We start from the raw sequence: 72,089 nt of genomic DNA on the forward strand, positions 1-72,089 counted from the left end.
ATTCAGAAACCCCCCCCCCCCAAAAAAAAAAAATCATTTCAAATAATCTGGTAAGAATTAACTGATAAAACCAGAAACGAAGTTATCACGTAATTCTCTTCAAAAAATCTTTACAACCATTCTAGTCACCATTACAAGCTGGAGAAACCATTCTAAAACAACTGGAACACAGTCTGTACCACATCTTACTCACAAACACTCCTTTTCTTCACACATGTAATTATGGCCTGCGCAATAAATTAATCATTTTGTTTTAATTTCACATGGACATATGCACTATCTTACATATGACCAACCTCTTCATACCATTCTGACACCTACCACTGTAATCGTAAGAGATCCATTCATAGACAAATGTTCAAACATTGGTAAGGACACAGCACGAATATAAAACATAAAATTATGCACTGCTCAGTTGGAGTAATTGTGTGCTGTCTCGCCCATCATATGCACAGTAAGTATGTGCATCTAAGGTTTAAGACAGTAACGTCACTTCATGTCATATTCACATTCTTTCTCACAGCTTACTCACAGTCTTTCATTAATGAAAGAACAGGCACGGCAGCCTTCACGTCATATACTCATATCATACAAGAAACGACTACGTGAAAAATCTAAATTAACTTGTCGACATTCTAGGACAGAATTATCACTTAGACCAAATAACTGAACAGTCATATAATTAAAATAGAAAACCAGAAAAAATATGAACCTACACACAGGTCACATCCTGCCTACACACATCTGCATAGAAACTATCCACTCATGATAACCTGTTGCAGCTCAAGATTCACAATAAGCAACAACAAAATATCCCCATCCTGTATCAACTCACTATGTCAGATAGTCTCGAAATTAATCAAAAACCATTATATCCAATATTCATCAAAAGCGCGCGATGAGGCAATACAAAGATATAACTGCCAGAGTCATGTAGTAAAATTACTTGATCACTGAACAAAAACCAGTGTAATAATAAATTTGTCATGTTCTAGAGCACTCCACACCAGCTCATTAAACATTAAGGTTGAAAAATCACTGCATTCTCCCCAAGAGTACTAAATTCCTCAACACATATTGCCTCTTATATGGAAGAAACGATCTGATTCTTGCCCTGTTGATAGAAAAAATCTAATCACCTAAAAGATAATCATAGAAATACTATAAAAACTGGCTTGTACAAAGAACACACTAGAGCTGCCGGTTTTTACACCGAAATATAAGTAGCATATAAACAAAAGCAATAGAAATTTGATAATAACAACATGAACATTAGGAAGTACGGTACCCCCACACTTCCTGACACTGAGTCCTGCACTACGCTCAGTAAATCTTAAACCTGTACACCTCACTTTTCGTCACACGGTTTCCCCAGCTATTACGAATGAAACTATATGACTTGAAACATTATGCAGTCCCTGTTGAAAATTTGAATACCTCATACGGGACACTAACTGACTCCCAAAAACATAAAAATTCCAATTTTCGTAGTATCACCACAAAAATTTTATTCTGTTACTGCCTCATACTCATCGGCAAACAGAAAAGACACAGCTCATGATTGGAAGCTTTACTCCTCACTGGAACAGTATTTAGTAAGATTGCCGCCCATCAGTTCACTCTTCCCTCCAAACATTTTACAATCTACATCGCCATCTAAATCTACAAGGCTACTCAGTAAATCACTCGTAAGTGCCCGGCAGAGGGTTCATCGAACCATCTTCTCACTGATTCTCTGTTATTCCACTCTCAAACAGCGTGCAGGAAGAAGCAACATGTATGTGTTTTCGTGCGAGCTCTGATTTAGCAAATTTTATGACAATAATCGTTTTTTGTCTTAAGGTAGGTCGTCTTCAAAAAAATACACGACTGGGCTTTAAAATTGCTACACCACGAAGGTGGCGTGCTACAGACGCGAAATTTAAACGACAGGAAGAAGATTCTGTGATATGCAAATGATTAGCTTTTCAGAGCATTCACACAAGGTTGGCGACGGTGGCGACACCTACAACGTGCTGACATGAGTAAAGTTTCCAACCGATTTCTCATATACAAACAGCAGTTTACCGGCGTTGCCTAGTGAAACGTTGTTGTGATGCCTCGTGGAAGGAGGAGAGATGCGTACCATCACGTTTCTGACTTTGATAAAGGTCGGATTGTAGCCTATCGCGATTGCGGTTTATCGTATCGCAACATTGCTGCTCTCGTTGGTAAAGATCCAATAACTGTTAGCAGAATATGGAAGTGGTGGGTTCAGGAGGGTAATAAGGAACGCCGTGCTGGATCCCAACGGCCTCGTATCAGTAGCAGTCGAGATGACAGACATCTTATCCGCATGGCTGTAACGGATCATGTAGCCACATCCCGATCCGTAAGTCAACAAATGGGGACGTTTGGAAGACAACAATCATCTCCACGAACAGTTCGACGACGGTTGCAGCAGCATGGACTATCAGCTCGGAGACCATGGCTGCGGTTACCCTTGACGCTGTATCACAGACAGGAGCGCCTGCGATGGTGTACTCAGCGACGAACATGGGTGAACGAATGGCAAAACGTAATTTTTTCGGATGAAGCCAGGTTCTGTTTACAGCATCATGATGGTCGCATCCGTGTTTGCCGAAATCGCGGTGAACGCACATTGGAAGCGTGTATTCGTCATCGCCATACTGGCGTATCACCCGGCGTGATCGTATGGGGTGACATCGGTTACACGTCTCGGCCACCTCTTGTTCCCATTGACGACACTCTGAACAGTGGACGTTACATTTCAGATGTGTTACGACCCGTGGCTCTACCCTTCATTCGATTCGTGCGAAACCCTACATTTCAGCAGGATAATGCACGACCGCATGTTGCAGGTCCTGTACGGGCCTTTCTGGATACGGTAAATGTTCGACTGCTGCCCTGGCCAGCACATTCTCCAGATCTATCACCAATTGAAAACGTCTGGTCAGTGGTGGCCGAGCAACTGCCTCGTCACAATGCGCCAGTCACTACTCTTGATGAACTGTGGTATCCTGTTGAAGCTGCATGGGTAACTGTACCTGTACACGCCATCCGATCTCTTTTTGACTCAATGCCCAGGCGTGTCAATGCCGTTATTACGGCCGGAGGTGGTTGTTCTGGGTACTGATGTCTCAGGATCTATGCCCCCAAATTGCGTGAAAATGTAATCACATTTCAGTTCTAGTATGATATATTTGTCCAATGAATACCCGTTAACATCTGCATTTCTTCTTGGTGTAGCAATTTTACTGGCCAGTAGTGTATTTTCGCATTCGAAGGAGAGAGATGGTGATTGAAATTTCGTGAGAAGTTCCCGCCACAATGAAAAATGCCTTTGCTTTAATAATTTCCATCCAAAATCCTTTATCATGTCCGTGACACTCTCTCCCGTGTGTCTCAGTAATACAAAACGTGCTACCCTTCTTTCATCTTTCTTGATGTACTCCGAAAAGCCTATCTGGGAAGGATCCCACACCGCGCAGCAGTACTCCAAAAGAGAATGGGCAAACGTAGCATAGGCAGTCTCTTTAGGAGGTCGATAAGCTCACACATTTATTATTCAAGGTCAAATGCCAATTTTGGCGCCTTACAAATATCTCATCTAAATCATTTTTCAGATGTTTTTGATCCTCTGGTGACTTTATTAGACGACAAATGACAGCATCAACTGCAAACAACCTACGACGGCTGCTCAGGTTGTCTTCTAAATCATTTATGTAGGTAAGTAACAGCAGATGGCCTATAACACTTGAATGGGAAACACCAGAAATCACTTCTGTTTTACTCGATTACCTTCCGTCAGTTACTACGAACTGTGACCTCTCTGACAGGAAATCACGAATCCAGTAGCATAACTGAAACGATACTCCATAAGCACGCAATTTGATTGCAAGCCACTTGTGATGTACAGTGTCAAAAGCCTTCTGGAAATCTAGAAGTAACGAATCAATTTGAAATCCTTTGTCGGCAGCATTCAACATTTTGTGTGAGTAACGAGCTACTGGCGTTTCACAAGAACAGTGTTTTCAAATTCGTGTTGACTATGTGTCAATAAATCGTTCTCTTAGAGGTAATTAATAATGTTCGAACACAATACGGGTTCCACAATCCTGCTGCATATCGACGTTAACGATATGGGCCTGTAATTTAGTGGATTACTCCTACTACCTTTCTTCAATACTCTTGTGACCTGTGCAACTTTCCAATCTTTGGGTATGGATCTTTTTTGGGTGATCAGTTGTATATGATTGTTAATTATGGAGCTACTGCATCAGAATTCTCTGAAAAGGACCAAATTTGTACACAGTGAAGACAGGAAGACTTGCTTTCATTAAGTGATTAAAGTCGCTTTACTTCTCCGAGGGTACCAACTTAAAAGTTATTCAAATTGGCAGATGTTCTTTATCCGAATCCTGGAATGTTTACTTCGCTTATTTGGTGAAGGAATTTCGGAAGGCTGTGTTTAGTATCTCTGCTTTAGCAGCACTGTTATCGAATGCATTTCGATTGCTACCTCGCAGAGAAGGCATTGATTGTGTCTTGGCGCCACCATACTTTACCTATGACCAGAAGCTTTTCGGATTTTCTTCCAGGTTTCGAGACACAGTTTCGTTGTGAAAAATATTATAAGCGTCGCACATTGAAGACCACGCTAAATTTAGAGCTTCCTTAGAAGATTGCAGATATTAGAGATTTTGTGTTCGTTAGAATTTGGCATGCTTTTTTCTTTGTTTCTGCAACAGTGTTCTAATAAGTTTTGTGTACCATTGGTGATCAGCTACATTTTTGTTAAGTTATTCGGTATAAATCTCTCAATTGCTGCCGGTACTATTTCTTTGAATTCTAGCCACATCTGGTCTTCACTTACATTGTTAATTTCGAAGGAATTGAGATGGTCTCTCAGGACAGTGACAAGAGAATTTTTATCTGCTTTTTTTGTACATATATTTTTCGTTTGATTTTGGTGGATCTAGGAGTTACGGTACTTAGCCTCGCTACGATAACCCTGTGCTCACTAACCTCCTGCTACGGTCGTAGGTTCGATTCCTGCCTCGGGCATGGGTGTTTGTGATGTCCTTAGGTTAGTTAGGTTTAAGTAGTTCTAGGGGACTGATGACCTTAGAAGTTAAGTCCCATAGTGCTCAGAGCCATTTGAACCATTTGAACTAACCTCCTTTTCCGTTTTGATGCTCGTTATTAGTTCAGGATTATTTGTTGCTAAGAGGTGAAATGAGTTATCACAATTGTTTACTATTCGAGTGGGTTCATGAAGTAAGTGCTCGAAATAATTTTCGAAGAATGCTTTTAGCACAGTTTCGGATGATGTTTTAAGCGTACCTTCTGATTTAAATAGGTATTTTCCCCAACTCATTGAAGGTAAATTAAAGTCACTTCCAACTATAATTTTATGACTCTGTTACAATCTTCAAATTAGACTCAGTTCTTCTTTGAACCTTTCAAGAACTATATCATCAGAATTGGGTGGGCGGTAAATGGGTCCAGTTATTATTTTCTTTCGGTTGCCAAGAATGACCTCTACCCGTACTAACTCAAAGGGACTATCTACTTTAATTTCACTGCAAGATAAGTTACTTCTAACAGCTACAAAACGCCATTGCCAACTGTATTTAGCCCATCATTTCTGATTATCATAGGCCCTTCGCTAAAATTTCAGCTGAACGTATCTCCGGCTTTAGCCAGTTTTCAGTGCCTATAAAGATTTAATCATCAGTGCTTTCTATTAGCGCTTGGATCTCTGGTACTTTCCCAACAAAGCTTCGACAATTTACAGCTGTTATAATGCTTCAGATGGCTCTGAGCACTATGGGACTTAACTTCAGAGGTCATCAGTCCCCTAGAAATTAGAACTACTTAAACCTAGCTAACCCAAGGACATCACACACTTCCATGCCGGAGGCAGGATTCGAACCTGCGACCGTAGCGGTCGCGTGGTTCGAGAATGCAGCGCCTAGAACCGCTCGGCCACCCAGGCCGGCTTACAGCTGTTATACCTGTGGTTCCTATATCTACGTTCTTTCATTGTTCGACCTGCACCCTTTCAGACTGACGCCCTTTTCTGATTTCTCCGAGACCCTCTAACCTAAAAACCATCCTGTCCACCCCACACAGCCCCCGCTACCTGTATAGGCTCCTTCTACGTATAATGGAGTCCTGAACTACTTAGCGGAGCACGAATCCCCACCTTCCTATGGCGGAAGTCGAGGAATCTGCAACCTACACTGTCGCAGAACCGTCTCAGCCTCTGACTCAGACCCTCCGGTCGGCTGTCTACTAGAGGTCCACAATGGGTTGTGTCGACCACGCTGCAAATGATGAGTTCTGCTTTCATCTCACAAGAACGACAGGAACCCAAAAACCCACCACCCTCTGACGGAAGTAGAGGAATCTTCAGCTTACACGGCCGCAAAACTGTCTGAGCACCTGATTAAGATGCACCACTCGACCCTTACCAGAGATCCGCAATCGGTTCTGTCGACTATGCTGCAAATCATGAGCTCTGATTTCAACTTTCAAGCAGGAGTGGCAGCCTTTACCACTTCAGATACTCTTTCGAAACCGGAAAGGGTCTCGTCCGACCCAGAGTGAGACATATCGTTGGTACCGACATGAGCTACTACCTGCAGTTTGTTGCATGCTGTGCTCTTCATGGCATTCGGAAGGATCCGTTCCATATCTAAAATGACTCCACCTGGTATGCGCACAGAATGACGCTGGCTGTCTTCCCCCCCCCCCCCCCCCTTGGCAGCCATGGTCTTAACGTGCAATATAACGCACCTAACATGTAAAGTATGAGAGTATCTTTTACTAGTCCTTCACGATTATCCATCATTTCTTCACAGCTTCTCCTCACTTCTTTTAATAATTCCTACAAGAGATGTGCTAAAAATGAGTTGTGTTCTGGTTGTTGTTAGCTTGAGGGGTACATGACTTCACAATTTACAGTTGCATCATGTAGTGCTATGAATTTTAGAATGTTTGGGTATAGTTCCTATTTTCTCCAAGAACAGCATCTTCTCTACATTCACTTGTGCCCTTTGTATGTTTAGTCACTTCCTTAGATTATTTTGCCCCTTCAGTTTTTTAGTCTCAGCTTTAAATTTCCTCAAAGAACACTATTTAATTTCTTACGTCTTGTATGTAATTACTCTGACGTTTTCATTAACAGTTTTAGAGCAGTGTTCTCCCCATATCTTTATGGCTCAAATTATTCTGCCACCAAGCTCACCAGAAGTCACTGAATGCTCAGAGGCTGAAGCAACATCCTGTGTAAGCACTTTGAGATATTCCACTATTGCCATAAGTGTTCAAATAATCAAGACAATGATTAACGTACCTCAGTGTTAGACTAAATCTCTCAGATGCAATAATCACATGGTAAACATCTGAAAATTATAAAAAATTACCCTTCACATTTGCCACAAAAACTTCTGTATAGCATCATACAATTAACAAGACGATAACATTTGAAGTTTTTCCTCAAGAATCAGCAGGATATTCGAACACTACAATGGAGTCCTGATCAACTGGCAACAAAAGAAAGTTCAAAGCTCTCGTCAGACACGTATATTAACTAAATAACTGTGGCGTACATTAGTCTGTTTTACGGAAACCAGAGTAAACTGTTTTTGTTGCTGAAAACTAATATCATGATAAATATGTCTCCTAACTAAGCCTTACGTGTGAGCTGGGACTTCACGTATCACGTGCAATGAGGAGCCAAAAGGATACGACCACCTATTTAATAGCTTATTTGCCCATCTTTGGAGAAAAATACGTCACTGATTCTGCTTATCAGGTATCCGATAGTTTGTTTGTAGGTTTGTGGAGGTATGTGATATTAGATATCTACGTGCAGCTCATGTAATTCGCGTAAGTAACGGGCCGCTGATTTGCGCACACGCTGTTGGCGCCCGATAGCGATCCAGGTGGGTTCCATATGCTTTACATCAGGTGAATTTGATCGCCAAGATATCAACGTGAAATCACTACATTGCTCCTCGAACAAATTTAGCGCGGTTCTGGCTCCGAGACACGGACAATTATATTGCCGAAGTACGAAATCGCTGCCATTCATCTCGTTAACGGCGTTTATGGAGACGAACAGCGACCGAGTGTAGGTAGAATATGATTCACCGGAAGAGCTGACACGGACGGTCGCATTCCGATGGTTCCGTACCCACTGCACGATGTCGTTGCGTCAACATTTGAGACGTAGGGGTGCTTTGCTACGGAGCTCCATGTTCGGTAATGTACGATGACGATGTGTTGTGAAACACTTGTTCATGCACCAGCGTTGTGCTCTTTCAGTAGAGATGCCATAGGTCACCATCTGTCCTAGTTTACAGAGGAGGCAAGCCTCAGGACCTCACGTTCTGTGAAGAGTCGTGGACGATCAATCATTTAGCAACTAGTGGTAGTTTCTCTCTTCTGGTACCTCTTTCCGTAAATGCTGATGCCAGTAACACGTCAACATTCGACCAGCTTTACCGGCTTCGAGATACTCGCTCACAAGCTCTGCGTAATAATAAGTCGCCTGTCTCAATAACTTTCACCATTTGCAATGCAAATCTTCGGTAGGGTGATCCCATATCCGTTTCCGCTCCGCTACATCTTACAGCGTCACGTGCCCGCAACGCCACCAGGCGGTATGCAACGTTGCTGTGGGAACTGGTCGTAGTGTTCCGGCTTATCGGTGCATACTGCTACCATAATCAATAGGACAAATAAATTAATTGAACTTTTCTAGTTTAATCGCGCCATTTCTCTGCCTTCCGCATATGGGTGGTTTCTGGAGCATCTCCCATCTCTCTGTAGCGACCAGCAGAAATCAGCCAACACAGCAGTAGTCCGTCGTCCTGTATACTGCTGCTCCACGAGTGAAACATCCTGGAGAGACCGCTAGCCGCGCTCATCACTGAATGCACCACAGTTCTCTGGGAACACAGCGATATGGGAGTTAAGAAATTTCATCTTCAGTATCATGTTGCAACTAACGACCTTATAACCATGAATGGATTCATCCACAAGGTCCCAGTAATTTCCGACTTTCCTGTTTCCCAAGAAGAAGGTTGTCCTGTTACGAAAAAAGTCCCACAAGTACAGCTGATCAAAAGTTTGAGTGGCCACAAAGCGTGTGTCTTCCCACAGCTGGAGTACCTGTGGACCAGTGAATACCAGCTTCGTGACCTTCTCTGAGCAGTGTCGTGGAAATTCCTTACACACATACTGAAATGCAGTGTTGTGCACAGACCTAGCAAATGCTGCTGTGAGTCCTAAATTCATGTGCGACCGCAGAACAATTTTGTTCGGATTCACTACAGGTTCTACCACAACACTTTCTGACCCAGGCTCCCAGACTGTTCGTGGAGGCCATTCCCTCTGTGTGTAGTATTTTTCTCTAGCGTGACTGTCCCACTCACGCAGGAGGCAGCAGTGCAAGGAGTAGCCTCCTCGCAAACCCAACAGAATCTTAATAACTTTGAAATTTCCACAAACCAGACATTCAAGTCTATTGTAATTAACACAATTTCGACATGATATATCTTTCTTTAAGCAGACAGCATATGCGACAGGAATTGATGCCATTTCATTATTGTTGTGCAAGAGTAATGCCTTCAATTTGTTATTGAGCCATCTATAAAGTGTCTCCACTCCTTCAGTTTGTATATAAGGTTCAGGTCTTTCAGCAAAGCGCCATTAGCCCTGCAGAGAGTAATGTTGCTTCAGGTACTGAAATGGCCCACAGGTTTTTTCTGATGCTTCAGAAACATATACACACATACTGTGTCAGCGAGGAGATTTCACCGTTTGCAGTCATGAGGTCAAGATTGCAGCTCTATGCTTTTGAAGATCTAATTCACTAATCATATCACTGAGTTGACACTGTGTGATGTTGTGTGGTTCTCCATATGACGATATTAATGTAAATATAGGATCATTGTCACTGGCGGATGACTGCACCTTTTCGGCTTGCTTGATGGTGCTACATGTGGGCCGAAAGGGGAATAACACATGTGATGTCTATAAATCACGGCTACTTTCGTTTCTGTAAAAATAAAAACTGAAAATTTGTGGACCAGTGTAATCAATTCACACAGGCTAAATATTAATCACAGTCAATAGACAATCAGTACCAGAAGCCAGAATATTTCAGTTCTCGTAAATATATGTTCAACAGTACCTCATATCTATATATACCACAAACATTTATCTAATGGATACATGATACCTGTGTACATCAGAGAATTTTGCACCTTTAAGATGTGTGGAAATGATTCTGCCCTCAACTATATGCATCATAATATTCAAAAGTAGCGTAGGGGGCAGGTGAAAGATATTTTAAATTTCCAGTCTCATGAAAACATGATACCTGTGTACTACATGGAATGTTGCACCTTTAAGGTGTGTGGAAATGATTCTGCCCTCAACTATATGCATCACCATATCCAAATTTAGCGTAGGGGGTGGGTGGAAGATATTTTAAATTTCCAGTCTCAGTTAACATTCTACTACAAAATATAAGCGCAAAATCGATTCATAATTTCCATTATAATGAAATTATTTGTTTCACGAGGCCAAATGAAACCCAATAACAAATCCCATTAAAACTACTACTCGTTAAGTGTAAGAAGATATATAACAAATCTGTAAGAGTATCCTACCGCACAGATACAATTCAAATATATCAACATTACAACACTGAACCCTACTCTGCAGACGATCTGATACATGTAATTCCCAGTAATGTTTCACATCCCAGGAATTACAAGGAAAACTAGCCCTTTGGATACAAATATAGAGCACTACAGTACACTTCCGAAAAGAAAATTCCTTATTCATTGACATAGATGAAATAAAGAGAATTACAATCATTTGAATAAGAAGATATTATTAACACCACCTGATTAGAAAACATGTCCCAAACATATGCAGTGTGTCAAAGAAGGAAAATTCCCTCGAAAAAATCTGCAGTGTTCCATACACCTATCCTCAAATTAATATCACAGTGGTTTCTAACAAGATTCCCAAGTGCACTATTCCATAATGTTGCTCTGTTTATATTCATTCAACAAGACTGTTCGTCAAGAAAAGAAAGATCTCAACAGCGGCTACATAATCTCTAATCCACAAAATACGTAGTGAAAAGGTAATTTCCCGTCACAATATGACACAGAAAGATCTCTAACTCCAAATTTAGCGAAAGAAGACTGCAAAAAATGTCTCATCACACTCTTATCACTGCAGCAGGTCTATCCACAGGCCTGACTTCATGAAACGCATTGACCTACATACAAGAATTAAAGGTAATAACCTGCGTGTGTATCAAGTAATATTTTGTTTAATGAGTGGATAATACAGAACAAGAAAGAACTTCTAACCTCAGTGCATATGTGTTATCCTTGTTCACTGAAGTATGTTTTTAAAGTCAAAACAGAAGCAGGGGCGCTTGTGTTCTAGTAGTGATCGTCCAGTTCCGCGGTCCACAGCGCCAGAACTATTAATTACTTATGAATGACATAAGTTTTTCGTCAGTAGAAAAAACATACTGGTTTATAAGAAGTTTACCTTAATAGCAACTGAGGCTATACAGGATGTTCCGAAACTAATCGAATGCGGGAATAATCGTCTGTATGCATGCAGTACCATCGACTGTCATGTCTGTTCGAAGAATTCTGGTATGTCCACAATAGTACCAGCAGCGACAGCAGGTCTGGCGACGAAGTCTTCTTCCGTTTCCACAACGGTTGCTGCCTCATATGCCTCCAGAGGAAGAAATACCTAGCGAGGTGGCGCAGTGGATAGCACTATGGACTCGCATTCACTTTTAACCCTCCCCCTGTAAACTAAGTGGGTGTTCGTAAAACATACTCTAACAAAGGCGACATAAGTGTTACACAGAGGCGCCACATTTAAAGCAGGGAAAACATATGTATCCCAATCCATAAATGTGTTCTCACACATGCGGTCGAATATACTCTCCTGGAAATGGAAAAAAGAACACATTGACACCGGTGTGTCAGACCCACCATACTTGCTCCGGACACTGCGAGAGGGCTGTACAAGCAATGATCACACGCACGGCACAGCGGACACACCAGGAACCGCGGTGTTGGCCGTCGAATGGCGCTAGCTGCGCAGCATTTGTGCACCGCCGCCGTCAGTGTCAGCCAGTTTGCCGTGGCATACGGAGCTCCATCGCAGTCTTTAACACTGCTAGCATGCCGCGACAGCGTGGACGTGAACCGTATGTGCAGTTGACGGACTTTGAGCGAGGGCGTATAGTGGGCATGCGGGAGGGCGGGTGGACGTACCGCCGAATTGCTCAACACGTGGGGCGTGAGGTCTCCACAGTACATTGATGTTGTCGCCAGTGGTCGGCGGAAGGTGCACGTGCCCGTCGACCTGGGACCGGACCGCAGCGACGCACGGATGCACGCCAAGACCGTAGGATCCTACGCAGTGCCGTAGGGGACCGCACCGCCACTTCCCAGCAAATTAGGGACACTGTTGCTCCTGGGGTATCGGCGAGGACCATTCGCAACCGTCTCCATGAAGCTGGGCTACGGTCCCGCACACCGTTAGGCCGTCTTCCGCTCACGCCCCAACATCGTGCAGCCCGCCTCCAGTGGTGTCGCGGCAGGCGTGAATGGAGGGACGAATGGAGACGCGTCGTCTTCAGCGATGAGAGTCGCTTCTGCCTTGGTGCCAATGATGGTCGTATGCGTGTTTGGCGCCGTGCAGGTGAGCGCCACAATCAGGACTGCATACGACCGAGGCACACAGGGCCAACACCCGGCATCATGGTGTGGGGAGCGATCTCCTACACTGGCCATACACCACTGGTGATCGTCGAGGGGACACTGAATAGTGCACGGTACATCCAAACCGTCATCGAACCCATCGTTCTGCCATTCCTAGACCGGCAAGGGAACTTGCTATTCCAACAGGACAATGCACGTCCGCATGTATCCCGTGCCACCCAACGTGCTCTAGAAGGTGTAAGTCAACTACCCTGGCCAGCAAGATCTCCGGATCTGTCCCCCATTGAGCATGTTTGGGACTGGATGAAGCGTCGTCTCACGCGCTCTGCACGTCCAGCACGAACGCTGGTCCAACTGAGGCGCCAGGTGGAAATGGCATGGCAAGCCGTTCCACAGGACTACATCCAGCATCTGTACGATCGTCTCCATGGGAGAATAGCAGCCTGCATTGCTGCGAAAGGTGGATATACACTGTACTAGTGCCGACATTGTGCATGCTCTGTTGCCTGTGTCTATGTGCCTGTGGTTCTGTCAGTGTGATCATGTGATGTATCTGACCCCAGGAATGTGTCAATAAAGTTTCCCCTTCCTGGGACAATGAATTCACGGTGTTCTTATTTCAATTTCCAGGAGTGTAGATATTACTGAATTAGGGCTGGTTCTCATTAACAATGTTATTCCTAAAGTGTTAAGGAGAAAAATCAATGCGTTTTTCAGACTTATGCAGTTCCCTAGCGCGTTCTATAGAGGAGCGAAACGATGTCATATACACCACCTTCAATAGTGTGAGGGGGGTGTACTCGAGAGATATGTTGTTAGGACCAAATTACTTTATTATCCTACACATGAGCAAACCTACCTACCATCAAACCAGGACTCCTTTGTACAAGAGGAATGCTACCAGAGCTGTGGTGATGCTACTGTAAACAGCCATAAGACTGTTACAGATCCTTGGGCTACATATCTTGGTGCTTATTACTTCCACTGCTACTGTGCATCTGCATGGGATTAAATGTAAAGGTCATCACCTTCAGACAGTTGTTTGGAAGTGTTCCTCAATGCTGTAGTCTCGTCCTATTACCATATACCGCAATGCCCTCAATGTGGTTTTATTTTATTCCTAATAATGTAACAGTACCTCTGTTTTATTTCTACTACCTAGTGCATGTTGTGAAGAACATCATTCGGTGATGGTTAACCGCAGAACATTAATCATGTACCTCACTGAAAACTGAAAAGACAATGTTCTTCGAAACAGAAGACCAAGACATCCACTGCCCAATCACTGTGTAAGATGAGTTTAACTGTATAGGTCATAATCTTTGGATAGCTCTTGGAAACACTCTACACCGCCGCAAACACTTCCAATTTCTAAATATTGCGATGTCTTCCACATTTTTGTCAATGATAAACCTGCCCTCTATCTTTTATTTCAGCCAACCTGTGTATTGTGGGAGCTGCATAGTTTACACATGCAATGTTAAACTTTCTGTGAGTGTCAATGGATCGAAATGTGTTAATGTCAGGTTGGCAGCTGGCACAGACCTCGAATTCATGGTAGAAAAACAAAGTGGATATCAGTGTACAAAGCTGTAATCTTTTGTTGCTTGGGTGTGTTACAGCCGAAAAACTAATGTACTAAACGGCTTATGAAATACCAACACAGGAACCACACTGTTGTGATTGATAGTCTGTTGAGTATGATCTTCCTCCAGTACAGTCGACAAAACATTATGCAGATCTGTGCAAGCGACTTAAAGCACTGGACTTGCACTCCCAAGGAGCGATATATGTATATGTAAAACTCTCACTGTCAACACACAGACAGTATTAGATTTTTCGATATATCAGAAGAGTGAGACATCGTAAAATCTTGCAGGAAGTTGTATTGCAAGACAGGCTCTCACGATTTCTTTTGTCAACTCAAGTATGATACACTTTCACAGTGGTAAAATGGGAATGCCATAGGGTGCAAATTGGCAACGACCCCTTGCATTATACACTCCTGGAAATGGAAAAAAGAACACATTGACACCGGTGTGTCAGACCCACCATACTTGCTCCGGACACTGCGAGAGGGCTGTACAAGCAATGATCACACGCACGGCACAGCGGACACACCAGGAACCGCGGTGTTGGCCGTCGAATGGCGCTAGCTGCGCAGCATTTGTGCACCGCTGCCGTCAGTGTCAGCCAGTTTGCCGTGGCATACGGAGCTCCATCGCAGTCTTTAACACTGCTAGCATGCCGCGACAGCGTGGACGTGAACCGTATGTGCAGTTGACGGACTTTGAGCGAGGGCGTATAGTGGGCATGCGGGAGGCCGGGTGGACGTACCGCCGAATTGCTCAACACGTGGGGCGTGATGTCTCCACAGTACATCGATGTTGTCGCCAGTGGTCGGCGGAAGGTGCACGTGCCCGTCGACCTGGGACCAGACCGCAGCGACGCACGGATGCATGCCAAGACAGTAGGATCCTACGCAGTGCCGTAGGGGACCGCACCGCCACTTCCCAGCAAATTAGGGACACTGTTGCTCCTGGGGTATCGGCGAGGACCATTCGCAACCGTCTCCATGAAGCTGGGCTACGGTCCCGCACACCGTTAGGCCGTCTTCCGCTCACGCCCCAACATCGTGCAGCCCGCCTCCAGTGGTGTCGCGACAGGCGTGAATGGAGGGACGAATGGAGACGTGTCGTCTTCAGCGATGAGAGTCGCTTCTGCCTTGGTGCCAATGATGGTCGTATGCGTGTTTGGCGCCGTGCAGGTGAGCGCCACAATCAGGACTGCATACGACCGAGGCACACAGGGCCAACACCCGGTATCATGGTGTGGGGAGCGATCTCCTACACTGGCCGTACACCACTCGTGATCGTCGAGGGGACACTGAATAGTGCACGGTGCATCCAAACCGTCATCGAACCCATCACTCTACCATTCCTAGACCGGCAAGGGAACTTGCTGTTCCAACAGGACAATGCACGTCCGCATGTATCCCGTGCCACCCAACGTGCTCTAGAAGGTGTAAGTCAACTACCCTGGCCAGCAAGATCTCCGGATCTGTCCCCCATTGAGCATGTTTGGGACTGGATGAAGCGTCGTCTCACGCGGTCTGCACGTCCAGCACGAACGCTGGTCCAACTGAGGCGCCAGGTGGAAATGGCATGGCAAGCCGTTCCACAGGACTACATCCAGCATCTCTACGATCGTCTCCATGGGAGAATAGCAGCCTGCGTTGCTGCGGAAGGTGGATATACACTGTACTAGTGCCGACATTGTGCATGCTCTGTTGCCTGTGTCTATGTGCCTGTGGTTCTGTCAGTGTGATCATGTGATGTATCTGACCCCAGGAATGTGTCAATAAAGTTTCCCCTTCCTGGGACAATGATTTCACGGTGTTCTTATTTCAGTTTCCAGGAGTGTAGTTTGGGTGATCTGCGCGCAAATCGACAAAACATCGGAAATGTTTCTTAAGCCCAGGGTGTTAACCAGACATTGTAGATAAATACGAACCTGGCTCTGTAATGGAGCTTATATCAGGTGCAATTAGAATTGCTTCTGTCACGTAACCATAATGCATAAATTAATAAAAGTGAAAGCTTGGGATTCATTCTAGAAAAACAAAACAGCTATTCCCTGTTTCATTCTACATATAATTTATCACTGTGCTTTCAGGGTTCAAGTGACACACGACAATCATGTTCAATTACTTCCAACACTCAATAACAAAATATTTAATCTTGGACATATTGAACTGGCGATTATTGAATTAGTTATCTCTATGTATGAAAGGTTTTATCCCATGCAAGAATGATTAAAAATCTTCACCAGCTAACTTACACCGACAATGGCGTAGCTGGTCAATGCACTGAGTTAGTGGAGAATAATTTTGCTTTTTAAACCAATGAAAAACTCTCATGTACTCAATGTGAGGGTAGGTTAGTATCCTAGCCTTTGCTATTCAATGGTCAAAGCATGCGCAAGTTGGAGGGAGCAAAATCTCGACTCAACATTTACTGTGGCCTAATGCGCGACGGTACTGTACCATGCAGTATCTGCAATGGTGTTTCTCCTTGCTGGATCTGAAATGCTAATTCCCTGCTCTGGCCTTGACTGAATCCACTCAGTCTCAACTTTCCTGCGTACTGTAGAGCGTTAATCTTTCCCTAGACGAAATAATGGCTATTGCACAGTCGCTAAAGGTTGGAGCGACATGCACAATTTATATGCCCACAAAAGTTCCCACAGGAATAATTAACTACCTCTTTGCTATCTGTCGCCACGATACGTGAAGCATATCGTCCAAACTTCTCAGAAGCAAAGCTCTCAACACATTTTCCACACACTTGTGCGGTCCACCGCAACATGAGAGAGATTCTTTAGAAATTTTAGTACGCAAAATTCTTTTATATAATGGGCATCTCCCCAAAGTGTTCCATCTGTGTCGCCCAGTATGGATTCAGCCAATCGTTGTCTGGTTACAGGTGAATTTTATTTTCCTTGCCGGGTCACCACCTTGTCCTATTAAAGCCGTCCAGCCACTTACCCACGGTCCCGGTCATATTTACGTTAAAAGGAGTAATGTATTGTTCTGGCCTTATCCCTTTCTGCACTGAAGCTCGCCGTTCTGTTCTTAAGTGGGGTTTTCCAATGCCATTAACCACCTGCTCGGTTCATCTCCAAAATGCGTTTCACTTTAACTTACTTATGGATGCCCTGTCCTTATAATGGTAGATTTTGCTTTGTTAGTTTTCGGTACATGAGATAACTGCAATTGCTTTTTGTTGACATAATATAATTATTATTTTCTGAGGATGTCATACTGTATCATACTGTCGCTATGGATCAAGCCCATGTAAGGTCCATAAAATCCGGACGCCTTACACTTGGTGTTGTCGATCGTAAAATGATTGTATTTTTCTGACATATGACCCAATGGCGTGTTATACTGTATTCTGTAATGTCATTTCATGTGTCTGACTAGTTTGTAATACACAAATTCATGACAGTTTACTTACAGGCACTGATTTGAACACAAGAGACACTCTCAGGTCGTGCAAGTTGTACATGAAGCTGAAAGAAATTGTTTAACATAGACTTTTTTCTTTGGAGTTTAGATTCTTGCCTTTTCTTTACTCACATGATGGTTTCGAAATAATGATGGCAGCCTGCTGTTGTCGATAGCTTTTGCAGGAAAGTAGTGGAATTTTTTCCCAGTTTTATGCAGGAAAGACGTGTATAGGGGTTGTATAGCATGACCTCTGAATCTGTTTGTATTATGTAATCGGTGGCGGTGGACTTTGTTGGGTGTTGCTAAATAATGAGATGCGAAATGTATCCTGCAGCCAATCACGAAAACTTGAGAGATTTTGCTCACAAAACGAAAAGAAAGTCGACTGAGCTTATTTTCGTGGAAAGAGGAAATTTATTATCATGACAATAATGTTCACGCTTTAGTCGATGGTCAATTATAAGAGATGCGTTTGCATTAAATAAAAGTGTTCTCCATCGCAGAATGGAGGTTGCTTGTGGTGGCGGTGTGGATACGGTCCAGTGTGTTTGACATCCCTGACACAGCTGCGCCTGACCAGATGGGCAGCATGTAGAGTGGGACAGTGATACTAAATTTTCCTTTTGTGTTAGCGAAGAACCTTGAAACTGAGCATCCCGCTATGTGCCCTGCCCTGGGGCCACAGCCAAGGAAGATTTTGCTCTCAGATACAACAGGACCTGTGGTCTGCAGAGGAGGAGGAAGCAATCTGCCTATTCTCCGAGCAGTGAACAATTGATAAAGCGATCTGGAGAGTTCTCTGGAATTTCGTTGTTGTTCCAGAGGGGTCCAGTCTCTCTGAGAAATACGTTGAAGAGAATGCAACAAGCATTCTCTTCTTGCCTTTTGTCTATTTGTGACTGATTTCCACAGACAGGAGACGGTATATCAATGCCACCAGAAGGATCTCTTTGTAGAACGCCAGCAGGAAGATGGAACAGGCTTCTGTCTGTACCTACAGTGAGTAGAGGAAGGGAGGTAGGGAGAGGGAGGTCATTGGGGTGGGGGGGGGCGGGGGGAGGGGAAGATTGCCTCCAAGTCAGTTAGTTCATGAACGCTCATCGAGGAGAATGCACGTTCAACTACAGCCCCTCTGCAGTCATTTGGAACAACGATTTTCCCCAGTAATTGTGTTTTATTATGACGTGTTTATTATGAATGACGATTTATTTCACGACAGTTTTGATGTGTAAATGGAACAGTGATGAATTTTCCATCAGCTGCTGTAGCATGTATTGGCTTTGATTATCTGGCCTGCAAGGTGATTGTCAAGCAGGCGTCTGTAGCGAACTCTGACATCAAACAGTGATTGATACAGCCGTCAGCTGTATGCTTACAGATAATACACTTATTAAATTACTCTTTGTCCAACACGAGCATCTCGTCAGTTGAATATATTTTACATGAAAAAAAAATAAAGATAGTACCTTACACTCCATCCTTTTCCTGCCAGCTTGTAGATGAAGGGTAGAGTTTGAAAGTGTCTGCCACTACTTTTGAGTGGTTCAGATGGTTCAAGTGGCTCTAAGCACTATGGAACTTAACATATGAGGCCATAAGTCCCATAGACTTAGAACTACTTAAACCTAACTAACCTAAGGACGTCACAAACATCCATGCCTGAGGCAGGAATCGAACCTGCAACCGTAGCAGCCGCGTGGTTCCGGACTGAAGCGCCTAGAACCGCTCAGCCACAGCGGCCGGTTAGTTTTGAGTGGTATTGTGAATTTTCTTCCCAGCAGGATAACACCAGTTGTATGCCATCGTCATGAGATTTTAGGCAGTCCTTCTGTAGCCCTATGGATATAGTTTTGTAATTAGTGCCGATCTTTATGACCAATTACGTAATTAGGACCGATCTCTACTTCTGTTTCTCAACCAAAATAAATAAACTACACTAACCTAGCCTCCCTCTCCTGCATCTGGGCAGTTTCCATGCGTTGGGGAGGGGGGGGGGGGGAAGGGTCCACATGGGCTTTCCATCGAGAAGGGCCAAGGTCGAGTGCCAGAAAGGCACTACTAGTTTTATGTTCCCGCCAATTCCAGGGTGGGGGTGGAGTGAGACTTCAGCACTGCCCTGGGAAAAGAAATTGCCAAGGGGAGCCACGTGCAGGGTGATAAAAACACAGGACACATCCAGGGTGGGGGTTGCGGGTGGGCATGGTTGGGGGTAATAAATTGATCAATTTAAATAATTGGCATATCAATTTGATATCAAAAGTTTCCCAGCACTACCATCTCTATATGCGACTCTCATGTTCCTACTGGTATAATACATTGTGCGATACAATATATGATGTGATTCCACAGACAACAGGCAACAAGGCAACACAAATGGTGTTTCTATTTCATTATCAGCAGCAATCGAGAACTACTCTGATGAGGATGTAGTTGCAGCTGATCATTATTAAAAGCTGAAGGCACTGAAAAAAGAAGACTGGGTGCACCTGTACAATGTTATATACATCAGACATAATTCAAATGTGATTCCTCATTAGCTCTCCAAATACGGGCACAAATTCCACGAATTCTACAAAATGAGTCCACAACGTTTCCACTTTTGGGAGGATATAGAAGGAGGAGGAGAGAGGAGGAGATTAGTGTTTAACGTCCCGTCGACAACGAGGTCATTAGAGACGGAGCGCAAGCTCGGGTGAGGGAAGGATGGGGAAGGAAATCGGCCGTGCCCTTTCAAAGGAACCATCCCGGCATTTGCCTGAAGCGATTGAGGTAAATCACGGAAAACCTAAATCAGGATGGCCGGAGACGGGATTGAACCGTTGTCCTCCCGAATGCGAGTCCAGTGTGCTAACCACTGCGCGACCTCGCTCGGTTGGGAGCAAATAGCATCAACTACTTTGGGAAAGTAGGACAGATATTTTGCAACTTCTCCTGTAGAGAAGCTACACGTGAGGGTAGGTAGGAGCAAGAGTTTGAGTGGCGTTATTCAGTGTGGTATGTATTTAAATGATGGAGACATATTAATAAACGTAGGATAGTATTACTACAACTGTTCAGATCCACGAAGTATTACATGATTCAGCTTGAGGAGTATTCAGAAGCAACGTTACTGGATTTGAAGTGAGATTAGTAAACATTAGTTGTGCAGCGGTGGGTGGAAAACTCTCAGTAATAGCAGACAATGTGTTTGAAGAAATGGAACAAGCCAATGACGATAAGAAAAATATCCGAAACGTCCGTCTCGGCTCCGTCCAGCTGTTCCTTCAGAGGTAAAAGAAGCTGAGCTTTCACATCCGTCAGCTGAAGGTGTCTTTTCATGTCAATAAGTTTTTCATTTCCGCCTTCCGCACAGTACGAAAAAAATACAAACACAAGGCAGCTCCTCACTTCCGCATAGCAGGACATAGCAGTCGGCAGTAGCCTAGCATGTGGCGCACAGCTGCCAACTTCGTCGCGACAGCTTTCAACACATCTCACGTACACTATTTGATCAAAAGTATCCGGACACCCCAAAAACATACGTTTTCCATATTAGGTGCATTAGTCATTAGACGTCGTGAGAGAGAAGAATGGTGCCCTCCGCAGAACTCACGGACTTCGAACGTGGTCAGGTGATAGGGAGTCACTTGTGTCATACGTCTGTACGCGAGATTTCAACACTCCTAAACATCCTAGGTATACTGTTGCTGATGTGATAGTGAAGTGGGAACATGAAGGATCACGTACAGCACAAAAGCGTACATGTCGACCTCATCTGTTGACTGAAAGAGACCGCCGACAGTTGAAGAGGGTCATAATGTGTAATAGGCAGACATCTACTCAATCCTTCACACAGGAATTCCAAACTGCATCAGGATCCACTGAAAGTACTATAACAGCTACGTGGGAGGTGAGAAAACTTGTATTTCATGGTGTAGCGGCTGCTCATAAGCCACACATCACGTCTGTCAATGCCAAACGGCGCCACGCGTGGTGTAGGGTGAGTAGACATTGGACGATTGAACAGTGGAAAGTCGTTGTGTGGATTGACGAATCACAGTACACAATGTGACAATCCAATGGGAGGGTGTGGGTATGGCGAATGCCCGGTGAACGTCATCTGCCAGCGTGTACAGTGCCAACAGTAAAATTCGGAGGCGGTGATGTTATGGTGTGGTCGTGTTTTTCATGGCGAGGGGTTGCACTCCTTGTTGTTTTGCGTGGCACTATCACAGCACAGGCCTACATTGGTGTTTTAAGCACCACCTCGCTTCCCACTGTTGAAGAGCAATTCGGGGATGGCGACTGGACCTTTCAACACGATCAGGCACCTGTTCATAAAGTACGGCCTGTGTCGGAGTGGTTACACGACCATAACATCCCTGTAATGGACTGTCCTGCACAGAATTCTGACATGAATCCTACAGAACAACTTTGTGATGTTATGGAACGCCAGCTTCGTGCCAGGCCTAACCGTCCGATATCGATACCTCTCCTCAGTGCAGCACTGGGCTGCCATTCCCCAAGAAACCTTCCTCCACCTGACTGAACGTATTGCTGCGAGAGTGTAAGCCGTCATCAAGGCTAAGGGTGGGCCACACCATATCGAATTCCAGCATTGCCGTTGGAGGGCGCCACGAACTTGTAAGTCATTTCCAGCCAGATGTCCGGATACTTCCGATCACATAGTGTACTTCCACGAGAATGGATAGCAATACACCTTTTCATCCACTGTTAAAAACAATTTCGATACGATAGCTACATTTTGTATGCATAAATCCATGACGTAAGACTCACCAAACCTAAACTGGCCAGCGACTACATTCCTCACTGCAAACTGTTCAAAACATGCGCGGTGGTTCACGTATTCGCAGAGTATCACAACAACAATGGGAAATATTGTAAAGAAAAGTAGTTCATCATCAGCCTGTAATGTGATACTACAATATTCGAAAAAATCATCACTCTTTTTAACTAATAGTTTCCCCAGAATTTAATGAGTAAGACAGCATAGCGGAGAACATGCGCGAACCAAAAAACTGTGGTTTTTAATTTTTTTGTGCGAAATGTAAAAGTTATAGGGAAGGCCACGACGTTAGCATCACGGATTACTTCAAACTTTGTACAACTGTAGCAGGCCATCAAAACAATAAAATGTGGAAGTAGTAAATTGTAGTACTCTGGCAGTTCACAGACAATTGCAAGAGAAGTTTTACGCGTGTTTCTGCAAAGACATCACCTGCATGAAGTCAGTGTGATGAAGTGGTTACCTTTCTCGCACACCAAGAAGTGTTGTGGATGAAGCGGCGGTTCGAGTCTTGTTAAGAGTTACGTTTTAATCCAAATTGTTTTCATCACTGGTCACATTATTTAATTTACATGACATTTGAGAGCTAATATAATGAAAAAAACCCACTTACATTTTCATGAAGTTGTAGGGAATTTCATATTTACTATTTTAATTAAAGTTTCAAGGACGAGAGACAAGCCGAAGTCAAACCTCGATAGATAATGATGCCAATGGCGTTATGACAGGCCGCTTTGGCCGAGCGGTTCTAGGCGCTTCAGTCCGGAACCACGCTGCTGCTATGGTCGCAGGCTCGAATCCTCCCTCGGGCATGGGTGTATGTGATGCCTTTGGGTTAGTTAGGATTAAGTAGTTCTAAGTCTAAGGGACTGATGACGTTATATGTTAAGTCCCATAGTGCTTAGAGCTAATCTCACACGGAAGAGGTTCCTTGGTACTCTCCCTTCCAAGGTCTCCACTGATCCAAAAGTGGATTGTCACCAGTTTCTGAAGGAGCCACAGATTGCTGGACAAAGGACTTCAAGGTCTTCCTCTATGCCTGACGCTACTTAAGGGAAGTTCTCCCACCAAGTGCCTAAAAAGTAACGAAAAAGCGAGCAGACAAACAAGAAGTATGCTAACAAACAGGAAATTCCGGTGGCCCCAACTCCACTACTCCCTACCAGTTCTGCGTCTGAGAATGAGGGAGAGCTTTTAGCATCCCCTGAGGACCTGTCAATCGCCGACCTCTCATCCGCAATGGAAATGAATACAAATATCCACCGGAGGCAGGAGGTACCCTGAGGAGTAATTTGCCTCCTTGGTCCCTTCATGCCTCTTCAGAGAACAGAAAGCGTCATCCTCCAGTGGAAATCAGGCGGTTTTTTCTCCCACCTTCCTGAGTTACAACAACTTTTAAGTGTTACAGCTGCTTTTTCATTGCCCTTCAGGAAACCTGGTTTCCCCCAATGCGGACTCCCTTCCTTTGTGGCTATCAGGGGTGCTACAAAAACCGTTCTGACTGTGACAGACTGTTAGGCTGAGTTTGCATTGTGTCCTTACCCCTGTTTGTAGCGACCCTGTGACCCTTCAAACACGTTTAGAAGCTGTGGCTGTCAGTGTGAGGACAACGCAGGAAATTACCATCTACCTTCCTCAAAAATGGTTCAAATGGCTCTGAGCACTATGGGACTTAACATCTATGGTCATCAGTCCCCTAGAACTTAGAACTACTTAAACCTAACTAACCTAAGGACAGCACACAACACCCAGCCATCACGAGGCAGAGAAAATCCCTGACCCCGCCGGGAATCGAACCCGGGAACCCGGGCGTGGGAAGCGAGAACGCTACCGCACGACCACGAGATGCGGGCTACCTTCCTCCAAATGATGATGTGCTGCACCATGTGTTGGCTGCAGTAATTTCCCAACTCCCCCAAACCTTTTCTACTTATGGGCAGTTTTAATGCTCATCACTTTTTATGGGGTGGAATCAAGAATTCCAGCCATGGTGAAGTTTTGAGAACTGAATTTCCACTGCGTGGTAACATCGATGAGGTGATCCAGACCAGCACTACTACAATTTTTGCTGCAACTGAATATTCATCCGGCTGCCCCAAACAGAAGTCGGTGCTTTGGTGGCGTCAGATGTCGCTGCGGCCATTACTGACTGTAGGGGGGCCACCCTACATCATAAGCGCCATCCATCCGTCGAGCACCTCATTGCCTTCAAACAGCTCTGCACCCAGGTCTGTCAGCTCATCAGTTAATGGGAGCAGGAGTTTTGGCAACGATACATATCCACAATCGGATCACATGCATCTCCTTCGCAGGTTTGGACAAAGCTCAGATGACTCTATGGATATCAGACCCCTGGAGGAACACCTGGACTTTCCACGCATAGAGATGTCTCTGCCAATCCAGACGTAATGGCAGAGCTTCTTGCCGAGCATTACGCTTGCACCTCTTTGTCTGTGAATTACCACCTCAGCTTTCGTCTCCTAAAACAGCGGTCGGTCAACACCTATCTTTTGCTCCATGCCACTCTGATCTATATAATACTCCCTTGAGTGAGTGGGAATTTTTCAGTGCCCTTGCTGATTGTCCTGACACAATCCCTGGACCAGACAGCATCCATTCTCAAATGATTAAATATCTGTCAGCGTACTACCAGTGCCTCCTCCTCTCCGTCTTCAACAGCAGCTGGAGTAATGGCGAAATTGCTGTCGCAATGGAGGGAAAGTATCGTCGTTCCAGTGCTAAAGCCTGGGAAGAACCTGCTAGTTGTGGACAGCTATCGTCCTATAAACCTCACCAACATTCTCTGCAAGCTGCTCGAACATATGGTGAGTCGACGGTTGTGTCGGCTCCTCAAGTCTCGGAGCCTTGTGGCTCCCTCCCTCGGCCGTTTTTGGCTAGGTCACTCCACCAATGACAACTTGGTCTACCTGGAGTACGCCACTGAAACGGCCTTTTCCCGGCGTCAAAACCAAATTGCTAGCTTTTTTGACCTGATGAAACCCTACAATACCACTTGGCGACACCGTATCCTCACTACTGTGCATGAATTGCTTCTCTGGGGCCCACTCCTCATATTTATATGGAACTTTTTGTCGCTCTCCATTTTTAGAGTTTGAGTCAGTGCTTTACACAGTTCGCCCCACATTCGAGAAAATGGGGTCCTGCTGGGCTCTGTCTGTGTTTCCCGTTATTTTTAATTGCTGTTAATGGTGTTGCAGCAGCAGTGGAGTTCTCTGTATCTTCCCTCTTATATGTTGACGATTTTTGTATTTCCTTCTCCTCCCGTTCTTTTGGTGAGGCTGAATGTCGACTGCAGAAATCAATATGAGAGGCACATTCATGGGCCCTCACCCACAGCTTTCAGTTGTCAGCCGCTAAAACTTGGGTCTTGCACTTCTGTTATCATCGTACTGTCCACCCTTACTCGCAAATCTACCTCAATGACCAACTACTTAATGTAGTGGAGACATACAGCTTTTTTGGATCGGTCTTCAGTGCCCACTTCACTTGGCTTCCCCAACTTCGTCAGCTTAAGGAACAGAGCTGGTGATATTTAATTATTCTTCAATGCCAGAGCCACACTGACTGGGATGCTGATCGCCCTACACCGCTCCAGCTGCACAAAGCCATTGTGCAGTCCCATCTTGACTATGGGAGCCTGGTGCATTGTTCCACATCGCCCTAGGCGTTGCAGCTGCTGAACACTACACACTACTGTGGAGTTTGGCTTGCGTCGGGAGCATTCTCAAGCAGCCCAGTGGACAGCCTCCTCATATAAGCTGGCGTTCCTCCATTGCGAATTATGTGACAGCAACCGTTTGCGAACTATACCGCCCACCTCACCATCCACATTACCTGTTTCTTTTCCCTAACATGCCAATCCTTCTCCCACAAAGGAGGCCCAGATCATGGATTCCAAAAGAAGTCCATGTCCAGTCACTTCTTAATGCACTGAAAACTTTCCCTCTACCACCTTCCCTGCGAGTCCACTCCCGACCGCCTCCATGCTCCATGCCTTGGCCAGAGCTTCGTCTGGACCTTTTGGAAGGCCCAAAAGGCTCAATAACACCTGATGCCGACCCCTGGCGCCTTATCTCTATTCTCGGCGACTTCCAGGGTTCAGAAATTGTCTTCACTAATGGCTTTATGGTCGATGGTCACGTTGGTTTCGCCTACATTCACGCATTCTTTGCCGAATGGCTGCAGTGTTTTCACTGCAGAGTTTTTTTAGCCCTCTCTCGGGCTCTAGGGCATATCCACTCCTGCACAAGTGAGTACTTTGTCATCTGTAGTGACTCCTGAAACAACCTACAAACTCTCGACCAGTGCTTCTTTCGCAGTCCGGAACTGCGTTGCTGCTACGGTCACAGGTTCGAATCCTGCCTCGGACGTGGATGTGTGTTAAGTAGTTCTAAGTCTAGGGGACTGATGACCTCAGATGTTAAGACACATAGTGCTCTCAGCCATTTGAACAGTGGACATTCAGTGTCCTTCATTCGAACCCCAGGACAAGTTGGGATCATGGCTCAAAATGGTTCAAATGGCTCTGAGCACTGTGGAACTTAACATCTGAGGTCATCAGTCCCCCAGAACTTAGAACTACGTAAACCTAACTAACCTAATACACATCCATGCCCGACGCAGGATTCGAACCGGCGACCGTAGCGGTAGCGTGGTTCCAGACTGAAGCGCCCAGAACCGCTCAGCCACAGCGGCCGGCTGGGATCATGGGCAATGAACTTGCTGACAGACTAGCCAAAAAGCTACCGGTAACCCATCTGTAGATATCAGACTGTCGAAGTATGAACTCTGATCGCTCTTACACGGCAAAGTTGTTGGGATCTGGGATACAGAATGACAAACTCTCAGTACAACAAATAAACTCCGTGTTGTCAATGAGATAATGAATGTGTTGCCGCCATCAATGTGAGCCACTCACAGGAACTCTGTTGTCCTCTGCCGACTCTGCATCGGCCATACTTGGCTTACCCTTGGTCACCTACTCCATCAGCAGGACCCACTCCAATGTCACTGTTGTTGCCTCTTGGCTGTCGTCCATATCTTGTTGGACAGTCTAATTTTAGCCGCTCTGTGGCATTCTTTTAAGCTTCCCAGCATCCTGCCTCCGGAGTTCGGTGACTGTGCCTTAACGGCTTATTTAGTTTTACGTTTTATTTGTGAGGGTTGTTTTTATCACACAATCTAAGGGTTGGCATCTGGCCTTCTCTCCCATGCCTCCACCCTCCCTCCATTTTAATTCTTCTTTACTCTTCCTTTGCTGTTTGTTGCCTTAGTGTTCGTCTTTTCCCTATGTGTGTTACTCTCGCCTTGTCTTTTAAGCTGGAGGTTTTAGAGTGTTGCGGAGTGACTCGCTCACCCTTTTTTATTCTTGTGATCAGACACCTCAGGCCAACTGCTGCCGGCCGGTGTGCCCGCGCGGTTAAAGGCGCTTCAGTCTGGAACCGCGTGACCGCTACGGTTGCAGGTTCGAATCCTGCCTCGGGCATGGACGTGTGTGATGTCCTTAGGTTAGTTAGGTTTAAGTAGTTCTAAGTTCTAGGGGACTGATGACCACAGATGTTAAGTCCCATAGTGCTCAGAGCCATTTGAACCATTTGAAGCCAACTGCTATATTATTTTAATACCTTCCACTACTTTTCCTCTTAGTGTACGTTTTCCTCTTTTGGTTAGTCTCCTTCATTTCCTCTCTCAGAATTGTTCCCCATTAGTTTTACGGCATTTTAATTTCCCCTACTTTTTTGGGGAATTGTTTTACCCTGAGACTTGTTTGCGTGAGGAAAAGGGACTGATTACGCTGTAGTTTGGCACATTTACCCCCCAAACCAACCAACCAATCATAAATATCGTCAACTTCACGAAATAGACAGTCTTCATCTACTTCGTCGGAATGAATGACTTCCCAGTCAGTAATAAGTCTCTTTGCTCCTAACATTACGACAACAGAATGGTACAGTACTTCTCCAGTCACAATTTCATGTGCAGAAACCGTCGGTGATTGCTCTGTATCAATAAGGTACGCTTCTTGAAGAAGACTTTTCCAGTATACGAATGCATCTTTTAACAGATGTGTTGCAAGTGCATTAAGCATCACATTACATTCATTATCAGCAGTAGTCGAAGAGCAGGGAGCCTCTTTAGTTTTTGTAGTACAAGTGTAAATTCTGTGTTATCCAATAAATTTGCGCCTACACTATTCTTTCTTGCTACATTAGGAACGTCTCACCGCTATGTAGGTTAACTGCCAAAAGGGGCCACCTCCGTGTCTGCAGCTCGATGCTTCAAGGTGCAAAATGGTTTCAGGTACCTTCCCACATTGCATGTATAGGGATTCCGCAAATTACGACACACATAAATTTTCAGGAAAAGGCTATGTATTTCCTCGTTCACTTGTAGATAGGTATGAATATGTTTATTCTAAAAATTAAATTTAATTAAAAATGGCGAAAAGTCAAATAACATGATATTCACTAAAATGTCATGCAAAAACACGAGGTTTTTTAATTGTATTACCTCTAAAATGACACACAAATTAAATAATACGACCAGCGATGAAAACACTGTAGATTAAAATTCATGTGCGACTGGGAGTCGAATTGTCACCCCATCCCTTTTCGTCCTACGGTGCCCGAATGCTAACCAAATTTTTTGTTATTATACCTTCTTCTTTTTTTACTTTTTTATTTACTTTTTCTCTCTAGATCCCTTCCAAATCAGGCGTTGGCCCCTATCGTCCATACTACCCCACCAATCGTGTCTGATACACCTGGGTCACTGGATTGTACGATGACGTATTCTGCAGACGTTTAATCCAGTAAGCGCCACGTCGCCCGTCTGACCGTCACTGTCCTTCCTCACATGGCTGAACAGCAGACGTGGCCGCTGCTGCCGAGCACGCTGACGGTTCTAAAGCGGGCAGCGTCATCGTGGGTTTTTAAATCGGTCCCGCGGGGATCCCTAACTGGAACGAAACAACGTCCGCGTCCGTCATGTTCCTCGCTGCCCCAACTTGTGTAATAGGCAGTGTCGTTGGTTATGATGTAGGCGTCGTCTCTGCACGTGATATCTGGACGATGCGTCTCTGCAGGTATTCAGGAAGGACATTCCCTTCCTCCCCGCGCATGGAGCAAGTTCGCGGCTGACCGTCATAAATAACGATCGCTCGACAACCATCGATCGTCGCGCACGACGGGATGTGTTTGTGTAGTTCGAGTCGCACCTGATGCACTACATCCAGAACAGGACAAGTCTAGAACGTACGTCACATTTGTTCCACGTGACTTAGTACTTTTCCATAAGGCCGCAGCGCGTTCACGACAAGCATGGCCGGAACTTGAAACGGCAGCTCGAAGATTCGTGTGGTCCAAACGCCGAGTCTTGCATGATCGACAGTCACTACACGCACGTTGCCGGCCGAGTGGTGGAAACGATATCCGTCGGTGAAACGGTGAATAAGCTGTTCGCACGCTGCTTCATCGACATCTTTCAGGTAAACTGTGCTGGATACAATCGAAAGATGCATACGGAGAAGTTCCTGTGGATAGACGTGCATTACTTCACGTAGGAAACGCTCTGCTTCGTATACCTTAGTTAGTGCGTACTGGGCGTGGAATATTAATTTAATTGTGGTCTTTCTATCAGAAAGCGCCATAGTCGTTCGAGGTGATATGTTTACACTTCCGTACCACTACCCGCGCGAGTAAATAACGCCGCGTGGGATTAGCCGAGCGGTCTCAGGCGCTACAGTCATGGACTGTGCCGCTAGTCCCGGCGGAGGTTCGAGTCCTCCCTCGGGCTAGGTTGTGTGTATTTGTCCTTAGGTTAATTTAGTTTAAATAATGTGTAAGCTTAGGGACTGATGACCTCAGCAGTTAAGTCCCATAAGATTTCACACTCATTTGAACATCTGAGTAAATAACGACCCGCACACGGAACGCCACACAAAGTCCCGCGCACGTCCACTCCTCAACACGCCTGGGAGCCGAGTATCACTAGACCAACGTGTACCTCAGTTACATATTATACGCGTAAAACTTCTCTTAAGATTTTCTCAGAATTACCTAATTAGTACACCTTGCTACTTGCATGTTATACTGACTTAATGGCATGCCAAATTTGCTTTATCTAGATAAACAGTTCTTTTTAGTCACATCGGATGACTTAAAATGCCCCTCGCTGTGTGTCGTACGACACGAGTTGTACGGAGCGACAAGCAGCCCGTGTTGCACTGGGCGATTCAACAGAGATACGTGTCGCTGTTCTATTGATGCCGCCGTAGTATAAACCTGTTAAGCAGCTACAACAATGCCTCTGTGTACTCCGCTGACGCTGGTTACTTCTGTGTCGAATGGCGAGTAGCATCGCGTATCGAATTTCCTCTGTCTGGAACGCTGCTTAAGCCTTCGGCACACGGGACGAGTTAGCTGACGTTGTCGTGGTGCTGTATAAGTTTTTTGACGTCGCTTCCTGCTGTTTCATGTTGAGGAGCCATTTCGTCACGTGAAATAAAAAATAGGCTTTGCGATATTTCGGAAACGTGCCATGTAAGTCATAACCAATATGAAACAAGAAGGCTCCCCACGTCACAAGCAGAGAGTAACACGACATATTGTATTTGTCGCGTTCGGCAGAAGTCCAAATGAGATGGACTGTTGTTATGCATTACACCCTATGAATATATGCTTTTTCAAAGCACCAGCACATTGAATGTCTCGAGGACGAATCGTTATCCATAAGATTTTTTACAGTAAAATGACGGGAAACGTCATATTGCTGATTAAAGGATTTTTGTATTTAGTCACTTTCACGTTATCACTCGCGTGTTATAAGAGTAAGCTCTTTTAAGGAATGCAGAAGAAGATTCATAAAAATATGTCGTTCTTGTTAGGATTTGCTGTCAATAATACTTCGGTGTTTCAAGACTTTAGAAGCCCATTATAAAGAATATTAAATTATCTGAGGCTGAGTTGCAGCATAGCATAGTTGATTGAGACACAGCATTAGGGAACTGAATGTGGGTAGGTGATAGGTTTGTGTCCTACTGTATGCTATTTTCTTTTTATCTTCGCGTTTTATAAAATGTTGTAGGAGTTCCCTACGAAATTAACAGGAATAATTTCTATATTATTTGGCTTTATGTAAATAGTTTGCTGTCGACAGAAGTGGTTTGTTCGAGTTGGTGAGCTTTTATAAGCTGATGTCATTACTGAGTGAACATTTGTCTTTCACGTGTTCTTATTACACCAGGGACAGTCAAGATTTTACCCCGTGAGTCACGCTCAGGCACGAGTGCCAATGCACTCAGTCTCGCTACACATGTCATCTACCACCACGCAACGCAGTCTGAGCGTGAGGAGTGGAAAAGAGGAAATACAGCATTTAAATGACATGAGACTTTGTTTTTTACTTGACACTTCTCAACAACAGACGTCGCAAACAAAACAAATTTTCCGTATTATTTAATTATTTTGGGCTCGATGAAGACATAGCGTACTTTTTACTGGTACAAACTATCGGCATTTGGACAGACACAGACAATTTCACAGAGAATCACCCTCAAGTCGTCAAGTAATCCTGACTTATTTAGTTTCATAATCGAAAAACGGTCTTTTACACAAATATATAGATCGAAATATTGTAGTACTCCTCCAAGCTCATTGTTGAGACTTGGAAACTCTACCTGAAGAAAGCGATGTAGACATCCTGGACAGTTTTAACGTTAAAGGTATTTGTCGATAAAACTGGGATTGCCTTGCTGATCAGCTACACATGCACACGCACAAGGGCGCGTTGAACTGAAACGGCATCAAGGACAGCTCGAAAACAGAGGTAAAACTGACGGTGTGCACAAAACCTTTGTAAAACTATCATTCTAATTCTTTTAAGGCTAGAATTCATTCTTCAGTCCTCACGTCTGCTTTAACACCTGTGAGCTTAGGGAACTGGACTGTCTTTGTCGGAATGTGTCCCTTCTTCAACTCGATTTTCTCTTTAATTGCATGCCCTTCAAATATGACAGATGTTACCTTGCAGTACTTTATTGTGGACAGTAAGCAGTCTAGTCCACTTAAAATTCCCAGTCAGCAACCCATTACGGTCTAATATTCGTTCTTAGAACTCTTTTTCCTTCATAAATTCCACAACAGTGAGTTTTAAATCGAAAAATCATTCTAGTAACGCCTCCATTCAAAACTCTTGCACCTGGTAATAGTATAATGTGTGCGACATCAGTAATTTTACTATTCGCACCACCAATTACGTCACGTACTCCATGCCCGCAATTTTTGCACAAAGTCTTGATGATGTGAAGAACTACGAATCACATCTGTCGATCGTCGTAATTATTTACTCCTCGATCATCAAAATATTTAAATTCGTTCTGTATGGTATTGCAATGTCGTACCATATAAAAATGTGTATTCGTTACTTATACGAACTGAGAATTCTCATCCCTCTCATATGTCACCCCCATTTATTTTAAAGGATTGAGACGACATATCGTTTGACTGCCTCTTTTTGTGCAAACAGCCACTCAACCTGTAAACGTCCTTCATAGCACAAATAAAAAATGAAAGGTAATCAGCGCAGACACCACGATTCTGCCGAACTCAGAGAATTGAGCTGACCGAAAAATGCCTCACCGTAATGCTAAAAGAAATGTCGCACTGTTCCGTGTACTTCCGAGAAGGACTGAGCAAGGCCGAGTGACAGGCCGGGCCTTCAGCCACCCACGGAGCGCACACACTGCACGCCTGTAGTCTGGCACGCCGTGCCTGACCCGGTATTACAATTTCACGATTACTGAAGTTTTCGTTTATATACGCCACTAGCATATGCTGAAGAAAGGAAATATGTGTTGTAATAGAGCTAACCTAGGAATTACATGAGAGTCCCTTTCCGTGATTAAACTGTGTAGTTTGTGAATCAAGTAGGGCTGACAAGTGCCGCTGGCTAGCACTTACAGCTCAAAATTACTTTAACCAACTCAGACCCTATTCTAACGGCGCCATATCTCATGGTGCTGGATATCTTGTCTGCGCACGCGTCAACATTAGTTGCCACATACCATGTGGGAATGGCTTTAAATGTGAATTCTCGCGTGACGTCAAATATTTGAAATGTCTCTTTTGTTTCGGCCGCACGTGGATTGTGCGCTTTTTATCGTATTCCAAATCCACATGGAAAGTGCAGTATTATAATTTACCACTTTCAGGCGACCAGCAGATTGTACTCTGAATTATTAGATCAATTAGCTTTAGAACAGGAGTTTACATAAAATGAAATTTTGAGGATATTTGGGCTACGAACTGTGCCAAGTGCTGTACTAAAAGGCTATTTCTGTGTAAAACAATAGAGTACTTGAATATGCTTGATTTCTGAAAACAGTAAACCTTTACTGTTTCATCGTTAATTTCTTTTCCTCTTTAAAGAAGCGAGTATGACTCTCCGTTTCAGTTCAGGCTAGAAGAAGAATAGGAAATTCATTCAGGAACAACAATGAGTTCCGGGAATGTCCCATTTGTGTCATTGTTCTGATGGAGATGGAACACTGAAAATTTCGGTCGTCAATATGAAGTGCTGGAACAGAAATGAGGGAACCATTTCCAGCAGATACAACAGTTTGCTGCTTTGTCATCCATGACTCAGGTATAGAAATATTTCTGTCAACCCCATACAAATCAAAGCGTTCCCAGATACAGAAGTAATTTATAGTTCCAGCGATGGCCATTTGATAATTTTCACTTGAGGACCACAACTGAAGGTCGATATAGAAAAGACTGGAAAATGAATATAATTTGGACAAGTCAGTTTTCAAACTTAGTAAAGGTAATGAACATATACAATGAAGCCCCAATATAGAAGTATCGTTCAAACTATTGAACCGCTCCACTCAGTTAGTATTAGAGGATAAGATTACTCGTAAAACACTAGCTTTCTTCGTGAAGACCAGTCTGCTAAAAGCTCTTAGACATGCTGAAAGAAATTTTTCCTCAAGATGAGACAATTTTATAGTTCAAAGACTGTGGAGTCAAGAGTGTTAATGAAAACGCAGAAGTTGTAGTTAGTGTTTCTACTATAACTGCTGGAGCTCACTTCATCTTCCACTGCATTAAGTCGAAAAAATATGTACGTTAATAATTGGTGTTTTCAATAAACTTCATAGACAGTGTCAAAACTTGAATACAGTTGACTGCTAGTTATTTCTAAAAGAATTATTACCCTCCGTGAGCAACACAACATTAATTTGGAATAAATTACATTCTATTTAAGGAGATGGTGTCTGACTTACAATAAGGACTTTTAATTTTTGAAACAATCACTTTTTAAAGACACAGTCTTAACTGGTCTCGGACAATAATGGCCATCTTTAGATGCTACACTACAGAAAAGAAAAGCTTAAACTAGGACATGATACAAGTAGAATACCTACACTAGGTGTAATTGTGAGCTAAATAAAGTACTATTAACATACATATGGTACATTCCTATGGACAGCAATTTCTGAATAGCAACGTAGCAACGATATTACTCAGTAATGTGCAAATTTATCTTCCACTATTTCTAGTTTTTCTTGCATTTGATAATAATAGTAACAATTTAAGGGTTACATCTAATTTTAAAGAAAAGCATTTCACGGCACCCACAGGGCGACATGTATAAACTATTTACTTTGTACTCCAATTAACATTGGAGGGAGCACATGAAATGTCACTCGCAGGCGAGCGTCTGAAAGTTAGGTATGGAGGGTGGTGAGTTGCCAGATGAGGGAAGGTGCGAGAGTCACTCAGCCGGAAATCATACAGGTGTAGCATTCACGCGGGAACACTGAACAGTCTTTGCGCAGGTAGACCATTCCGTCAGCTTAAAAGCGTGTGGAACGGCCATGTCAAAGGGGAGTGCCCGTACTAGTTCACTGTGCAATAGATCGAGATATCACAAATGACACAAAATACTTCTGGAAGTTTTTAAGCCTTCGGGATAAGAACTATTTTTTACAGTAATCTAAAGTAGATAATAGAAGACAATACCAAATGAGACAGAGTGCTCTCTCGCTATTAGTATGATTTCATTCAATTTCAAAAGAGAGTAAATGAAATGTGCTCGCGAGAACGGAAGCATATGTTTAGTAAGGAGGAAGGGGGGCGGGATGTTGCCATATAAGGTACTGGCTCGCCCGAAAGAATACGTTGCTACAGAGCTGCCTGAGAGGCCCGTCACGTGGATGAACGCTCCGAGACGATGTTTATCTCTTATTTAGTGTAGTATTTTCGGAGTATTATCGCTTTTCGGACACTGCTTCGTGTGTCCGAAACAACATCTGGGTAGTGGCAGGCTATTCAGCAAATCTTACACGCAGTGTTGTGTACGAGTAGGAAGTGACTTTGAAAACGCGAGGTACCAATTCTTTAGTGATCCAGACTGCAAACAACGCAGAGAACTGCACATGACGAATAAAATTCCTTCGACAGTTTTATTCTGAACTAGTTTCAGAACAAGTATGAGTCCGAGCTGCCGTGAGTTAGAGACAGCCTCATTTTCCTTCCAGGTTTTGTGAAATTTTCCAAATTGAGACAAAGGCAAGGCCCCCTGAAAATCCTAACAAAGAGGGTACCGTGCGTACTGTGACACGAGAAAGAACAGATCTACCTGGTAAACCGTTTCCCTTTGTGACACCTACAACATCGGCTACAACCATGTGATTCACAGTTATTGTGAGAAAGAAATCGGGGTGAGCTATTGCTCTCTTGTGTTTGTGACGCTAATACAAAATCAGCAGCATCCTGTTAAGTGCAGACCTCAAACATTGTCGCCCTGCAAATGTCTGTTTCTGACAAGGAGTTCGCTTTCATAGCACTGGTCAGTGAAATGCGTATCGATAACACTCATTGTTCATAATTACCAACTATAAAGAACTATGGCCAATGACGAGATGACAGTCTTTCATGTGTACGGCATAGTTTGTATGCCCAATGTGTAGTATATGAAATTCATGAGCTGTTTGAATTCATAAGTTAGCCACGATGCAGGTTTCCTTCTTACTTTTCCGGTAACTTGGGAAGCATATCTATCTTATAGCGGGATATGTTTCTTAGTGAAACCATGAAGTCGTCCCACGCACTATTCCTTGCACCTCACTTGTAAGTTCAGACAGATTTATGTGTTTGAAGTTTCTGTATACAGTTAGTTGTAGTTCCTTTCAGGGACTTTCTAGTGAACACATCATGAAAATTATGTCATATTTGAGGAGCACATGAGCATCGTTCATGACTTGCAGTCTGCAACAAAATTTAGTACAGTTAGACGAGTCCATCTGCAACCTGTCGTACGCTGTTTATGCATACTTGTTTGACACTTCTCTGGTAAAAGAACCTGGCGACCTGCTTTGTTCGGTGTTGTCCCGGCCAGATGCAACGTATCTCGTTTTCATATGAAACTGCATGAAACCTGAGAGTTAGATTGTTATATATGGCGATCAATATTGTCATACCTGTGGCCTGTGCCGGGCGGAGTGGCCGTGCAGTTCTAGGCGCTGCAGTCTGGAGCCGGGCGACCGCTATGGTAGCAGGTTCGAATCCTGCCTCGGGCATGGATGTATGTGATGTCCTTAGGTTAGTTAGGTTTAATTAGTTCTAAGTTCTAGGCGACTGATGACCTCAGAAGTTAAGTCGCATAGTGCTCAGAGCCATTTGAACCATTCGAACCTGTGGCCTGTACGTTCACCTGACATTTCGCCGATGGAAAGTATCTGGAAAATAATGTTGCAGCACCTGCCTCAAACTCGCGTGACGAAAACTACTGTTGTTCCATTGTTCATGCATAAACGTAATTTGTGGCTGGAGAGTACCCAGAGACGTAGCCCTACCCCCTTTCCACCCATTTAGGAGCACCAGAATCGTATCATACCGAATTCTTACAGCCACGATATACATTCATATGGCGTTCGTATATTTGTAGTTTTTGTATCAAGTAATTTCAGTAACGTGATATTTTAGCCCATAGCAGAACGTATTTTTTGAAATAACAACAGTGAGCAAGATATGTAGATAATAATTAAGTACTAGAAGACGTACTCTTAAATACTGTACAGAGAAAGGAAAGACATTTACCTCGTGGGAGCTTCACAAGCAAATGGCTATTCAAGAATAAGAATATTGCACTTCACACTTTTCTATCGAAATGGAATTTTGTGCTCACTCTCTTTGCTTGCACAAAATAATGATGAATTAAAGAACTTGTCCTTGCAAGAACACAATATTTTTCTACTTGCTCAGTCTCAAAACATGTGTTGACCACAGTTTAATCTAGAAGAGATTTTTTCTTGATTGTTTCTCTTTATTTCCATAGCAGGTGTCATGCCAACAAAAATCAGGCGCAAGAATGAATTAATAGACCATGTCATCACAGCCACAGAGCACCTGTTCCGAGTAGAACTCGTTTATTACTTGCCAGATAAATAAACTATTGTTATTATTTTGGCATTTCATAAGGCGTTATCTAATAGTTACTTATGAGTTCTGATTGTTGTTTCGTTCCTGTGACCGAAATACAAACTTGCAATACGAAGTGCGTGACGTCATGAGGAAACATGAGGAAATGTTTCTTTAAATATAAAATTTATTACAACACATTAGCAAGCAAATAATAAATGCAGCTAAGGACAGATCATCTGCAATCATCATGACAGTCCGCATAAATTTAGAGTATTTGCTGCCTTCTGCTGGCAGCCACAGAAGACATAACGTATAAAATAAAGAAGAGAAACAATAAAAGAGACTGAATATGACAATAATTTGGTGCACGATCTTTCAGAATTATACAAAATGAACAAAAGTGTTTGCTAGCAAGGAGAGGACCTATTTCATTCACTATTGTTCACATTTATCATTAATGCACTACAGAAAGCGCAACCTCAGCAATTAATATGTTATCATACAGATGAATGGCGTTTTTCTCTTTGGAGTGGGAGTAATTAACACTACAGGTCCGATTATTAAATCCCTACCAATAAAAACCAACTGTTGTAGGAGAGTTTGTGTTTCTTAGTGACTAAATTTTCTAGATTTTTAAACAGCAATGTGCACAACTCTAATATGAAACCTCATGAAATATTCTCAGATTCCTTTCTGAGCTACAAATATTCCTTGTGAACCAGCAGAGAGTAATTCCCGACTAGGAAAGAAGCTAGAAAATTCATCTACCATTGTTAGTGTCAGTAATAAAATTTTATCAGTATTACTTCATGGTTTAATACACTATCAAATTAAAATAAAATTTAAGTTTATTATTATTGTGTTTCCGAATCTGTATGCACTGACCTGTGTCCCATCAAATTAACACTTTATTAATTCAAACATCACAAGCTTAAGCTACCACTATTCTGTAGTAAAAATCACATAAACTGCATTAGACGTATTGTAATACAGATTATCTGGTATTGGAATGATTTTTCACTTACCATTCCCATTTAATTTCAGATCATTGATGTGTACTCTTAAAAAACTTCCTTTAATGCTCTCCTAATGAAACAACATACAAACCCATTGATTTGCTATATATGTCATAAAATAAAATGAAAATGAAATTAAAACGGGCCTACAGTTCTCCTTCAGGTATAGGCTGGTCATCCTATGAGGAAAAGGAAGTACACAATAGGAAGACAGTTCACCGAGTACTCTGAATACTGACAGCAAACTGTTGTATTTGTAACAGCAGAAGTAAAGGAAACATAATAATTCAATATGAGAATTATTGTATAGGTAAATTAATATGTCTGCAAAACAATAATATGAATGTAATTTAGGTTATCTCCATTACATTAAAACAAGCATCTGTAGCAAGTGTCTGCATTCTAGAACAGATGCGTCGGCATCGAGACACACCAATGTTGAATTTGTATCTGTCCTGAGACGCCATGACCGGCCTCATTTGAACTCTTCTGTTGGGAGAGTTAATTTGGAGTTGGAACGGCTGCTTGGGTCGGGTGCGGGGGCTCATATTGGTGTGGTTCCTGTTGATTATCTCAGTAGGTGGGACTATACCAGGCACGGCCTACATCTCAACAGGAAAGGGAAGGGGAAACTGGCTGGGGTAATAGCAGGAAATTTAAGGGGGGGAGGCACTGCCATGAATGGTAAAATACCAGTGGTTACAGGTGTTAGAGCAGCACCTTTTTTAGGATAGGTACGACAGAAAGATGTCAAGTTCTACGAGAGGTCAGGATTGAAACAAATCTTCAGTTTAGGAAAGAAATTAAACAGCACAATTCTAGCACATTGGATCACCAATCACAGCTACCAATTCTAAATTTTCACCAATCACCAGAAATTTTATCTCCACCAAGTTGTATCTCAGTCCTAGGTAATTGCATTGATGAATTAAAGTCACCCAACCCAGTTGACATAATCTGCCTCTCTGAACACCATGTGACCACTGGTATAGGAACTAGGCCTAAGCACAATGAGAAACTCAGACAGGAGAGTACTGCAAATGTTAGAATAAGGAAAGGTTCTCATAAAAGTATAATTAAAAATAATGTAAGTATATTTCATCAAAATATTGGGAGTTTAAAGAATAAAGTAGATGAGCTTCTGGTTTGTTTAGAAGATTTAGAAACTGAGAATGAAATAGATATACTATGCCTGTCTGAGCATCGCATTGTTACCGATATGGATAAGGTAAATGTAAGTGGTTATAAGCTCTCTGCACATGTAATGAGAGAAAATATGGAGAAAGGAGGAGTTGCCATATATGTCAAAAGTTATCATTGTGCAAAAAGTATAGAAACAAAAAAATTTTGTGTAGAGAAACATACAGAAGCATCTGCCTGTGAGCTTAAATTAAATAAAGGCACATTTATAATTGTAACTGTATATAGGTCCCCATCAGGAAATTTTCATCTATTTCTGAAAAATTTGTAGTCCTTGTTGTGCTATCTGTCAGACAGGGGGAAGCAAATTATTATTTGTGGGGACTTCAATGTAGATTCTCTGAAAGAGGGTAATAGGAAAAATGACCTTGAAGTATTACTCGGTTCTTTCAATTTGACACCCGTTATTGATTTTCCTACTCGGGTGGTAAAGGATAGCAGCTCACTGATAGATTACTTCTTTATAGACCAAGATAAGTTTAACCAGATAAATGCTCAGCCTGTTGAGAATGGTCTTTCTGATCATGGTGCACAGCTAGTTACAATATATGACATAGCTCCATTCAGCAATACTAAACTGTCCTCCAAAGTAGTACGTTCAGTCAACGATTTAACAATTGCAAATTTCAGGGAAAGCCTACAGCAGTTAGACTGGGATGAGGTGTACCGTGAACCTGATGCCAATTTAAAATATAATTTATTTCATGACATTTTTGTAAATGCATTTGAAAACTGCTTCCCCAAGAAAATAGTTAAATATACTCGTAAGAAACGTTGTAACAAACCATGGCTTACTAAGGGTATAAAAATATCTTGTAACCGGAAAAGGGAAATGTATCTGACAGCAAGAAAGAGTAGTGACCCAGAAACTATCAAAAATTATAAAAACTACTGTGTTATATTAAGAAAAGTTATTAAAACATCCAGGAGTATGTGAATCATGCCTGAAATCAGCAACTCTGATAATAAAATTAAAACAATCTGGAATATCATTAAAAGAGAAACAGGTCAACCAAGAGCAGAGGAAGACAGTATTACCATCAAATTGAATGAAAGCTTTACGAACAAAAAGTCAGAAGTTGAAAATATTTTTAATAATCATTTTCTAAATGTTGTGGATATAGTAGGATCCAGGTGTTCATTAGAAGATGCTAGGCTGTTAATGGAAGAGGCCATACCTATGCAATTTGATACAATTGAAATCTCACCCACTTCTCCCTCTGAAATTTGGAAAATGATAAACTTGCTTAAAAGCAAAAACTCACATGGAATTGATGGCATTTCCAGCAAAATACTAAAAGCTTGTTCTCAACAGATAAGTAAGATTCTCAGCCACCTGTGTAATAGCTCTCTGGAACAGGGCATTTTCCCTGATAGACTGAAATATGCTATTGTTATACCTTTGCATAAAAAGGGGGATAGATCTGATGTCAACAATTACCGTCCAATCTCCCTTCTAACAGCTTTATCCAAAATTTTTGAGAAAGTAATGTATTCAAGAGTAGCTTCACATATCTGTAAAAATGAAGTACTAACAAAATGTCAGTTTGGTTTCCAGAAAGGTTTTTCAACAGAAAATGCCATATATGCTTTCACCAGTCAAATTTTGAATAATCTGAATAACCGAATACCACCCATTGGGAATTTTTTTTATGATCTCTCAAAGGCTTTTGATTGTGTAAATCATGAAATTCTGCTAGACAAGCTCAAGTATTGTGGCATGAGTGGGACAGTGCACAAATGGTTTAATTCGTACCTAACTGGAAGAGTGCAGAAAGTTGAAATAAGTAGTTCTCGTAACATGCAAAGATCAGCACATTCCTCAAACTGGGGAACTATCAAGAATGGGGTTCCACAAGGGTCAGTCTTGGGTCCTTTGTTGTTCTTATTATATATTAATGACTTGCCATTCTATATTCATGAAGAGGCAAAGTTAGTTCTCTTTGCTGATGATACAAGTATAGTAATCACACCTGAGAAACAAGAATTACCTGATGAAATTGTCAATACTGTCTTTCAGAAAATTACTAAGTGGTTCCTTGTAAACAGACTCTCACTGAATTTTGATAAGACACAGTACATACAGTTCCGTACAGTGAATGGTATGATGCCATTAATAATTATAGACCTTAATCAGAAGCATATAGCTAAAGTAGAATATTCCAAATTCTTAGGTATGTCCATTGATGAGAGATTAAATTGGAAGAAACACATTGATGATCTGCTGAAACGTTTGAGTTCAGCTACTTATGCAATAAGGGTCATTGTAAATTTTGGTGATAAACATCTTAGTAAATTAGCTTACTACGCCTATTTCCACTCATTGCTTTCATATGGCATCATATTTTGGGGTAATTCATCACTGAGGAATAAAGTATTTATTGCACAAAAGCGTGTAATCAGAATAATAGCTGGAGTCCACCCAAGATCATCCTGCAGACATTTATTTAAGGATCTAGGGATATTCACAGTAGCTTCTCAGTATATATACTCTCTTATGAAATTTGTTATTAACAACCAAACCCAATTCAAAAGTAATAGCAGTGTGCATAACTACAATACTAGGAGAAAGGATGATCTTCACTATTCAAGATTAAATCTAACTTTGGCACAGAAAGGGGTGAATTATACTGGCACTAAAGTCTTTGGTCACTTACCAAATAGTATCAAAAGTCTGACAGATAACCAACAAGTATTTAAGAAGAAATTAAAAGAATTTCTGAATGATAACTCCTTCTACTCCATAGAGGAATTTTTAGATATAAATTAAGAAAAAAAAGAAAAAAAAACAAAACAAAAATATAAAAAAATTAAAAAAATAAAAATAAAAAATTAAGAAAAAACACAAAAAATAAAGTTGTTATATTAACTTAAGTATGTTGTTAAATTAACCTAATTATGTCATGTGTTGGAAAATTCGACTCGTTCCACATCATTACGAAATATCGTATTCATGATCCATGGAACTAGTATTAATCTAATCTAATCTAATCTATCATTTTGGAGTAAGTACATAGACAAGTGTGCCACTTCTTCACCATAATTTTCAGTAAATGTACATTCACTGAATTTAGATAGATACAATGGCATCATTAACTTATATGTGAACCAGGGACTGAAGATGTAAGTTTCATCTTCAGTATAATGTTTACTCTGATACACATTATACAGTGACAACTACCTCTCTCTCTCTCCTTCCCTCAATGGCTTTACCTTCCATTCCGCCTAACTGATCACTGTAACTATTGATAACACTGATGTAGCCACTAATCTGAATCTTTGTGTAATGTCCATTCTATGTATAATTAGAGAAAAATTCTATATTTCAACATTTAAGGAAATTCATAAACAGTGCCCAGAACATGTATAATACCTTTTCCATAGGAACAGATGAGTAATGGTAATACAGTTCATAAGAATTGCAATTTGATAGTAACAGTATTAGAAAGGTAAAAAAGAAATTTAAGTTGACAGAAATTATTCAAAAGCTATTTATTTTCTTATAGAACCATTACAAATTGATAAGTGTAAGTACACAAACGTTGGATACATTAAATATAAAATCAAAAGTGGTACCATTGGATTATGCTCTGGTAAGGCAACCTTCTATTCTATAAAACATACTGTTAAGCAGTCTCATGTTCTCATGAAGCTATTCGTGAGGTACACAGCATTATTATATTTTGATATACAATCAATATAATTTTGCAACTGTGACTATAAAAAAGTTCCATACATTGAACACAAAGCAAAAGTGATAAACTTGACAAGACTATATATTCAGCCAGTTTTGCAAAATAGCGATTTGCTTTGTACACCACATTGTGTAACAAGCTCATGGTCCCCTGAAATTGTTAATTTATTGACATTCTCCTTTTCCATAAAAATGGCCAAGGGTAATGTATAAAAGTGAAGTGGTAACATCGACAATGAAAAATACTTGGAGGCTCCTGTGAAACCACCAGGTAGTCACACATTTTAGTGTACGACTCACTTCACATATACCTAAATTTGCTGCAAGAGTTCATAGATTTCCGATATACAGTTGTCCTCTGTGGTACAAACCTCAAAGCAATTGAACATTACCGTATCCACTATGACGGTGTTTCTGAGGGAAGAAGATTTTCCATTTTCATTTATTTGTGTGTGTGTGTGTGTTTACATAATCAGTAATGAAACACTCAGATAGGGGTGATGGGGGTGGTAGACGATGATGAGAGGGAAATAAAAACTGACTATGTTTGGGGGAACAGAGGAGGAGGAGGGGGCAGTTGGTTTTTGGTTTATGATCGATATGTTTATGGAGGAGGAGGTTTGCGCTTTTTAAACAGATACTGTATCCTCGTTTTCTACAGTAAGCAGCTCTGCACTACTGTACTTCATTCTGTATGTAACATTGTACTTAATGGAGAGGAATGTAAAATTCTTGCTCAACATAATCCACATAGCTGCAGTGTTTAGAGCAAAACTGAATAATATTAGCATGACAAAGGCTACTTTAAGAATAATGGTAGTTGTAGACAAGGGCGTGTTTTCCACCTGCAATCCTGATGTTTCATTCCATACTGTTGTATTGAGCTCTGATTGAGGTGTACGAGAGTCCTGATCACCTTGCCCTGTTGCCATACTGAACTCATCATACCATTGTTCAAGGTATTCCATTTCAGCTGCAGATGTTTCTGCGGTGTACTGTTGAAAATGCTCCTTGGTGTCCATTCCAGATTTCAGTGTGTTTGTGGATTCAAGATGAGTATTCTCCTTTGTCAAATCAAGTTCATCATTTAGCTTAGTGAGGTCATCCATGTCATCAGATAATGCAGCATTATCTACTTTCAGTGACCCTGTAGGTGCTTGGCTGAAGTCTGGACCATTGCTGAAAGCCCAAAAAGTAAAATTATTAGTAATGTTTGACAGAAATTAGCTAATTTTAATGCCACATCAGATAAAAATCGTAATAGCTACTGAAAAATATTAAATGAATAACAGTGATGTGATAATGCCAATTTTGCAATTAGCAAAGAAGACTTAGAGGATTTGCTTATACAATAGTTTTGGAACTTCCTTTATAAATTGTTATATAGCTGTAAAATAATGTAGCACTAGAAGATTAAATGATAGTCCTATGCAATGTTCCACATGTTGTAATCGAGAATAGTGTTATATAGGTAGCTACCATTACAGTCCAACTTAACTTCATTGTCTTTATTGATGCATTCTATGAAAGATGTTGCTAGTATTAAAAGTACATATCGCAGTCTATATGCCAAACCCTGACATACTCTGGTAATGAATTTGTCAGGTACTGGTTCACCCATGTTAGCTAGTGAATTAAGATGACTGGAAGTGAAGTATATGTCCATGCTTTGTTTTACTACGTTTTGTGATATGTAAAGAGAAATCAGTTTGTTACTTTTAATATACACTTCACCTGTGGCAATTAGCCACAATTTGTCATGCATTGCATTGTAATATTAGGCAAATATGGCCAGTACTATACAGAAGTGAATATTGGTGGATATAATTGCCCTAACATACTACAGTAACAAATAATAGTGATGACCTCCTGTATCATGTAATGCATGGTAGTAATCTAATTCACTTTCTGATGTTGCTCAGTTATAAATCAATGTAACAGTGAATTATCTGTAAAAGGAGGTTGTAACTCGTTACCTATATTGCCTGCTATCCAAATACCGATTCATAATTGAATAAAATTACCAAAAGTCTACATGGTAATTATAGGACATAAATATAGAGCGAATTCATTGTGCTTACAGAGCCTTATACTTAATGTCTGTAGAGCAGACTTAAAGAATGCATTCCCATAACGTCAAAGTCCATTCACTCCTGTGTAATATCTAGTATCATCCATATGAAAGCTTGTGGAACGACAGCAAAGAGTAAGAACATAGTAATACTTACTAATATTGACGATCAGACAGCTCATGTTCAGGAACAACATGTGTGAAATTCCTGGGATCTGTGGTCGGTTCTTTAAGTACAGCTGTAGAAACTGAAACAGATGGTAATTTGTAAGTACTCACAGGAAATGAAAATTAAGTACCATGTTTCACTTTGCTAACAATTAGTCACAATATTATTGTAGCAACAAATACAAACAGTAAGTAAGAACATTGTCCATAATAGGGGACCATAAACTGGCCTATCCTTCAAGTAAGTAGATTACATATGAGTATGACCATTCAGCTATAAAATAACGGGAAGAAATATTTGTCTAAGGTGTCGATCAGTTCGTCACATGCATAGGTTTAAATAAGTTAGTTCAGCGTTATATTTTGTGTGGCTTTATTCTCTGCCTGCTACCTCTGATCCTGTCACCAAAGTTTCGAAATTATTTCAATAGCGGCTCATCCTCTCTGGCATTGGAAAACATTAATTGCACGTTACAATGAGCCCCAGAAATTGATAAATGCAGCAGTATTTTGAGATACCGATTGAAATCATCTTACAGACCGTTTACAACAACCAATAAATCGGAGTCAGATCAAAACTGGAGTAGTGGAAAGAAGTTATTCTTTGAGTAATGGTACTTACCAAAAATACTTAGTAAGAAAGAGAAGAATTCCATGTCTGTAGTCAGATAGCAAATCACAAGTATATGCCAACACTGAACACTAGCAGACGTCTTCGTCACACAGCGGACAGCACGAGAATGACGAGAGTTGGCTTTGCGTTGTCAAGGTCGAGTAAGGCGTTAGGCTGCTGGCGAGCGAGCCTTCGGCTGATAGTAGAGATCGCCCTTCCAGCGAAGACGCCAGCTCCATCTCTCGAATGATCTTGGTACTATCCACATGAATTCTGCAAGCACTCTCTTTGATACAGGCCTCCCACTTTTGTGCAACAAGTGGCATCATGAATCGTAAAAGAAATCAATGGTTTTTAGACGAAACTAACTTGAGCTTTGGAAGGAAATAAAATTAAGGGATATCAGTGGAAAACTTTGAGCACAGTGTGTTAAATGAGACCTGTTTCAGATAAAGGATGGTTAATTCGTATCTATCGGAATTGTTACTTATGATTTTAATTAGCAAGTCATGTTCTGTTGTTGCCAGTGAGAAAAAAAAGAATATCTTCCATGTTTCGTGTTAACAGGTACACGCTCAAAAGCAAATTTCGTAGCTTGAATTAGTTGCAGTGTTTACACCAATGAAATATTGTTTACGTATTAATGGTGTCTGTTTTTCAGTGTTATATAAAAGTTTTAATCTGATGTACTGTCGACACTGCCAAGTTGCTCTGCATGTCTGGCAACGACACAAATAAGCAAGGCATCTCAAATCGCACGGCCACCCCACACGGCAGTGAAATTTTTCTTGGAAAACTAAGTTCACCACGCAAAATATTGAAAACCACTGAATCAGTCTCATTTGCATTAAGATTCACTCCTCGTATTGCTTATTTGGACGAATATCTTCCGGCGGGTACAGTGGGGTTCCACATGTGTGTTCCAGCTGAATGTAAATAGTGATAAGTTTGCTTTTTCATTAAGGATTCCAGTAAGCCGCACACAGCAATAAATATCACTTGCACATTTGTATAACGCTTTTAGAAATCAGTGCTAGTAAATCATGCTCACAATATCTTTATAAAAATACGACACAGGTGCCTTTCATTGAGTGTCTGAAGACACGCAACCAGTACAGCACCTGTCCTATCTACAACAGTTAGGCAGTCTCTTGGTGACTCACAGCCGTAGCCGGACCCAAACTACGCTGTTCACTTCTGCGAATAACGTAGCGTGTGGGCTCCAACTTCGATGCAAATTTGATAAACGAAAACACAGCAGAGAGCGAACGTTACTAACACAAGTAACGTGAGCTAATCTGAGAATTGTTGTGGAGTTCATTCCGAAGATTGGTTGATGAAGCTATCCATTCTTGTCTATCCTTCGCAAGCATCATCATCTGCCGGCCGCGGTGGTCTCGCGGTTCTAGGCGCTCAGTCCGGAACCGCGGGACTGCTACGGTCGCAGGTTCGAATCCTGCCTCGGGCATGGATGTGTGTGATGTTCTTAGGTTAGTTAGGTTTAAGTAGTTCTAAGATCTAGGGGACTGATGACCACAGATGTTAAGTCCCATAGTGCTCAGAACCATTTGAACCATTTGAACCAGCTTCATCTCAGCATAACTATACCAACTTCATCCATTTGAATTTGCTTATTATGTTCAGGCTTTGGTTTCTCTCTAGAATAATTATTTCGCAGTCCTCCTTCCATTACCAAACTGACGATTTCTAAAAGTCAGAATTTGCCCTTTCAGTTGATAATTTCATTTAGTCGACCTGTACCATAAATATCATTTTTACCCAATACGATTCGGTATTTCCTTATTAGTTATTGGTCTACCTATCAGATGTTCAACATTACTCTGTAGCACCTCGTTTTTAAGGTTGGTTGTTTTGTAGAGTAAAGGGGCTAAACTGCATGGTTATCATTCAGTTACTAAGGCTGTCATTCCCTCATTGTTGAGCCAATTATCATCCAACTTTCTATCCCGAATATGATTAAACTCATTACAAGTACCATCAGCAAATATTCCTAAAACTTCAGTTTATACTTTATGTCAACAATTTTCTCTTGCTCAAAAATGATTTTGTTACTGCCAGTGAAGTAGATCCTACATAGGAAAACGCGTCGTCTACTTTCAGTGTCTAGTTCCCTAATTTAATTCTGTCGGCACCACCTGATGTAATTCGACTACATTCCCTTACCCTTGTATTACTTTTGATGATACTCATCTTACAATCTCATTCCAAGACAGTATCCGTTATGCCCAACTGTTATTCCAAGGCCTTTTCTGCCTCTGACAGAATTACAATATAGCCTTTAAGACACCTAGTTTCTATTTGTACTCTGTGAACATTATTTCGTACTCCAAATTTATCTATAGTTCTCTCTACTGTTTGTTGCATGTGCAGACTGAATAACATGGAGAAATGCCACAATACTATATTACTGCCTTCTCAGTCTTTGTCGTGCTGTCAGTCTTGTAACAGTGGTTTCGTTTCTGTTCAAATTGTAGATAGTTTTCGCTTCTTGTATTATACGCGATACCTTCAGTATTTCAACGAGTGTGTTATAACGAACACTGTCCTAATTTTTGTCCAACTCTACAGTTGTTATAAACGTCGGTTTTAATTTCTCCAGTCGATCTTGTAATAAGGAAGCATCACCAATGCGACCTCATATTGTAAGGAGTAATAAGAACACTTGCAAGATATTGGCTCCAGCAATCGATACCGAGCGAAATTTGGGTCATTATTCTGATAGTAAAAAGCTATGACCTTTCGAAAGTACAGCTTTTACACTTCCCCGCGCACGGATTGTTGGTTGCTCGGTCCTCTCAGTGCAGCTGCCAAATGTCTGAACGTAAAGTACTGTACAGCGATGGGAAGACCAGAGCCCTACTATTAGCGGAATGTAGAAGGCGAGGGAAGAGTAGAGAGGATGTGGACACATCTGCCCAACGTGTTTTGAAATCATTTCGACAATATAAATAATTCTACGCTAAAATTAGTTATTGATAGGAGTATGTAACACGTCAACATTGTGCCCATTCAAGTTCAACATTATTTTAAAAATATTCTGAGTTTTATATTCTGGTGATAAATGCATCAAAATATAAAAGAATAAACCTAAGCCACTGAAGAATTATTATGAAATGAAACTCACGATTTCTGACTTACAATTTCTTCATGCCATTCACGTTGGAGAATAGCGCATCTCCTGCAAATTTGGTTGCCTTTAATAGTGAGAGTTTTTAAAATAATATGCAACTGCATGTTTAATAATAGAGATAGCGCTACGCCACTTATTTAATGACACACTCATTTGTTTCATCTATTTGCACTGCACTGATGAATCGCAACCTACAAATGTTCGAATCAAAGTCATCTCTGGTGCCAGTTACAGGTTAGAAACCGCAAACTTTGGTGCAATGGACAAAGCGTGTTACAAATGTGGAAAAAGGGTTTCATAAACATATTACTTCCCTGTCAAGCAATCGGTGCCCGCGAAAGTTTGTAAGTTGTACTATCAGAGGGGTCACAGCTCCGTACTGGCATTATTATGGCCGAAATTTTCGTGCGGGATCTATTTCAGGGACTGACATCTTCCAATTGTGCTTTTTTCTCCTTAAAATATGAGGTCACATTGGTGATATTTCCTTGTAAGGTGTATCAGAGCGTCAGCATGGGCTCGTGTGTTCCCACATTTGTCGGGCAAAGTAATTAATCTGCCGTGCGGGTGGCGTCTGGGAATTTTTTTCCACTCTTCTGTAAGTAATTCGTATCAGTGGTTGATGAAACATAATTCGGTAATGTTCAACAATTTTGTAGTTTTCGTTTTCATAATTGCAATTATTACACTCTCCTTTGATGCCTGAGGATGATCCACGTGTCTCACATATCATGCAGATCATGAGGAAAGGTTTTTCGTGGCTGCCTCTTTCAAGGATCTCAATAATTCTTCTCGACGTAGGTCTTTCAGAGCTGTGTCACATTTTTCTCGCAGTATCACATCTCCCATCGCATCTTCATTTACTTGATCCACCTCTTCTATAGCCTCGCTTTTTAAGTTCATTTCCTTTGCAAAACCATTCTATACATTCCTTCATCCTTCCTGTCTTCCCTGCTCTAGAAATTCAGGCAGCTGCTCCTCTTTGGTCCAAAGGACTCTTAAGTTACTTATAGGCGGAAACTGTCTTTTCCCCGGTAATGCATAGTTCTGTTGTTTCGCAGGCGTCCTCTGGCCATTCGTACTTTACCATTTTTTATACTTACACTCAGCTTCATAGTTTTATACGCCTTCATTTCCTTTTCCCTGCTTCATTTGGTGCATATTCAGTACCTCAGCTGTCAATTAGTACCGATTAACAATGTCGGATTCACCGTAAACAACAACAAAAATGAAGCAATGTTCCGAATCAAGGTCAAGGTCCAGAAAAGCGAAATAACAGTAATAGCTATATTCGTGAATCGGAGTGTTCATTGTTCAAAGACGATATTCGAACGTACAGTCCACCCGCCTGGCCCGATTTTCGTTTCCAGTAACGATCCAAAGGTTTTGTAAATGTGATCTGTTGTCATGACTGATGGAACCACAGCTACTGAAAAGAAAACTACATCGATGAGTCAGAAACATTACGACCACTGCCAGCCGTGGTATTCAATGCCGCAAGGGTGCGTTGTAGCGACGAGAGGCGGTAAAGGATGTATAGTAAATGTCAGAAATGCACTTCGTGAACTCGCTTTAAATACTCCAGCGGGTTCACTGACGTCATCTCCGAAATCGTCTTCTCCGTGTGCTCAGAGAATCGAGACGCGAGTATCCGCCGCTACCCCTGTACCTGACAACACGTCACTTGAGCCATTTGTCGGGTACAATTGTACTGTCCCAGCGCAGAAAGGAGAGTGGCTGTAACCGAGGAATCATGGCATTGCAGCTACAAGTGGTTTTCTGGTGGTGGTGGTAGGTCGATTTGGAGGAGGGGACCAAACAGTGAGAAGATCGGTCCTATCGCATTAAGGAAGGGTGGGGAAGGAAGTCGGCCGTGCCCTTTCAAAGGAACGATCTCGGCATTTGCCTGCAGCGATTTAGGTAAGTTACGGGTAACCTAAATCAGGATGGCCTGACGCGGGTGTGCTAACCACTGCGCCTCCTTTCTCGGTGTGGTTTTCTGTCTTTATGTGAAGAATAATCTCTGAAACGTCTGTGGGGATTTTGATACGGTTACACTAACATTTAGTCTCGTTCACGAGGACAAATTGTATTATAATGTATTGTCTTGCCGAAAGACAAGTCGTCCGGCCATAGGTAACTAATTGATGCCATCCGTGACAATTCAGGGTCGGTCATTGGTTATTTACGATATTGATTCTGGTTCTGTTTATTCTGGTTATGTTTATACGTAAATCGTATATGCAAATTTGTGTACGTACGCACACACACACACACACACACACACACGCACACACACACACACACACGTATACACCTTAAGCTTGCGTCGCAAATATTGTGGAAATGGAAAGTGCTATTGATGAGCGGTTTTCATAGAATGGATTGGTAGTCAGGTGCTCGTATAGTTATCCAATGAATAGCTTGTAAATCATACACTTTTTAAATGTAACAATGACCATTGGCATTAACGAACTAAAAGTAGGGTAAATTAGTATGTGAATGATGTTTGTTGCAGCATTCCAGTGCGACTCGTTTACGAGATATCGTATTTGGAAAAACGAACAATACAAGTGCATACGCTAGGTATGGGGTTTCTGATCTGTAACGAGGCAACTGACCATCACAGTTTGTGTTCAAACTGACCAGTGGGCAGTGTCACTACACGCTTCCAATCTGGTATGGAACGATCGCTGCACACTTACTGGCAATGTTCGAGCAGGCTACACTTTACGTCGTTGCAGATCATCGGGTGCAGTTCGTATGTTACTGTAGACAACGCCTTTCAGCTTTTCGCGCAGAAAAAAAGCATACATGCGTCAAATCGGGAAAACGGGCCGGCCAAGGCACAGGTCCTCTGCGTCCGATACAACGATTTGAAAACAATTCGTGAAGACACGCTGCAGTACTTCGTGCATTATGGGCTGGACAGCCATCACGTTGGTACCACATGTTCTTCTTAGTCTGCAGAGGAACGTGTTCTAGCATCCGTAGAAGACGGTGTGTCGGGCGGCTGCAATACTTGTGCGCGTTCGGTGTTCCGTGTATAAAAAATTGGCCTGTTAGCTGATTGTTCACTACCCCACATCACACCTTTGCGCTTCATGGACGCAAACGTTCCATGTAAAGAAGCCAACGGGGTTTGTCAACAGAGAAGTAGTGCATGTTTCGGTGGTTTACCTGGCCAGAATAGGTAAATGTGGATTCATCGCTAAACAAGGTACATGATACATTTTGAGTATCCTGTCTTAATGGCCATGTATAGAGGTGAACACGATTATCATAATAGTTTCCATGCAGCTCTCTATCGAGAAAGGTGTGATACAGATGGAACCTATATCAATGGAGAATGCGTAGGAGACTTGCCGGACTCATGCCACTTCGTGATGCGGTTGCGCGGGACCTAACGTGCGGATCAACTGCAACGGCAACAAGAATATTAATCCTCGTCTCTTCTGTCGTCACAGGGTAGCCGCTTGGTCTTAGGCGCCTTGTCACGGTCCGTGCGGATGCCCCCGACGTAGGTTCGAGTCCTCCATCGCGCATGGGTGTGTGTGTTGTCCATAGCGTAAGATAATTATGTAGGCTTAGGGACCGATGACCTCAGCAGTTTGGTCCCATAAGACCTTACCACAAACTTCCAAAAAACTTTTTGTGTGTTTTTGTGTGTGGAAATATGTTAACACAAATATGTCAACACAAAGTTTTCGAGGACTGCTTTCTGATCTGTAAATGTATAGTAATATATCCTCTCTATTCAGAGAAAAACAAACAATTGCATTGGCATTCACACATACAAACTTTCGTCAAATTCCCGAGTCTGAGACGATAGTAAAAGCAAACAGAATAAGAAGATGAGGTGATTTCTCTGAACGGTGGTTAAATATCAAAACAGATATAGAGCAGACGTCAAAACATTACAGAAATGAAATATGCGTTTCTAGGAAAACGTTGGAAAGGATAATTATACTTAAGTAACACAAAAAATTATACTCCGTCCTAACAGGTCTTGGAGGGCCCAATGGTACCGACCGGCCGCCGTGTCATCCTCAGCCCACAGGCGTCACTGGATGCGGATATGGAGGGGCATGTTGTCAGCACACCTCTCTCCCGGCCGTGTGTCAGTTTTCAAGACCGGAGCCGCATCTTCTCAGTCAAGTAGCTCCTCAGTGTTGCCTCACAAGGGCAGAATGCACCCCACTTGCCAACAGCGCTCGGCAGACCGGAAGGTCACCAGTCCAAATGCTAACCCAATCAGACAGCGCTTAGCTTCAGTGATTTGACGGTAACCGGTGTTACCACTGCGGAAAGACCGTTGGCATTTAGTAACATAATGTCTTAATATTTCATCAGTATTAGAATAGTATCGGTATCACTGGTCTTTGTCAGAAGTACTTAACACATCACTGATACTGTGAACCAACTCAATGACATTCATGCACCTTGTGGTTTCGGAGCCTAGAATGGTCCCTAGGGATTCCTGCCTGTCGTAATAGACGACTAATAGGAGTCTCTCACCTTTCTGCCTAATACGTTATGGTCTCCTTTTAGGGTTTGACCTACACACTGTTCAAATTTTCCGAAGTGCAGGTCATTTAGGGAAGGACGCCTTACGTGGTGCATCTTCTATACCTCGTGCATTAATATTTCCTGCACCCATTATTGTCATGGCGCTGCAACTCCACCACTATTCTAGCTATTTGGTTGAGGACATCTTACGTGGTGCATAATCTCCATCCATTGTCCGCTGTCCTCTTTTGCCGCATGACAATACTGGATTTCTTCACACACAGTTCCCATCACGGTAGCCAGACCTTCGTGCTGGGGTCTTCATATACCCTCTTGGTCGTAGCCATCTGACTACACAGTGATCGCACTACTGATATCCTGAGGTGCACCGTTCCCACGTATGCCAAGGAGTAGATGCCCGTGTTCTTGGGACACCAGGGCTCCAAGCAACGACGGTCGCGCCAGGTAGCTTTTGATTTGGCTGGTAGGCGCTTGTTGGGAGTTTTGTGGCGGCGTTCGTAGCGACAAACAATTCGCTGTAGAAACGGCTTACGAAGTCACCGCCACACTTTTAATAGCGGGCCGACCGGTCCGCTGGAACAGTGAACAGAAAGATGAAAACCTAAACACTCTGATTAAATAAAAGTCGGTACTTATCTTTATTAACGAAGATACAGAAACACAATAGTGAACTCCGTGTCTACAGAAATCTGTCTAGTTCGAGTCGGAGCGGCTAGGTCAGCGTCGGCTGACGACAAACAACAACTCTGCTGCGATGAACACACAACTGACTAGCAAGTATACAACTGAGCGGCGAATACAGAACTGTCCTAGCGCTCGCGACTCCAGCGCTTAAGAAACCAGAAGCCAGCGGTGGCGCGCGCAGACTTGCGGCGATTTCCTGTCTCGCTGGCGCTGCTTATGCGGACGGCGTCCGGACTTTGATGCTGCCAACCTTTTGGCAGCGGGCTCGGGTGGCATTACTGGCTAGGATATAACAGGGAGAGCCCGTAATTGGAGACGGTGGCATCAGGGCAGATGACCCACAACGAAGCGGACAAAGTCATCTATTACTGGGGACCGAATGGCCCCAGCAGTCTCTAAGAAAGCGAAGGTACAATACAGTGCCATGACGTTTCATCCCAAGTCATTTCCCTCCCTAGCTACAAGATGGGAGGAACATACTACTACGAAAAGAAGAGAGCCATATTCGCCTCAATATTTAGTGTGCAGCAGAACCAGTTGGAACACTTTTCTGGATACGAAGTCTCTATTTTGTGTTGATCACCTGGAGGATAAGTTTGGGGAAGTGACAGTGCTGTCCAGAATGTGCAGTAAGTCAGCCCTGATTGAGATGGCATCCCTAGCCCAGTCCCAGACGTCACTCGCCTGTGGCAAGCTGGATGATATTCCTATTTTGGTCACTCCACAAAAAAAGCCCCTACATGGTCCAAGGAATTATTTTTCATCACGACCTCCTGTTGCCGTCCGACGACGAGCTACGCGCCGCTTTAGAACGACGAACGTTCACTTCGTCCGATGCAACTATAGGGGACCTAAAGACATTAGGGTTGCTACTGGTGTCTTCATCTTGTCCTTTGAGCGTGCTTTATCTTGTCCTTTGAGCGTGCTTCATGGCGTGAAAAGCTCAGGGTGATGGTTTACCGCTGTAACGTTAAACCATACGTAGCTTCTCCTGTGCAGTGCTTCAAGTGCTGGAAATTCGGGCATATGTCTTCCCGCAGCACTTCCAGCGCCACAGGTCGAGACTGTGGACGTCCATTGCATCCAGATACTCCATGTGTGCCTTCTCCCACTTATATCAACTGTTGAGAGCTCCAGTCCCCTGCTCGCCAGACTACACAATACTCCTAAAGGAGCGAAAACTCATGGAGTACAAGACCCCAGACTGGTTGACTTACCAGGAGGCTATACGTAAATTTGAACTTTGGGAGCAAGGCCCCCCAAAACGCATGGGACATCGATCTCCTTCCCCTCGTCCAGAAAAGCAACAGCCTCCTTCGACTCCTCTTGCGCGAATGGGGTCCCTTTGGACGCTGTCTTCCTAGGTCTCCACTAATGCCACAGCGGACACTCGCAAGTGGCTAAAGGAGCCAAAAGTTGCAGGACGAAGAGCTTCACCGTCTTCCTCCATGACTGAAGCTACTTTGGAGAAGTCCTCGCAGCAAGCCCCTAAAGAGAAGCGAAGGGGCACGCATACCAAGAAGAAGTTTGCTAAGAAATAGGACCCTCCAGTGACTCCAACACCACCACTCCCTACCAGTTCTGCATCTGAGAATGTGGTGGAGAGCTTAGCGGCCCCTCAGGACCTGCATCTCACTGATGCCTCATCCACAATAGGAATGGATACAAATACTCAATCAGTGGCTGCAAGTGATCCTGAGTCGTAACCTGCCTTCTTGCCCACTTCATGCCTTCCCCGCCTCACTATAACGTCATCTTCCACCTGGCTGAGCTATGACAACGTTTAAGCTTTACAGTTGCTTTGTGCATTGCCCTCCAGGAAACCTGGCAATGCGGACCCCCGCCCTCCATGGTTATATGAGATACTATAAGAACCGTAAAGGATATAATAGAGTGTCAGGTGGAGTTCGCGTCTATTTCCTGAACTCGGTTTGTAGTGAACTTGTGCTCCTTCAAACTCTTCTTGAAGCTGTGGTTGTCAGGATAAGGATGACACAGGAAATAACCGTCTGCAGTGTATGTCTTCCTCTAGATGGTGCAGCACCCCTGAAAGTATTGGCTGCACTGATCCATCAACTCCCTAGACCCTTCCTATTTCTGGAAGATTTTAACGCCCATAATCCATTGTAGGGTGACACCATGCTTACTGGCCGAGGTAGAGATGTCGAAAATTTACTGTCTCAACTCGACCTCTTCCTCTTAAATACTGGGGCCCCCACACATTTCAGTGTGCCTCATGGTACTTACTCGGCCATTGATTTATCACTTTGCAACCCAGGACTTCTCCGATCTGTCCACTGGAGAGCCCACGATTACTTGTGTGGTAGATACCACTTCCCCATCTTCCTGTCACTCCCCTGGCGTCATGCCCACGGACGCCTACCCAGATGGGCTTTAAACAAGGCTGACTGGGAAGATTTCACCTCTGTTGTCACCGTCGAATCTCCCCCAAATGGTAACATCGATGTGGTGGTTGAGCGAGTCACAATAACGATCGTTTCTGTGGCGGAAACGCGATCCCTCGTTCCTTAGGGTGCCACCGGCAAAAGACAGTACCTTGGTGGTCTCCGGAAATTGTTGAGGCTATTAAAGAGCATGGGCGGGCTCTACAGCGACATAAGTGGCACCCTTGCCTGGGACACCCAACAGCTTTAAACGGGTCCGTGCCCACGTTCGCCAGCTAATAAAAAAACGGAAATAGGAGTGTTGGGAGAGGTACCTCTCGACCGTTCGGTGCCATACGTCACCTTCCCAAGTCTAGACGAAGATCAGACGTGTTTCTGGGAAGCACACCCCGACAGGTGTCCCTGGCATTAACATCAATGGCGTGTTATCTACTGACCCAAACGCAATTGCAGAGCACTTTGCCGAGCACAATTCTCGAGCCTCTTGCGTCGGAGATTAACCCCGCAGCCTTTAGCACCTCCGAATGGCGGATGGAAGAGAAACTCCTCCCGTTCACTGAACGTCACAGTGAACATTATAACGTTCCATTTACTGAGTGGGAGCTCTTCGGCGCCCTTGCACGTTTCCCCGACACAGCTTCTGTGCCAGATCGGATCCACAGTCAGATGATTAAACATCTGTCGTCCGACTACAAGCGACATCTCCTCGTCATATTCAACCAGATCTGGAGCGATGGCGTCTTTTCCATCGCAATGGCGGAAGGAACCATCATTCCTGTGTTCAAACCCGGTAAGAACCTGCTTTATGTGGACAGCTATCGGCCCATCAGCTTCACCAACGTTCTTTGTAAGCTGTAAAACGTATGGTGAGTCGGTGATTGTGTTGGCTCCTGGAATCGCATGGCCTACTCGCCCCATGCCGGGGCGGTTTCCGCCAGGGTCGCTCTACCAGTCATAATCTAGAGTCCCTCAAGTCTGCCATCCACACAGTCTTTTCCTGGCGCCAACTCCTTATTGCCGTCTCCAAGGCCCGCTCCCTATTTGTATCCAAAATTTCCTTTTGCTCTGTACTTTCCGTGTCCAAGTTGGTGCGTCCCATAGTTCCCCCCATATCCAGGAGAAGTGGATCCCGCTGGGCTCTGTATTGAGTGTATCTCTATTTTTAGTGACCATTAACGGTCTATCAGCAGCTGTAGGGCCGTCCGTCTCACGTACACTGTATTCAGACGACTTCTGCAATTTCCTACTGCTCCTCCAGTATTGGTGTAGCTGAGTGGCGCCTACAGGGAGCCATCCTCAAGGCGCAGTCTTGGGCTCTAACCCACGGCTTCCAGTTTTCAGCCGCAAAGTCGTGTGACATGCACTTCTGTCGGTATCGTGCCATTCATCTGGAACCAGAACATTATCTTAATGTTCTATCCACTCACGGTAGTGGAGACATATCGATTCTTAGTACTGGTTTTCGACGGCCAATTGACTTAGATTCTTCATCTTCGTCAGCTTAAGCAGAAACGCTGGCAGCACCTTAAGCCCTCCGCTACATGAGCAACACCAACTGGAGAGCAGATCGTTCTACACTGCTGCAACTCTACAGTGCCCTTGTTCAATCCTGCCTTGACTGTGGGAGTCTGGTTTATGATTCGGCGGTGCCCTCAGCGTTGCGTGTACTCGATCTAGTTCACCGCTGTAGTGTTCGACTAGCGACGGGAACTTTAAGGACGACTCCGGTGACCAGCGTACTAGTGGAGGCAGGAATCCCTCCGTTGCAGATCAGACGTGCACAACTTCAAACCAGTTATGCTGCACACATTCGTAGCTCTCCTGAGCATCCAAATTACAGTCTTCTTTTCCCAGAAAGGGGGGTTCATCTCCCGTATCGGCGACCCAGGTCGGGGCGTAGAATTGCGGTTGATGTCCAGTTCCTTCTGTCTGAACTGGAGTCCTTCCCTTTACAACCCCTAATCGCGATCCAATCATGTACATCTCCGTGGTGTAAACGTAGCCGAAACTTCTTCTGGACCTTTCGCATGGCCCTAAGGACTCAATTAATCCCGCGGCTATCCACTGTCACTTCCTCTAGATTCTTGCCATGTCCCGGGGCTCTGAAGTGGTTTACACCGACGGCTCGATGGCTGACGGTCAAGTGGCTTCACCTATGTTCACAGGGGACATACTGAACAGCACTCCTTGCCAGATGGCTGCAATGTTTACACTGCAGGGCTGGCTGCCATATTCGTGCTCTTGAGCACATCCGTTCATGCCCTAGCGAGTCTTCTTCTCTGTGCTGACTCCTTGCGCAGCCTACAAGCTAGGTTTTTCGGCTCTTGGAGACGGAATATCATATTCTCAGTACGGACAACAAACTGTGTGCCATTAAGGAGTCTATGATTGTGTAGACGTCCTCCAGGCGGGCCTTTCGCAGGGACTCTGAGGTTCTTTGCCGGCTCCGCATTGGCCACGCTTGGGCGACCCACGGCTACGTCCTGCGCTGTGGAGACCCACCTCCTGGTCGGTGAGGCGAGCGGTGGACAGTGGCCCATATACTGTTAAGCTGTCCCTCTTTGGCTGCCCTGCGACATAATCCTCGTTTACAGGACTCGTCAAGGCTACTTTTAGCAAAAAAAAAGCCTTATCGTCAGATTTAGTTTTATGGCTTATACGTGAGGGTGTGTTTTTTACGCTGGAGGTTTTAATGGATTGCAGAGTGGCTGGTTTATCCTCTTATTCTCGTGGTCAGCCAGCCATAGTAATCTGCTCTCGTGTTTTAATCTCTTCTACCTGTTTCTTGCGTCTCTTTGTAGTTTTCTTGTCCTATTTTGTTGCTTGTAGTGTTTGTTGCCCTTCTGTCGTTCTTGTGGCTTCTCTTTCCTCTCGGTATTGTGCTGTAAATCTCGTTTGTTTTATTCTTTCCCTTGTGAATTTTTTTAATAGGAACGAGAGACCGATGACCAAGTATTTTGGCCCCCCCCCCCCCCCCAACCAACCGCCCAATAAACATGAAAATAATTTGTTTTCGAAATCTTGGCCGAATCTGTGTCCAGATGATTGAGTTGGAAACCTCCTTCCGTTATCATATGCATACTTATTTGATTACGATGGATCTGTAAGGCGTCCGCTGCTTAGAGGGGAAACAGCCTTCTGTTGACAGAATGGATCAGAGTGCGGTTTCAGTGGAGCCAAGTGCTCTCTATGTTGGATACCGTGAGTATGTCCACATAGTAAATTCTAATCTCGTTTGATTTCTTTAGTTTCATATTAACCGTCCTATGCAGGGCAGCAAGGATGCGACAGAACGAGAGTAAACGTGTCTCCTTCATTAGATGTTACACTGTACCTTGACACTATCTTATTTTACTGATGGCAAAGTAAAACGCGACAAATTGCTTCTCTTAATTAGGTAATTTTGTTTAACAATAATATGGTTAGCGCACATGGAATCTGGACCAACTTAAGCGTCATAGAGCTGTGGGTGGCCTTCGTGCTTAAGTCAGAGAGTCCTTCTAGCGAAAGTAAGTTCAAATACAATAAGTAGTGACGAGTGGTTTTATCTCTCAAACATGTTGGTCTGTAATATCAGGGGCAATCAAAGGAATACCAGATACCCACGACAACGGGACCATGGAATGTTTACATTGAAAAGTGATCACCAAATGAGTTAAGACATTTTTCCCACTGGGAGACGAGACGATTACTTTCTATTTCGTAATACGCAGTCGACCGCTGACGGATCCACAACCGCACCCACTCTTGCACTTCCCCGTCCGCCTGAAATCGATGTCCACCCATGGCTACCTTCATGCTGCAAAAGATGTGAAAATCACACATAGAAAGATCAGAACTGTACGGGCTGTTTTTTTCCGAACCAAATCGCTCAGGTGTAACCTTTGCCCGATTGGCAGTGTGGGAGCGGACGTTACCGTAGAACAAAATGATTCCGTGTGACAGCATTCCTGGGCGTTTTGCCATTATGCTGCTTCACCGTTTCTAAGAAGTGTCCTCATCGCGCTGCGCATCGGTTGTGGTTAAAAGCTCAAGAAACTCGACGAGCAGAGCGCCCCTGCAGTTGAAGGAGATCATCTTTGCCTTACTAGAACGTGAGTGAACATGTATGGTTTTTTTGGCTGGTAGATGATGGACACTTCCACTGTTGGCTTTGCCATTTGTCCTCACGCTGTCGGAATGCTGTCGCTCGGAATCATCCTGTTGCACATATGGCTGGTTGGTTGATTTGGGGGAGGGGCTCAAACAGCCAGGTCATCGGTCCTATCGCAAATGGAAAGGATATCGGCTGTGCCATTTCAAAGAAACGATCTAGGAATATGCCTGAAGCGATTTAGAGGAATCACAGAAAAACTAAATTATGATGGTGGGACGCGGGTCTGAACCGTCTTCCTTCCGAATGCGGGTCCAGTGTGCGAACCACTGTGCCACCGCACTAGATTTGCACGTATGAAGACGCAGAATTGCATGTCGCCGACATTTAGAATTTAGTTTCTGTGTTAATGAACGTAATTTTCAGTCTCTTCTGTTCTGAATCCTTAAATTCATTGGTTACTACATGACGTAGAGCAATTAGTGAAATGTATTTCTTCTTGCTTCCATTCTCATCATCGTACTTCTGTATTCTCATGATAGTCGAGAAATTCTATTCGTCAAGACGGTTCTTAAATGCAGTCGGTTTCGAAGTGCAAAGTGTTTGATACCTTACTGTTTCGTGTCTTGTGTGGGGGAAGGTTGAGTACCAATGATTTTATTCCACTGAAGTAAGCTTTCCTTTCAAACTATGAAAGAGAGTGTTTCATTGGTTTGTATTTTGGGGAAATTAAAATCGTGATGGAAAATCATACACCTCAGTATCACGCAAGACGTATGGTGCATGAGCGGAAACTAATATCATTAGCTTTGCTATCCTTGCACTGAAATTGTATAAAACAGGCGTTAACAGCACCCTTTCACCTGAAAAACTTCAAAAATGAGGAATTTCATATTAAATCGAACGCTTTAAGTATATATAGCGTGAATGGCGAAATTACAAAGTATTAGGAGGTAACGCTGCATAATAACAACACGTGCTCACACCTTCCCTTTGTGAGGCCATATATGACGAGCACGAAAAGCATTAGCGTGGTTACACTGGCTACACTGGTCTGCTGATGACTGGAAAAACGTTGCCTGGTGGGGCTAGTCTCGTTTCAAATTGTATCGAGCGGATGGACGTATACGGGTATGGAGACAATCTCACTACTGCAAACCTCGCTAGGGACCGTCTACACCGATACTGGTCTGTTGATGACTGGGAATACGGTGCCTGGTCGGACTAAATGGCTCTGAGCACTATGGGACTTAACATCTACGGTCATCAGTCCCCTAGAACTTAGAACTACTTAAACCTAACTAACCTAAGGACATCACATAACACCCAGCCATCACGAGGCCTGGTCGGACTAGTTTCGTTTCAAATTGTATCGAGCGGATGGACCTGTCCGGCTATGCAGACAGCCTCACGAATCCATGGACCCTGCATGTCAGCAGAGGACTGTTGAAGATGGTGCAAGCTCCTTAATGGTGTCAGGCGTGTGCAGTTAGAGTGATATGGGACCCCTGATACGTCTACATACGACACTGACAGGTGACTCGTACCTAAGCCTCCTGTCTGATCACCTGCATCCATTCATGTGCATTGTGCATTCCGACGGACTTGGGCAATTCCAGCCGGATAACGCGACACCTCACTCGTCCAGAATTGCTACAGTGTGGCTCCAGAAACACTCTTATGAGTTTAAACACTTCCGGTGGCCACCACACTCCTCAGACTAGAACATTACTGAGGATATCTGAGATGCCTTGCAACGTGCTGTTCTGAAGAGAGCATCACTTCCTCGTACTCTTACGTATTTATCGACAGCCCTGCAAGATTCTTGGTGTCGTTTCCCTCCAACACTACTCGAGACATTATTCGAGTGCATGCCACGTCGTGTTGCGGCACTTCTGCTTGCTCGCGGGAGCCCTACACGATATTAGGCTGGTGGTCGAGTTTCTTTGGCTCTTCACTGTATTTTGTAAAGTCCACGTGTAAGGTACGCATAGTAATACTCGAATCTTGCAGTGCGTTTCATGTGACTCAGAGTGTACCCAGTTAACGTTTTACCTGCGTTATTCTTCATTTGTGTGTATCTCAGTCTCTGGACATGAACAGGATCCTTTAAACTGATCTAACTGGGAGATATGCAATCTATTAAGTTATTTTATGGCGTACAACTACAGTATCGCGAACGCATTGCCACATGTAAATCTACAAACGAGTTTATCTACCTGACTAAATATCTCACACGCCGCAGGGGGCGTAAACGAGTATTATTTAATTTTCCGTTTGTCGCTATTTTGTCGTTAAGAGTGAGTTACTAATTCTACCTGATTTGAGAAGGTACGCTACCGTTACGGATGTTCTTCCAAATCATTTTGCGTTTCATATCCGGCTATATTTCTACTACACGATTTGCAGTGACAGGAGGTACAAAATTCGCTTGTTACCATTTTTTTTTTTTTTTCTAAAGTCGTAGTCAGACGTGGATGGTGGCTGTGAAACCTCTTCCTTACGCGGTTGATCCGAAGAGCCTACACTGCTGCCGCACGTTCGTGAGATTCAATACTCCTTTTGTTAACGACAGGCTTGGGGTATGAAATAGTATTTTGAAAATATGACCATTCATCACAAACCAGCACAGAGCTCTTGATACTGTGAACCATTTTATCAGTGATAGGCAGAAACTGTACCATGTTGCAGATTTTACTTTCGACCGAAACTTTAAGCTTCAGGAGCTTTTGTCTCAGTGAGAGTGGCTCTCATTTTGTTGACTTGGTCTGTCCAGTTATGGGTGTACATCCTATATGGCACAGCCTCAAAGAAGGGTCCTAAGGATTCGCGGCAGTACTTTTCCTCGCAGCAGTCGATGCAGCTCGTGTCACCAGTACTATTACCAATCTCCAAGAAAGTCGTCTTCATGGTACTAAGCTTAGCTTCTGTCACAGCTGTGAATTCCTGCAGAAAAAGTCTCGTCGTTAGCAAATCTTGTTCGCTACATAATGTAACACATAATTATATCATCGGCATATGCTGTACAGGAGGTGACCATGAAGTGAATTGTGATGCCCATCATTCCGTCCATGATGCTAACAGTGGCTCTACGGCACTGGCATATGGAAGTGAACAAACCTACCGTGCTGACTGACCACGCTAATCATCACTCGTGATGAAGCAATGTCGATGACATTCTTAATTAGAGAGATGAATCGGTTGTTGAATCCCATATTGACCATTATTTTGATTACGTAGTCATGGTTTATTTGGTCAAAGCCTTCTCAAAATCTGAGAAGAATAACGCTGGATATCCTCTTGTTTCCAAAGAAACTTCCTTTCAGCTACAGTATATACGCAGTTTCAGTGGTGAACGGTAGGTCAAGTAATTCATTCTGTTCCTCAGACGTACATCGGCTTACTTTCTCGAGCACACTATCACAAAGGGTTATATTTACTTCTTTCTTACTGTATAGGTTGCAGTGAACTGTAGATATTGTATCGCATAGAACAGTGATCTTATTTCCTCCTTCACCTATGACCCCCGCTATCAAAGCACAGCGGTGGCTTTTTGAACTCAGAAGGTGAAAAATAGATGCTGTTTGATCCTCTGCAACTGCCGTCAGTCGAGATCAGAAAATGCTACCTTCCCTTTCTTTTCCGCGAAATACAATAATTTTTGTCTTGTACGTTTTACTATTGCGGTACGTATCAACACCATGGATATTACCGCTTTGGTACAGCTCGCACAGTCTTTGAAAGTATAATGTTATAGTTTTTTGCGCCAAAATCGTTTCCGCTGAGCATATGTAATATGAGTAGAGAATTACTGACATTTGGCACAATGTATCCACCATTGGGTGATACTGCCTTAGCATGGCACAACCTGGTCCCAAACTCGTGATCATCGTCGTCAGGTGCAAAGTCTCTGATAGACTGATGTTTAGTTTCCAGTACCCTATACCGCAATAGTAGTTCATTGCCCGCGGGCTAAGTATTGGAGAAACATGAATCCTATCCAGGCGACTGGCCGATTCAAAAACTGGTTCAAATAGCTCTGAGCACTATGGGACTTAACTGCTAAGGTCATCAGTCCCCTAGAATTTAGAACTACTTAAACCTAACTAACCTAAGGACATCACACACACACCCATGCCCTAGGCAGGATTCGAACCTGCGCGGTTCCAGACTGTAGCGCCTTGAACCGCTCGTCCACACTGGCCGGCGACTGGCCGATTGTCTCTTTACACTACGCATTGCATTCACCAAATAGCTTTTCCCGCGTATCAATGATTTGTAAACCTTGAACGAGATGTTGTAGTGTTTGTCATATGTTCAGATTCGGTGACTGGTCCTTGGCGTTTACTAAGCAACTGAAGTCGCTGCAAGTGATTAGATTCTCGTCAAGATTGTTAAGCAATTTCGTTGTCCCATTTTTAAAGAACGAAGATCGTTCGCGTTCAAAGATACAACCGGAAGGGGCGTACAAGTTAACTATTGGCGTATCTTTCACTCAGCAGTGTACTTCTTTTCTTTTAAGGAGATGGTTCACTTGCGTAAAATTGATTCCTTCGCGCAATAAATTTGCAGTGTCAGCTGAGGTCTCTTTGTTGATGTTGGTAATCGAGACAAACCCAGACACACCTTCTCATCTGTAACCTATTGCAGCAGCGTAATGTGTAAAGTGGTATTGTAAAGGGAATATACAAGCGCGCAGCTTGACCACAATACGGATTCTGTTCACGTTGGTCGTAGCGGTACTGTAAGTCTATCATTCACTAAGTGTCAGAATGTACGCAATTCTCCGTACCGCCATAAGGCCGCAATGGATCTCTGAACTGTGCGACAGGTGGACAGACGTCCGTTGCAATCCTGACTTCATTTAGACGCTTTGTTGGCAGTTTTGTATCAGCTGCCCCAATCTTGAGCATGGTTATTGACCTCTGACTGTATTATAAAAAGAAAACGAATGTTCGGTGTTGGGAATTAACACGTGGCATTGACTTTAAGAAGGAGAACTATGTTGAAGTACCTACAGTGTACAACGCACTTAAGGGAAATTAGTTCGCAAAAGAAGAAAACGTCCTTGCAGTGCATAAGAATTTTAAAGATGTCACTATTTGTCCACTGGGAATGTAATACCATTTTGTGTAGGAACAGATGACGACGGGGCAGCTATTGCAGCTGATCCTCTTCCTGCTTCCAATACTGCCTTTGCATATCGGTGTGCTGCTTGAAGTTCGCGCCCTGCCAGCCGCCGGCAGCCTTATCAGTTACCGTGACGGTGCCCGTTCTCAGTAGAGTGCGGCAGCGCGGCATGTGGCAAAGGCAGTGGCGGGCGGCTTTAGCGTTGACTCGGCTGCTCTAGGAACTGGCGTTCCCAGTGAAAGCTGCAAGCGCTAAGGGCAGCACATGACGCACCGCCATTGCTATTTGACTGGAGAGCCACTAAAACACATAATGCATTTGACTGATTTTACCATGAACCTATACGAAAGCAAGGCAAAGTTGGGTGAAGACATAGCAAGCTTTTATTTTCTTTACGACAAATTCTTTCAAATATTTCCTTACTCATGTTTTCTTATTTCACCATTAACAAATTTGATGAAGTATCGTTCGTGATTGTTCCCTAACTCATTATGAAGTCGAGAACATTTAGAAAATTGATCAAAATGGTTCAAATGGCTCTGAGCACTATGCGACTTAACTTCTGAGGTCATCAGTGACTTAGAACTAATTAAACCTAACTAACCTAAGGACATCACACACATCCATGCCCGAGGCAGGATTCGAACCTGCGACCGTAGCGGTCGCTCGATTCCAGACTGTAGCGCCTAGAACCGCACGGCCACTCCGGCCGGCGAAAATTGATCGCCCCAGAACAAAAATTTCCTATGACTCTCATAATTTATAGCTGAAAGTGACTGACATTTATTCCTCAGTATTTCATATATTAACCCCATATCACTAAACCCTTGTAAAAATTAAGATTGCAGTTAGTTATAAAACACAACATTTTTTTACTTAATTTGGTATTTAACATATCGCTTGAGATCTAATAACTGTAATTAACTAATGCATTACTGTAAATTATGAAATACTTGAATTAAATTTGGAGTAGTTCAGTTTATGATGGTTTAGTAGCAATGTAGCATTTCCCCCACTTTAGTCTCTCTGGCTCTGAGCACTGTGGGACTTAACATCTGAGGTCTTCAGTCCCCTAGAACTTAGAACTACTTAAACCTAACTAACCTAAGGACATCACACACATCCATGCCCGAGGCAGGATTCGAACCTGCGACCGTAGCGGTCTCGCGGTTCCAGACTGTAGCGCCTTTAACCGCTCGGCCACTCCGGCCGGCCCCACTTTAGTGTTCTAGGGTTAAGATCACATGTTTTGAACACTCCGTGAGTGTTAGCTATTGAAACAATCAGTGTAGTAGTACCACAATATTCATCTCCAGCTCTAAACTGCGATTAACAGTCACAGAAGTTTACGCGCATGCCACCAACACAGATGAACAGATTTAAATAATGTGCGATAAGACGGAAGAAATTATTCAAATAGTTAAGGGAGACCAAATTTAATATTTAATGAGAGACCGGAACTTGACAGTAGTGACAAGACAGGAAAATAGTAGGGGAAGATGGTCTCAGAGGAGGGAATGTAAGAGGAAACCACCTGGTAGAATCTTGCACAGAGCAGAATTGAATCATCACCAACATTTTGCTTAGATTGTAAGATATTTTCAGGTGCAGACGCACACTGACGATATTTGACTGATTATGGACTGAAGATTTTATGATGTATCGAAAGGACATAAAAATTTTAAAATGTGTGCTGATTTATTAATTTAGCAATTTTAAACCAAAATACATCAGAGTATTACCATATATATAACCAAGTGATTTTCATTGGTTGTGCGGCAAAAATCCCCTGTGTAATCTATTTCTTGCCACACTCGCTGCAGCATGAAAGGCGTGACTCGCTCAGTTACGAGGTAGATTCTAGCACTGATCTCTGACAGAGAATCTGTTAAGGGTGGAACAGACAAGCTACCCTTGATGATACCTCACAAGAAAAAGGCAACAGGTGTCAGGTCCAGTGAACGTTGGAGCTATGATATAAGCACACATCGGCCTAGTCACTTAGATGGAAACTAGACATTCCGGATATTCCGGCGTATCAACAAGCGCTGGCACGAAGATGAAGAACACAACAGTAGAGAAGCGTGTGAGACGACGTCAGCCAATAGCCAGCAGAATATGACTGCGCCACGACAGGAACGGCCTCTACAAGAAGAGAATATAAGCGCCGCTCCTGCCAGCCTCGGCCGTGCAGTATTAGACCGGCACTAGGAGAGCAATCCAATATCAGCTATTAGTGAACCATATCCATTGCTTGTATGGACTTAGTACGGAGTGTTCAAAAAGTCTCTCCGCAGTGCCGTATGATTGTTAGCCGCGCGTACAGTATGATTGTTCGCTTGCCTGGGTTACTTCCCTTCAAGTGGACTCCCTCAACATTCCTCTGCTCGTAATTTATGTCAGCCAGCGTCAGTAGTATCGTTGGTGTGTGTCGTTACTCGTTGACGTGAACGTTTAGGTTTAGTTCCTTTGTTCGTTTGTTTCGTTTTTGTCACTGTTAAAATGCTAACCATTGAAGAACGTGTGATTTAATCGAACAAGTGTTCAAGGCTGGCGGTAAATACACAGTTTCAGTTCGTCATGCATTTAATTCAGTTTTTCCGGAGACCACAATCCCACATCGCGATACTGTGCGAGATTTAATTAACAAATTTCGAAGTACGGGTTCAGTGACAGAAGCACCGAGAAGTGGTCGCCCTAGTGTTTTGTCTGAGGATAAACTACTCGGATATTACCGATAAACTGTCAATGTGTCCGAACAAGTCAGTAAGAAAATTCGTCCCGGAAATCGATGTTAGTGTCGGAACGGCCGACACAGCCGTAAGGAAAAAATTAGAACTTTTCCCATACAAAGTGACAGGCGTGCAAGAACTGAAAAATACTGATCATGGCAAGAGACTGCTTTATTGTCAATGGTTCAAAAATTTCGTTCAACAAAAAGGAAGGGGTATTTTTATTGAAACGTATTTCAGTGATGAGGCATGGTTTCTTTTATCCGAGTGCATGAAATCGCAAAATTCTCGTATGTGGAGTACTGCAAATACATTGTGTATTCCTGACGAACCAATTCATTCTGTGAAAATAGGAGTTAGGATTGGAATTTCTAGCGCCGGTCGGAGTGGTCGTGCGGTTCTAGGCGCTACAGTCTAGAACCGCGTGACCGCTACGGTCGCAGGTGCGAATCCTGCCTCGGGCATGGATGTGTGCGATGTCCTTAGGTTAGTTAGGTTTAAGTAATTCTAAGTTCTAGGGGACTGATGACCTCAGAAGTTAAGTCCCATAGTGCTCAGAGCCATTTGAACCATTTTTTTTTGCAATTTCTAGACGTCGGTTTGTGGGTCCCATATTTTTCAACGAAACAATAAACGCACAACGATACTGCACTGATATTCTGTACCCATTCATAGGAGAACTTGTGTTAAGTGAAATACTGAACAGCTATTTTCAACAAGATGGTGCAACCGCGCATACAGCTCGCGTTTCAATGTCACTGCTTGCTGATATTTTTGGTGATCGCGTAATTTAACAGGGACTTTGGCCTCCACGATCGCCTGACCTAACACCTACTGACTTTTCTTCTGGGGTGCAGCGAAAGCAACTGTGTGTAAAAACCATCCAAACTCCATCGATTAATTGAAAACTGCAATATCCACTTTCACTGCTTCTGTTACAGAAGAAATGTGGCAGCTGTGTTTGGAAACATGATTAGACGAACTGAATTGTGTATTCAACAACAGGGGGGACACTTAATGTGAAAATTTGTAAGTAAAAATGTATATTCAATAAATTAATAACTTGTATTTCACTGAGTTTCATTTCGGTATATTCATTGCGGTATACGGCGCGCGCGGCTACCCATCATACGTCACTGCGAAGAGACTTTTTTCACGTAATATCAGTTTCTCGCTAAGACTTCCTTTAACATATTAACGACCTACGTTCTGTTTTTTGTGCAGGAGACAATAACTATAGAATACTGCAGGATGGTGAACATTCATTAGAACTTGTGTATTCCACTCTGGGTGGTGGAAGCAAATAGGAACCTCGCGTGTACTGCAGTCTTAGTACAAATGAGACACTTTATCTGTGGTAACGCAGAGGATTTATGAAGGAGAGAAATTTTCGAGGAAAGTGATTTATCATAGGCACATCTACATCCTACTCCCTCATTCCCTTCGTCTCTTTTCTACTTCCTGTACATGGCATCCATGGTAGGGAATAATCTTTGATGTCCAAGTGCTCTGGAATGATGTTAGATTTTATTAGCGAGAACTATGAACTGTAACCGATCAGCGAACTGTGTAAGGACTGTGATACCGGTGTACTGTGAATGACGAGAGAACTACACGTGAACTGTGATAAGTAGACTTTGAACTGTATCTGAACGGTTTTTGAAGCTTAGTTGAAGTATAACATCTGATGCCACAAAGTCATATTTTCCGTTACATGAAAAGAGTATCGGTAATTCAGGAATAGGAAATGCTGAAACGCAACGAAAATAAAAGTTCACGTTGGGTTTGAGGTCTATGGGATTACGTTATAAACCATCACCTCAATATTCCTCATGGTACGAGACGGTGCAGCGTGCAGAGCAGCCCCAGGCTGCCAGAGACAACATGTGCGGCGGCAGTAAGCAGCGGCCGGTGCAGTTAATATCACACGGAGAGGTAGAAGTGCCAGCTGCAGCACACCCTGACAGCGAAGTTGCAACCGAAGGTACAGCTGACAGCTACGAGATACAGCTGCAATACGCCAAGGAAGAAAAGCAGTGCATGTGTGGCGCTTGAATATAGTTTTCTAAGATTTGTAATTGGAACATTTTAGTAAAATGTGTGGGGGAAAAGAAGGAAGACACAGTACAGCATCAGCTAACACTTTGGCAATTCATGATGATCAGAATATAAGGGCTATGCTAAAATTAATTTTATAACAGGAAAGATAAAATAAGGAGGAATTAAGAAACACTCAAAATAAAATAGAGAAAATAGATAAGGAATTAAGTAACAAAATAGATAAGGGGTTTGTGGTGCGCATACTGTAAGGCCTTCACTACAGACACCATCAGATTATTTGATTTGTCGCTCTAACGAAGTAGGCGAGTGTCAGCAATATGTCTCGTGGTCTTATCGTGGCGTTTTTATCTTCTGCCATTAGGTCAGACGATAGAAATGCCACTTGCACGCTTTGAGTAGCAGATTGACAGTGACCAACTTTAAACAGAACTTGATTAATTTTCACACACATTTATTAAAATAATAAAAACCATAGACATTACGTAACTTGAATCTGGATGCTGT

The 72,089-nt window shown here is 43.1% G+C and overlaps 1 protein-coding gene across 1 annotated transcript; it reads right to left on the reverse strand.

The window, feature by feature from the left end:
* Positions 1-44,410: 44,410 nt before the first annotated feature.
* LOC124721126 lies at positions 44,411-46,899 on the reverse strand. Its single transcript, XM_047245943.1, has 3 exons — positions 46,809-46,899; positions 46,176-46,266; positions 44,411-45,126 (listed from the first exon to the last, which is right to left on the reverse strand). The coding sequence occupies exons 1-3, from the start codon at positions 46,840-46,842 to the stop codon at positions 44,577-44,579; spliced, it is 675 nt and encodes a 224-aa protein (XP_047101899.1). The 5' UTR covers positions 46,843-46,899; the 3' UTR covers positions 44,411-44,576.
* Positions 46,900-72,089: the final 25,190 nt, after the last annotated feature.

Source organism: Schistocerca piceifrons, chromosome X (genome assembly GCF_021461385.2).
Source record: "Schistocerca piceifrons isolate TAMUIC-IGC-003096 chromosome X, iqSchPice1.1, whole genome shotgun sequence".
Classification (NCBI taxonomy): Eukaryota; Metazoa; Arthropoda; class Insecta; order Orthoptera; family Acrididae; genus Schistocerca; species Schistocerca piceifrons.

Bases quoted from the DNA above. Each gene is read 5' to 3' on its own strand.
- LOC124721126 (XM_047245943.1), bottom strand. From the start codon at position 46,842: ATGGAATTCTTCTCTTTCTTACTAAGTATTTTTG. The intron at 46,267-46,808 runs GTAAGTACCATT...CATCTGTTTCAG, and splicing joins TTTCTTACTAAGTATTTTTG to TTTCTACAGCTGTACTTAAA. The intron at 45,127-46,175 runs GTAAGTATTACT...TTGGGCTTTCAG, and splicing joins CTGTCTGATCGTCAATATTA to CAATGGTCCAGACTTCAGCC.